The 72,089-nt window shown below is 38.7% G+C and overlaps 1 protein-coding gene across 1 annotated transcript; it reads right to left on the bottom strand.

The window, feature by feature from the left end:
* Positions 1-25,544: 25,544 nt before the first annotated feature.
* LOC103113214 (arylamine N-acetyltransferase 1-like) lies at positions 25,545-35,958 on the bottom strand. The gene is made up of 2 exons (XM_007522736.3): positions 35,848-35,958; positions 25,545-26,924 (listed from the first exon to the last, which is right to left on the bottom strand). Exons 1-2 carry the CDS (start codon positions 35,851-35,853, stop codon positions 26,046-26,048), a joined length of 885 nt encoding a protein of 294 aa, XP_007522798.2. The 5' UTR covers positions 35,854-35,958; the 3' UTR covers positions 25,545-26,045.
* Positions 35,959-72,089: the final 36,131 nt, after the last annotated feature.

Genomic DNA, 72,089 nt, shown 5'->3' with positions numbered 1-72,089 from the left:
ATTCTTTTGTACTTTTGATTATTAGTAAGTGGTGTGTCAACATCACAGGTTTTTTGTTTGTTTGTTTTAGTTATTTTATTGGGAAAGTTTTGCTTCAAAAAAGCCAGCTGTCACCTGGGTGTAATTCCTCATCTATCCATGGTAAGGGTGTGCATACCATTCCCATCACTAACACAAGTTATCCACCACTGTTATATGCTGGGTCCCCAGTACCCATACTTGGGTTAAACACGCTTTGACTAAAGTTGGCTTTACACATTAGAGTCTTCTGAAGTCAAGGAAAAGTCAGTTTCTATATCTTATGTCATTGTTACTGCCAATGAAGGGAAGAAGACAGAAGGAGATGGGATGTTAATGAAATAATTTGTGTGGTGCAGGAACTCAAAGCCATGAGAGAAAAATTCCAAGGCAATTCATCGAAATCTTGAAGATGGTGTAAGAACTTCTTCATGATGAGAAAGAAACATGAGTTGGTTGTATACAAATCTCAAAGTACAGGGTAATTTTCACTTATATCGGATTTGCATCTAAAATCCAGATTACATTTAAGCCTGTTCTTTTTTATGATAAAATTATCACTTCCCTCCTATTTTTTTTTGTATCTTATCTAGTGGTTAAAATTAAACAGTGCTATAAAATATGGAATATAAAGGTCTATGAAATGGAAGATTTGTAAGAAGAGATTAAATTGCTAGTATTTGTACTTGACATAGTCATATGAATGGAAAAGTCAAATGAATCAGCAAACAAGCTTTCAGGACAAGCAAAAGAAGCTTAGTTTTAATGCTATAAGGTTCAAAATCAATAGTGTTTCTCAATACAAACAGTAACAAGTAGAACTTATAATGTATTATATAAGGTGTCACATAAATAAGTATTATAGTAATCTTGATAGACCAAGATGCATTCATATTATAACTGCCCTACTGATGGCAAATAAATAAACAAATACAAAAAAAAAAAAAAGACTGTGACAGGGCCAGGCAATGGTACCCTTGGTTAAGCACTCACATTACAGTGCACAAGGACCCAGGTTCAAGCCCTTGCTCCACACATTCAGGGAGGAAGTTTCATGAGTAGTGAAGCAGGACTGCAGGTATCTCTCTGTCTCTCTTCCTCCCCTCTCAATTTTGTTGTATCTCTACCCAAAATAAATGAATAATTTTTTAAAAAGACAGAACATGAGTAGTAATCAGAAGCATAAATCTACTAAAGAAACAGGAAACAAGGATAGATAACACATGGTTAGTAGAAAAGCTCCCCCTAAATTAAGCCTACAGGTTAGTCCTGAAACCATATCTCTGACTTCTGTCATAAAACTAATTGCTGATGAGGCTAAAACCAAGGCACATTCTGGATTCTGCTTGTGGTCCAAATGCTGTCTTTAGTGAGAATTTGTGAGGTGTTGGTCTGCTTCTAATTCTGCTTCTAAGACCCCTTCTGTTTTGATCATCACAGTAGGTTCATTTTCATTGCTTAATGCTATGGTCTATTTACATAATCATTGTTTTGTTTGAGACCCGAACTGATTTAATCCCCACTGGTTCATGCTCTTTTTCCACTCTGTCCCCTCTCCTAGTAACATCCTGTTTTCCACCGCTTAATCCCCCCTGGTTTGCACACTTTTTCCTTCTCCCCACCCCCTACCCTACGTACTTCCTCTTCCTGACACTTCTGCCTCAGGAGATATAAAGGACAGGATTTTCTAATGAATAGAGATTAGATAAATTGCACTGCATTCCTGCTCATCAAAGATTGAACTGTGTTCCCAGCTCCGCCATGAGTCCCTGGTCGTCTCTCTCCTGCCTGCAAAGCTACCCCGGCATCTGGCGCCGGAACAGGGACTGACAGTGAGGAATCTCCTCCAGGAAAAATGGCCTCTACTTTCCCACACACATTATCTGATGTCAGAAGTATTCTGAGTGTGGTTGTAATGTGAATGTTCTGAAGACTGAACTGAGCTTTCTGACTGAAGGCAGAATTAGAAAACAAGTACAGGGGTCAGGCAGTAGCATACCTGATTGAGTGCACATGTGAGAATGAGCAAGGACAATAAGTTCAAGGCTCTGATCCCTATTCACAGAGGTGGAAGCTTCATTAGCAGTGAAGCAGTGCTATAGGTTTCTGTCTTTCCCTCTTTCTTTTTTAAAAAATTTTTTAATATTTATTAATTTTCCCTTTTGTTGCCCTCGTTGTTTTTCTTTCTCCCTTTATAGCTCCTCCTTTCTTCTCAATTTCTCTATGTCCTAATAAATAAAAAGGGTAAAATGTTTGCTGGGAGTGGTAGATTCATTATGCAGACATTGCATCCTGGTAATAACCCTAGTAGGAAGGTGGAGGAGGAGGAGAAGGGATAGGAGGAAGGGAAGAAAGGAAGGAAGGGAGGAAAGAAGAAAGGCAGAGTAAATAGCATAATGGTTATGTGAAGAAACTCTCATGCCTGAGGCTTCAAAGTCCCAAATTTAATCCCTTGTACAACCATAAACCAGAGCTGATCAGTGCCATAATCCCTTGTACAACCATAAATCAGAGCTGATCTGGTAAAGTTAGTAATTAATTAATTAATTAATTAAAAAACCTTATTCAGGAATGAATCCTTACTTGGACCAATGGTTTTTTTTTTTTCACTAATCTTTATTTTTTATATTACAGAATTACATGTCAACAGAGGTTTGAATCCACAACATCCACACCACCAGAGTTCTGAATCTTCACTCTCCCCACTGCAATCCACCACTGTTCCCCTAAAGCTTTAGACATGAGCTAACCATCTTCTCTACAACTATCTGTCCACATTTATACATAGTTGCCCCTTCTTTTTCTGATCTACTGGTCTCTTTCCCTCTAAGCCACTCGTGACATCGTAACTACCTCCACATGTCCATCTCCTTTTCCTTCTCTCTCTCTGGGTGCTGATGGAGCTGGAGTGCAGAGCCCTCTTATATTCATCCTATCACTTCTCCCTAGCTGGGAGTATGGATCAAGGTTGTTTATGGGGAGTAGAAAGTAGGAGTTCTGGCTTCTGTAGCTACTTCTCCACTGAGCATGGGCCTTGAAAGGTTGATCCATACCCTGAGTCTGTTTCTATCTTCCCTTTGTGGACCAGAGTTCTGGAGATGTGAGGGTCCAGGACACATTGGTGAGGTCATCTGCCCAGAGAAGTCGGGGTGGAGTCACAGTAGCATCTTCAGTCTGGAGGGTGGCATGACCTAAGTTGAGACAATATGGCTAATGAACAGGAACCAAAAAGTAGGATTAAAGCAGATGAGATTAGGGATTTTAGGGTAGAAGAAATCTAGGAGAACCATTTAGGAGTGTTCCTGGGGGCATACAACTATAGTAGTTTTGCTTGAGTTTGGTAGCTAGCATGAGGTTGGATGAGAGTATAGTCTGAGAGAATGTTGCCAGAGTGGAGAAAAGGGCTAGGAAGTTGTATTAGAGAAGGGAGTAGCTCCCATTCTTATAAAAAAAAGTTGTGGCTAAAGTTAACTATTTACCTCCATCCACCTGCTCCAGGGCCCATATATAAATGCATATTTATATTTAGTACCAGAGCCTGTGTAACCTCAAAGTCCTTAATGGTCTGAGCGTATAGCTCATGGTCACATCTGAGGAACATTATAGGTTGCACTCATTTCAGGACCAGTTTTTTTCAAGTGACAGGGTAGGATACCCCAAGACTCCTTTCAGAGACTGGGGTTATCCTTACTGTCACTGCTTGATAGTAGAGTTGAAGTCCTGAGAGGGTCCACAAGTCACTGTTCCTCATAGAAGTGACCAGTGGTAGTGGACCCCTCTAGAGGTCAAGGCCCATCATATGTGTGTGGGAATGCAAGGATTCCCTAACTAGGACCAGAGATGATCAGATGCTGTGATATTGACCAAACATGCCATTATTGAGTGGGCCATTCTCTTGCCCTTATCCAACTTTTGTAGTCCTTTCTTTATCTGATTATCTTAGATTTTCTCTCAGTTGTTAAAGCATTGAGTATTATTTATTGAGCCCAGCCAGAGTTAGGTTTGGGGGATCTGTCTTCTGTGGGCCTTTCTGCTAGGCTCTCCTGCTAATTTGGTCTGAATCCAATCAATTATAGAATATATAATGCCTTCTTTAAGCACTTCAACCATTATTAAGCACTTTGACTTTGAGTTATATGATTGCCCCTTATTTGTGGATACATGTACACCTGTATCCAGTACCCTAAACCCTAGCCTAATATAGTATCTGTTACTTAGTTAAGTGATGTGCCATCTAACTTTGATGTAGGTAGTCCCATGTGTCAGGAAAGGTCTCACCAGATTTGAAGAGTTGCGAGGTTGACTTCTCAGGCTGGTACCTTGAGTTACAGTCCACAGTAGGATTTCAATAGCAGCATAACATAATGCAGGGTGGCAGCAACAATAGTGGTTTGGTTGAAATTGACCAAGCTGGAATGGCAATAAGGAATCATAGAGAAGGAATTTCTAGAAGTATGGGCATATCCTAGAGGTAGCAGGACTAGGAGAAATGCAGGTCTTAGAGAGGATGAAAGGGGTTTCTTATAGCCTTAGAGAGAGTTAAAAATAGCAATAATTGATTATTATAGCCAGTTAGTTAGAGGATTTAGTATCTATATTCGTATACTTGACTTCATGATTTGAATGTTTTTAGTGGTATCTGAACCTCTTTGTATTTTAAATACAAGGATCAATGATATTTGTAAGTCACGAACTATGTACAATGAATTCAACTTGAATTTTAAAAAAGTGGATGTCTTCTCTTCAGTTTTATAATTAAATCAAATTCTTCTTTCATTTTAGTCAATAATTTTTAAAAATCAGCACTTATTCTAATTATTTCTTTGACTCTTTATAGGTGGTCCTTAGGTAGCTGAAAACAATCAGTGTTTGTGGCGTTTTCACACTGAATTAAAACACAGTGATATAATGTTTTACCCTTAAGATAACAACTGAAGTCAAACTTGTTTTTAAGTTTAAAAGAGCACATATGACCTTCCATAGTTCTCTTAATGTTTCAGGCTTTTGGAGCTAAGACTGCTTACTTTTGTATATTGAAAAATAATGCCAGTCATAATGGTGACTATGGAATTGACAACATTTTTCCTTTAGCTCTAGAGATTACTGCACATTGAAGGTTTTCTTTTGAAAGAGGCTGATGGTGATAGCCTTATTTTCATTTTGTTGTACAGGAAACTTTATTTCTTTATTAATGTGTCCCACTAGCCACTTTAACTTTTAAGCAAAGAAACCTTGTGAAAAGATGACTGCATATCAGTTTTGTGAAGAATGTGGTAGAATGAGGTGAGTCTTGTGACTTCCTTATTTTATCTCCAATATCATGCCTTACTGCATTTCGATCTGATTAAAAATTGACTTAGCCAGAATCTATGTAGATGACAGGAAACAGTCGTGTGTGTGTGTGTGTGTGTGCGTGTGTGAGAGAGAGAGAGAGAGGGAGAGGGAGAGGGAGGGAGAGAGAGAGAGAGAGAGAAGAAAAGCAAAGAGAGAAAAAAGAGAGAAAGAAGGAAAGAATCCATGGCACTGATACTTCCTTCAACATGGTGGGGACTGGGCCTGAACTTTGGTAAGGCATATGGTAAAGCAGCGTACTATTCAAGTGAGCTCTGTTGCTGCTGGCCCAGGAAACAGTTTTTGTCCTCTGTTACCTAATAGTTGATAAGCCCAGGATGACAAGAAAGTCTCTAGACTTTTTATTTTATTTTTTTAACCAGAGCATTGCTCAGCTCTGGTTTATGGTGGTACAGGGGATTGAACCTGATATTTTGGATCCTCAGGCATGAAAATCTCTTTGCATAACCAATATGTATCTACCTCTACCCTTCTCTAGACTTTCTTTTAAAATATTTATTTATATATATTTATGAGAGACAGAGAAGGAAGGAGGGAGAGGAAGACTAGAATGTTGCTTAGGTCTTACATATGGTGGTGCTAGAGAACCTAGGGCATCATGATTACAAGTCTTGTGTTCAAATTTAGAAATATCTTCCCAGCTGTACATTTTAATGAAATTTCCATATATATATATATTTTTTCTTACTTTAAAATAAATGAAGATTTAACTATTTCAGTTTTATTTTCCTATTTTTTTTTCTCAGTAATGAGAAATGACTAACACATCATTCATATGAAGGGAACTTTTTAAATTTTTTATTATTTGTTTACTTTTTATTACATTTATTTACTTAATGGATAGAGATAGCTAGAAATTGAGAGGAAGGGGAGACAGAGAAGGAGAGAGACAGAGAGATACCTGCAGCACTGCTTTACCACTTGTGAAGCTTTCCCCCTACAGGTGGGGACTCAGGGCTTGAACCGGGTCTTTGTGCACTGTCACATGTGCCTTAAGCTAGGTGCCTCACCACATGGCCCTCTAACATTTTGATTATAATCTTAAATACCTTATTTCACTTTCCTGTTTTGAGGTGGCCAACAGATTAATCACATTGAGAAGCATATGGGCTACTTGCTCTCACCAGATTTCAGTAGTAAGATGAATTATTAAATGATTACCTGACTTAAGATTTGTGGTAGGGTTTTCCAAAGGATTCAGGGAATTGGACTCATAGGCCTTTGAATTCTCTTTCAGTATTGAGTCATGGAGACCCATACGTAGAAACTGTATTATAAATGTGTTATACCAAGATATTCTCCTTCAGATGAGAAAGTGTGTGAAGGTGTGTGGGACTATGTGAAAGTTTGGTAGAGCTTAGGAAAAACTCCCCCCATCCTTGGATGGAGGTCTTGAAAAGACACCCCCTTGTTAGCCTCTCTAATAGAGATGAGCAAAGGGGAAAACGTCTCTCAGACTCAGTTTCCCCTTGTAAGACTCTCAAGCCCACAGAGATCTCATAGTTTCTCCCTGCTAGCAGCAGGCCACATGGCTGCCTGATTTAAGGTTCATTCAAAGTTCACATAATCACCCAGAGTTCACATAATAACCTTACTTTTGATCACAAAGGAGAAGACACTCCATCAAACTCCTCCTCGACACCAGAAAGTGAAGCCCCAAAGCACTATTTCCTTATGTACTTTGATATCTATGATTTACATCAAGTTTGTTTATCTTCTCTCTATCTCACCCTACTGGTTTAACCCCTATGCTTCTCTCAAATGCCTTTAGATAATTAAATTCCCTTCCCTTCCCTTCCCTTCCCTTCCCTTCCCTTCCCTTCCCTTCCCTTCCCTTCCCTTCAATTCTTGTCATACCAGCCCCAAACTGACCTTTAAGAAACCTGTAATTTCTGATGTATTTGAAAAATGTTCTTTGTTTAAATCTCTATATAAACCCAAGCCCACCCCCAAGTAAATGAGAGTGTTCATACTAGAATCCTCCCCAGTGTCTCTTGTCCATATCGCTGAGCCCTCAAGCTAGCGAGGGGGAACCGGTAAGCTTACCTTCCTGGCTGAGAGTCACCCTGCGTGAGCCCCAGCAAAGGTGTATTAAAAAATGGCAACTTTATCTCAAATAACTTCATGCTAGAAGAGGAATATGTGAGAAAAGCATAACGGCTGCTTGGAAAACCCTGAATAGCATTCCTGCAACCCCTTAGCCTTGCAAAAGACATCACCACTCACACTCCTCATAGATTGGAATAGGACAGCATGGGTGTCAAATCCAAGTTTCAGGGCACTGTGTAGATGTGAAGGACGAGGTTTGCTATGGTTTTTACCAGTGATTAGAAGTATAACTACTGTGTCTAGCTCTTCATTCCTTTCAGCAAGAACAAGTGAATCAATTTGCCTGCTTGATTAAAATGAATTATGACTGTCACCCAGGGATTTATACTAATCTGTGAATTTTAGGGTTATGCCAAGGGAAATTGGTCCCTGTTCATGGTTACCTCAATTACACATTTATTTTGCTTAGCTTTTACATCCTTTTCTCCTTTCCCCCCCAACTTATCCCCACTCACCCTCTCCTCTCTTCTTATTCTAGTAAAAAGAAGGGGAACTTTCAAAGGAAGAAGTAGATGACAAAACTATAATCTTAATAATCACTATCGTGTCAACTTGGTTTGGGCACAAGTTGTCTGAATATTGATAAAATATTATTCTGGGTATTTCTGTAGGGGTGACTTGGGTAAGACTGATATTTAAATGTGTCATCTTAATGTAAAAAAATTACTTTTCATAATTTCAGTGGGCCTCATCCATCCAATTAAAGTCTAATTATAGACAAAAGACCAGCCTCCCCAAGTTAAAGGGAATTCCCTGGCAGAGTGCTTTTAGACTTACTCTGCAACTCCATTCCTTCCTAGTTCTACAGCAGCCTATCTTCACACTCAAACTGGAACCACCTTTGGCTCTTTCCTCTCCAATATACCAGTTCATCCTGCAGATTTTGGACTTTCCAGCCACCATAGTAGTGAGATAATTCCTTATAATCAATTTCTTTCTCTGTTTACACACACACACACACACACACACACACACACACACACACACACACACACACGGAGAGAGAGAGAGTTGACAAGAACTCTAGCCAAAACAATGAGATATGGTTAACCTTCTGTCACAGGAAACAAAACTCAGGAGAACACAAAGACTGCATGTTATAGAGCTGGGGCACTCACTGTCTTCTTTGCTTCATGAAATTGAAGTGAATCCAGAATCATATATCCAGAATTTGAGTGGATTTACAGAAGCACACGGTCTCTACTATGCCTTGCTTCCATGCTATCTATGTTCTTGTTCTTCTATTTTTTTTTTCCTTCCAGGATTGTGGTTGGGGTTTAGTGTCTGCACAGCTTTACCATCACCAATGGCTTTTCCCTACCTCTCCTCTTTTCTTTTCTTTTAGGTAAAGGGTGAGAGACAGAAAGAGAAATAGAAAACAGAGAGGGAGAGGGAGGAAGGGAGAGAAAGAGACAGAAAGAGAGAGAGAAGGAGAGACAACTACAGCACTACTCCACTGTTTGTGAAACTTCCCTCTTGCAGATAAGCACTGGGGACTTGAACACAAGTTCCTTGCATATAGTAACATGTGCACTCTACTGGTGCTCCACTGCCTGGCCCCTATATTTCTCTTCTTCCTCCTTCTCCCCCTCCTCTTCCTCCTCCTCTTCATCTTCTAAAAATTTGAGATCAAGTTTCACATGAGAGGAAAGAGAAAGAAACCAAAGCATCACTCCAGGACCTACAGCACCAGGGATTCTCACTTAATTCTAACTTAAGATGTTTTTACTTTTGGTTAGGTGACACTATAAGACACAGTTTCAGTATGAAAAGTTCCAGTGTGGAGAAAAGATAATCAAATCTCACCCTGATTGATAAGCATCATGTTTTGTGAGGGATCATATCACCTGGGAATCCTCCTCCTCCTATGTCTTGGCTCATCCATCTGAAACACATTGAAAAGTTGCTCACAGGCATTTTAGTGAGGTGTGTGCCCTCTGTGAGCTTATCAGCCAAACAGCACATTTGGTTTTCAAATCCAGACATCGATAAAAAACCAATTTGTCAGACTAATAATTCAATTCTGAGTCACAAAGCTTTGCTAGAGGGTTGGAACTTTGAATTCTCCTTTATAAATGTTTCATCTCCAGACCCTGAACAGAAAAGCCCTTTCCTCCCCCTCCAGGGTAAGATTGCCTCATTCTTCTGATTCATATTCATCTTTCAAGATACAAAGCTTTTTATAGTTCTTCCCCCTTTTGAAAGTGGGCGTCTTTTTTAATGTCAGATTTAAACAATAATTTCATAGCCCCCGTGCTCGACTGTTTCTGGAAATCTATTTAGTTTCACAAAACAAGTAACCAAATCATGCAGACTTGCATGATTTCCATTTCAATAGTATCATTTCCACCTGAGGTTTACATTTAAATGAATATGTGGCTGGGAACATTCTGACTTTTGAATGCTGCTCCTTTTGGGGAGGATACCTATTTGACCAAAATGTGAATTCATTTAGACCCATTTTGGGAATATGAAGGGAGAAATGTAAAGCTTAAAAACCATCCACTTCTCCATTGCTTTGGGGTTTTTAGGATAATGTGTGAGCAGGATCAAAAATAGACTGAACTAAGTAAAGAGCAGCAACTTTGTTTATGGTAAGGATTCATGAATTCTGTGAGAGCTGTCAATACCATGACTTTTGTGACTTTTTCTCAGTCTCACCTGCTTTCTCTAACATCCTGATGAATTATGTCTTAATGCAGATTACATGTCTTCAGTTAGTGCCCTCTCCTTTTCTCAAGAAAAGGATGCAGCTGCAAATCAATATTAAATCACTAATAAAAATTAAAAAGAAAATTAAAGGGAGTTGGGCAGTAGCGCAGCGGGTTAAGCGCACGTGGTGCAAAGCGCAAGGACTGGTGCAAGGATCCGCGTTTGAGCCTCTGCTCCCCACCTGCAGGGGGTTGCTTCACAGGTGGTGAAGCAGGTCTGCAGGTGTCTTTCTCTTCTTCTCCTCTCCCATTTCTTTCTGTCCTATCCAAGAACACTGACATAAATGACAACAATGATAACTACAACAATAAAACAACAAGGGCAACAAAAGGGAATAAATAAATAGTTTTTGAAAAAGAAAATTAAAAAAAGAAAGGAATGCAGCAGATATCTATCATGGAGAGATAAGAAATTGTATCCAGTAAGACAGAAAGAGAAAAATGAATACCAGATAATCTCACTCATGGGTAGAAATTAATAAACAACAAAGAAAAGGGAAAATATAAGGTAAAACCTGGACTGGATATGATACACTGCAGTAAAGGGTTCTGGGGGAAGGGGAAACCCACTGGGGGGAGGATCTCAGGCACCCAGTACAGGATAGTAGAGAGAGAGGAGTTAGGTGGGTGGTGGGAGTGATATGCAGACACCTATCATGGTGAGATGAGGTTGTACCTTTGTGTCAGCAACTGTTCTGTAAACAACTATTTCCCCAATAAAATGGAGAGAGAGAAAAAAGATATTGAACAGATTAGAAAATCATTATTTCCATAATGAAGCTCTTTGGGAAAAAAGAAGAAAAATGATGCATTATTTATTACCTTATCTATTTTCTGTTAGGGAACAATTCACTTCTCAGAGAAGCTATTTTCCGTATGTTGAAAATGCATTTGCTTTTTACCTTGCTGGAGTCTCATAAACAGAAGGGAGATGATGAAATTTGTTGCTAGTTGAATCCCTTACTACACAATTGACTTTCCAGGTAAGGATTTTGCCTACCAACTGCAATTTCACATCTGATTCTAGCACTGTGTATTTCCCTATGGCACCAAGCACTTTGTTTGTAACACTTGCTGGGATTCCAACAATTCAATTAAATCTTGATACTGTCTCTGAAGACACAGCATCAGTTTGCACAGTTAGGAATACAGTCCTATAAGACTGCTCTCCACTTCAGAAGTCAGTTGTAAACCCTGGTTATTGGTTGTCTTCAGGCCATAAATCGGAGCTTGTGAAACATCCTCCTTGCAAGTGGGAAGCCAACCCTCGAACGCGGATTCTTGGGTGGGTCCTTAGTACTGTGTGTGCTTAATTTTATTCCTTTGTCTGTTCAGTAGGTGTGATGATGCTTCCCAGGTTGGTTCTGAGAAATGAAGAAGGTTATATTTGCAAACAGGGCCTTCTGAAGTAGATCTTAAAGAAATGTATTTGAGGGGCCAGGGGATGGTATGCCTGCTTAAGCACACACATTACTGTGTGCAAGGACCTAGGTTCAAGCCCCTGGTCCCCACCTACAGGAGGAAAGCTTCATGAGTGGTGAAACAGGGATGCAGCTATCTCTTTGTCTCTTTTCCTCTCTAATTCCCCTTCCTCTCAATTTCTCTGTCTCTACCTATTAACAAATAAATAAAAATATTTTAAAAAGTAAAAAAAGAAAAATATTTTATTAGCCCCAAACACTCAAATATAGATTATATCAATTTATCTTTATATTAATCCTAGAAGTAGATGTATCAGTTTCTGCCATTGTTACCACAGACATGGATAACTGAAGTAGATAGATATAGTAAAACATCTCAGAATGACCTGAGTTCATTTTTCTTTTGTTCCCAAAGACTTGTTTTGTCATTTAATGAGAACGAGAGATAAGAGGGATAGAAAGAAGCCACAGCAGCACTCTGGCATATGTGGTAGGGACTGACCTCATGCTTACATGTCCAAAACTTTACCACTGTGCCACATCCCAGGTTACATCCATGCCTTATTTCAATGATTTCCTGCCAAGAGCCATTCTCTGCTTGATAGAAGATAAGCCTTTGAAACAATGAAAGCCCTCGAGATAAGTTTCTATTTCCCCACAGGTAGGCCATTTACCAGAAAACAAGTGACACACCACATAGTTATAGTTAATAGACATAGTTTTGGCTATGTATGTTGCAAGGGACATTCCACCCTGATAATTGCTCCTCCTCCTCCTCCTGCACTCCCCCTTCCCCAAAGCCTTATAATGCCTGTAAACTCAATAAAATTTGGCAGCTTGATCAGAATCCTGTCTTGCTGTCATTCTTTGTGTCTCCTGTCCCTTTCATTCCAGGTCCCAGGGTTCCTAGCCCCTGTTCTCGCCTCGCTGGCCGGGGCAATTTCCTTTTGTCTGAATTCTTTAATTATGATAACAGCATAATTTGGTTTGAGAGAGTGAGACTAGTTATCAATGTCTGTTGTGATCATTTTGTGATTTTTTTCAAAAATTCACATGAAACCAAATGAATTCTTTTTTTTTTTTTTTTTAAGAAAGGAGACATTAACAAAACCATAGGATAGGAAGGGTACAACTCCACATAATTCCCACCACCCAGCTCCATATCCCGTCCCCTCCCCTGATAGCTTTCCCATTCTCTATCCCTCTGGGAGTATGGACCCAGGGTCCTTGTGGGTTGCAGAAGGTGGAAAGTCTGGCTTCTGTAATTGCTTCCCCACTGAACATGGGCGTTGACTAGTAGATCCATACTCCCAGTCTGCCTCTCTCTTTCCCTAGTAGGGTGGGTCTCTGGGGAAGCGGAGCTCCAGGACACATTGGTGGGGTCATCAGTCCAGGGAAGTCTGGTCGGCATCATGCTGGTATCCGGGACCTGGTGGCTGAAAAGAGAGTTAACATACAAAGCCAAACAAATTGCTGAACAATCATGGACCTAAAGGCTGGAATAGTGCAGATGAAGTGTTGGGGGGGGGGGTACTCACTGCAAACTCTAGTGTACTTCTGCTTTCAGGTATATATTTTTCCCTGGAAACCAACTGAATTCTATGTTGCAGCTTCCCCCCTTAGATTCTCTCCTCCTGTGACGATGTATGCTGCTTTGCTCACCTTTACCCAAGGGGCCGTTTCCTGAAAATGAGTTCCCCAGTTTTGACCCCACATTCTATCATCTAATCTCCTTCCCTTTGTAAGAAGAAAATGTTTGTGTATTTGATACACAGAACAGACACAAAATATTTATGCCATAAAACAAAGAGTGAGTTAATAATATTTTAAAATTACAAGTAGTTAAGGTGATAAGGCTTAGGAGATGAAAATGAAAATTGATGTAAACATGAATACAACCAAGTCATGACTCACAATCAATTTACAGTTCTGTATGTGGAATAAATCATAAATCTCTAAAATCCTTAAGTTCTTAAATATGCCTATCTCTTTATCAAACTCTCCTTGATTAGAGGAAGCAAACAGGATAACTATAAACTCAGGAATATAATGTTTATGATCCAGTGTGGGCAAAGTCTTGAAAGAATTAGTATGTTGAAAGTGGTTCTAGGAAGAATTGTGGGATTTTGTTTGATTTTTTTTAATTTAATAATTTTTTAAATTATTAAATTATTTAATAATGATTAACAAAATTGTAAGATAATAGGGATAGAATTCCATACAGTTCCCTCCGACAGAGTTCCCTGTTCCATCCCTTCTATTGGAAGCTTCCCTATTCTTTATCTCTCTGGGAGTATGAACCAAAATTCCTTATGGGGTGCAGAAGGTGGAAGTTCTGGCTTCTGGAAGTCCTTTGGATGGGGCAGTCACATGAGAAATAACTGATGCCAGGGGATTCTAGAGTTCTAATCATATTTTCTTGCTGTGGGGTAGATTTATATTTAATACAGGTACTTGTGGGGAAAATAGGCATGAAAAGGCAGAGATTAATGTTTCTAAAGAAGAGAAGCTGCAGGCTACTTCATTTAAAGAATGAAGAATTTGTTCACTTAAAATGGTCTTTGGGAAGAATTCTTGGTGTGGTCCTTTTTAGAAATGCAAATGTCAGGTACATAGACCATTCAAGAATAATCTAATGGGCTATTACTGTGTTTTACTTAATACTGTTTCAAACAAAATCTCTTGGTCAATGCATGTAGTCTAGGAATTAGGAAAGCTAATTCACCTACTAGTTAGGAGGAGAGATGCTTTCTGAGATGGGGTATGGTAATTCAATCTTACACTTGTTCTTTGAGGTCAAGGAAGCTTGTCTTCTTAGACAAGGTAAACTTATGAAAACGTGCTGAATGGGAACTCAAAGTGGGGTTGGGCAGTGGTGCCTCCAGTAAAATGCACATGTTACTATGCACTAGGACCCTGATTCAAGCCCCTAGTTTCCACCTACAGAGGGGAAAGTTTCATGAGCAGTAGAACAGTGCTACAGGTGTCTCTCTCTCTCTTCTTTTCTTCCCTATTTTTCGGGGGTGGTGGTGGTGGTGGCTGCTGGGAGTGACGGCACTGAACACTAGATATAACTTTGTTAGGGGAAAAAAGGAAGTTGGGATTGATTATCCTGACACATAAACTCAAGGTCTGATGATGCTTGGACAAGGAATTGTTTGAGGTACACAAGCAGCTGACTTTGAAAGCATTTATAGAGTGCTATTTGAACACAGTCATTACTAATGACTCTCTATATAAAAGCCCAAAGGTAGCTATAGCTCAGTGCTCATTCTGGGTTACAATTGCAGGGATAGCCTAAAAAGGATAAGGAACTGTATCAGTATAATGGCATTCTTCAGGACAGAATTAACCGTCACCCATGACACTGTGTCAGAGAAGATCAGTCTGGCCATGTCTGAGATTGACAGCTCAGTCTGAAGATTTCTCATCACATGATATGCAGAAAATAAGTGAAGAATAGGTCTCTTGCAGATATCCAGATCATTCTTTCTTTCTTTCTTTCTTTCTTTCTTTCTTTCTCTCTCTCTCTCCCTCTCTCTCTCTCTCTCTCTCTCTTTTCCTTCCTTTCTCTCTCTCTCTCTCTCTCTTTTTTGCCAAGAAGTTCATTTCTAGGGCTTGGTGCCTACACTAGAAATCCACTGCCTAGAAGTCATTTTTTCCCCCATTCTTGTTGTTGTTAGATATGACAGAGAGAAATTGAAAGGGGAGGGGAAGCTATATAGACAGAAAGGTAGATACCAGCGGACCTGCTTTGAAACCACTTGCCTTCAGGTGGTAGTCCCCGGTCTCATACAAGAATCCTTGCGGTGGCCCTTGCTCTTGGCACTATGGGTGCTTAACCCGGTGCACTACCATCCAGCCCTCATGCTTTTTCCAATATGTGTTACGTTCCCATACAGAGTTAGGGTCAATTATACCCTCTAAAACTCAAATAAAACTGTTCCTTAAAGAATAACTTTTCCTTAAAGAATAAACATTACCCAAATTTTGGGTCCTTTCTAGAAACAACTTTCCATAGCCTCAGAGGACTCGCATAGATATTCAACTTCTACTTCTTGTTTTAAATTTTTCAGAAAGAAGGCTGCAGAGATAGCACAGTGGAAATGAATTAAATCTGCATGCTTGAAGCTCCAGATATCCCATGTTCAATCCCCAGTACCACCATTAACTAGAACTGAGCTGTACTCTGCTCTTTATTTAATTCCCCCCCTCCCACAACTACCTACAACTTCTAGTCTCTCTCATAAATAAACCTTAAAAATTTCAGACTCATAGATGTTAAAAGAAAGAAAAAATAAAAAAGGAGAGAGATAAAAAGGGAAAGGTAGATACCACTTAACTCCTGTGAGAATATCATACATCATAAAAGGCAGCAGCAGCAAATGATGGAGAAGCTATGGGGTCAAAGGAACCCTCCTGCACTGCTGGTGGGAATGTAAGTTGGTCCTACCTCTGTGGAGAACAGTCTGGAGAACTCTCAGGTTAGAAATGGACCTACCCTATAATCCTGCAATTCCTCTCCTGGGGATTTATCCTAAGGAACCCAACACACCCATCCAAAAAGATCTGTGTACACATATGTTCTTGGCAGCACAATTTGTAATAGTCGAGCAAGTTGTGGTATGTATACACAATGGAATACTACTCAGCTATTAAAAATGGTGACTTCACCGTTTTCAGCACATCTTGGATGGACCTTTAAAAAAATCATGTTAAGTGAAATAAGTCAGAAACGGAAGGATGAATATGGGATGATCTCATTCTCATTCAGGCAGAAGTTGAAAAACAAGATCAGAAGAAAAAACACAAGTAGAATCTGAACTTGATTTGGTGTATTGCACCAAAGTAAAACACTATGGGGTTGGGCGGGGGGGAAGAATACAGGTTCTAGAAGGATGACAGAGGACCTAGTGGGTAGGGATTGCATTGCTATATGGAAAACTGGGAAATGTTATACATGTACAAACTATTATATTTACTGTCAAATGTAAAACATAAATTCCCCAATAAAAAAATTTTAAAAAATAGAGGGAAAGGTACCACAGTACCTGAACTTTCCTTGGTTCAAACATTGGTCATTTGCAAGACATGAACTTAACTGTGTGAATTATCTTCTGTCCCAGAAATAACATTTTTTTTCATTAAAGAAACCTTCCTTATGACAGTGCAAACATCTTAGAGCATCTGCTTTTATCATATGAATCACCCTGTCCTCATCATGTGAGACTCCTTCCTCTTTCCTTGATACCACAGGCACTGATGCCACTTATTAACTAAGAAAACCTTCCATCTGATTTAGTCTAGAATTTATAGTCAAGTAAATTCTCTATGTGCATATAATTAAATGTGTCCTTTTTCTCCTACTAATCTGTCTTAAGTAAATTTGCTTGTTTGACAAGCCAGAGAAAAATCAGGGATAGGAGTAACCCTACAGAACTGAATCTAATTAAAACTACATTGAAATATGCTTCCTTAATTCTTCAGTTTGTCAAAAATTTACCAGCTTGATACTCTGTTGGCAAGACTGTAATGGAAGTAGACATTTATTATAAGAGAGTGCTGATTTGAATGAAGAACAGACAGTCCATATAGAGAGGAACTTGGTGTTGTCTAACAAACTATATATGCATCATTATTTTCTATTTGACCCAGCAAGGTCACCATTATGAATATATTCTGAGGCTACAACTACATGAAAAATGCATGTACAAGGTTATAACACAAACTATTGTAAAAAAAAAAAAAAGGAAGTCCATCCATACAAATGGTTAAATAAGCTATTTACATTGATGTAATGAAATATTATTCACAGTATTATATACATGAGAATTATGAAGATGGTCTGTAAAAACTTATACAGAGTAATTTATATAACATATTGCTAAATAGAATGACAAGTCAATGTGGTTTCATATTGTACCAACTTCTCTGTAAGTAAAAATGAGAAGAAGCATATTTTGCAAAGAGAAATATAGAAAGTTCAGTGTAGAGACTACTAAAGTATGCCAATTATGGGTGGATGGAGTTTTTATAAAGTATCTCTATAAAATATTAACTTAAGTTCTTCATAATGTTGGCATTAATACTGTATGTATTTTAAAATATAAAATGGACCAATAATTTTTTTTAATTTCTAGAAGTTCTATTTACACTTTCAACTTTTTATTGTGTATATCTTTTCCTTTAACCACTCAACTACAGTTATAATGACCATTTATGTAAGTAAATATCTGATAGTTCCCTTATCTCTGTCATTTTGGTGTTATTTTCTTATTTCTTCACATGTCTAGTAAATTTTGATTGGATATGGTAGAACTTTCTCTAAAGAGCATGAGTATTGTACTAGGCTTTTAAGTCTATGGTAGCCTCTTTTGAGTTCTTTAGGTTTTGTTTTAATGCTTTGATAGAACTTATATAAAATATCCATTATTCTAAACCTTAGAAGACTCTCTTACTTTATAAGATACAGCTATATATATATAAATAACATCAAAGAACATAAATTACGGTGAGGTCTGGTATGATACAGCAAATACTAAACAATGGATTTTCAAAGTTAACCCAATTGCCAAATAATTTGATTATAGCAATAACTATCTATTGCCTTCTTTACCCTTAAGCTAGCAGGAACCTCCCACTTCCTCTATAAAGCCCATTATTTCCCCCAGTCCTGAAACCACTTGGGTGGGGCTCACTTTCCTGCATGCTTCTCTCAATTCATACCAAATGATACTGTATCTGCAGAACCCAGCCTAATCAGTACAATGAGAACCACCTCAGCATGCTTCACTTCGGAATGTATCCAGAGATATAAGGTGTGGAATTTCAACCCTTCAGCCTCATTACTTAGGTGAAACCTGGTATCTCTAATTCCATTTCGGTGGTTCACTTCATAACAAAGCCCACAAACCTAGATATAGACCAGGTCCCATGAGATAGGGCATATGTACACATCCATAAATTAGGGAAAAATGTATACCTGAAAGCAAAAGTGCACAATAGTTTTCAGAGTCAGTAAATGAAGCAAGAAAGTGGAAAGACCTAAAAAGACACCATAAAGTTCCTAATAAAGTAGTTTCTACTTAGACTTAGATACCCTCCTCAGCTACTTCCTATTACAATCTCCTCAGTCACTCCAAAGCTAACCTTATCAAAGTAAGGACTACAAAAGCTGAATAAGGGCAAGAGACTGGCATACTTTAATGATGACTCTTTAGTTACTACCAGGGCACCCCATCCTCTGGGACCCTAGTTGGGGAGCCCTGGGGTTCCCACACAGACATGATGGGCCTAGACCTCGAATAGACCCCTCTCTCCATTGTCACTGGTCATCTCCATCAAGAACAACATAATGGGCCCCTTTGGGGCCCCCCATAGGACCTTATACTCAGTGTGGATCAAAAATGATAGAGAATGTTCCATCCTCTGAAGGGAGGTTGTATTTATCTACCACCTGAGGATGCTGAAATTGGTGCAACTGGGAACATTCCTACTCATGACCACAGACTTGGAACTCGAACGTACAGGAATGTAGAGGTTACATAGGCTCTTATGCTGAATACAGGCCCCAGATCAAATCGATGGGGTTTACAGTCAACAATATTTATACCCCTTTCCCATATTTGGGAGCTACTCTCTTCCCTGATCCAGCTTTCTAGTCCTTTTTCCAGCCATGACATCATCTCCCCAGAAAATAACCTGGGTCCACCTGTATATCAGATGTCAGGCTCAAGTAAAAACTAATAAAGTCATGGGCCCCTTGGAATATACCTAAAATAGACCTACTAGCTATTTCCAAAATGGAGACCCCAAATCTTCATCTGCAATATTCCAGCCTTTAGGTTCATGATTAGTCAACAATTTGTTTGGTTTTATATGTTAACTCTTTTTTCAGCCACCAAGTTCCAGATGCTACCATGATGCCAGTTGGACTTCCCTGGGCAGACGACTCCACCAATGTGTCCTGGAGCTCTACTTCCCCAGAGTCCTGCCCCACTAAGGAAAGAGAGAGACAGGCTGGGAGTATGGATCGACCTGTCAACACCCATGTTCAGCTGAAGCAATTACAGAAGGCAGACCTTCTGCATGCCATAATGGGTCCATACTCCCAGGTGGTTAAAGAATAGGAAAGCTATTAGGGTAGCATATGGGATGTAGAGTTCTGGTGGTGGGAATTATGTAGAATTGTACCACCCTTATCCTATGATCTTGTCAGTGTTTCCATTTTAAAAATAAAAATTAAAAGAAAAAAAAGATGATACTTTCCTGGGGCCAGGTCATAGCATAGTGGGTTAAAGGCACATGGAGGGAGGAGCATGGATCAGTGTAAGGATCCCTGTCTGAACCCCTGGCTCACCACCTGCAGGGGGGGTCGCTTCGAAGCAGGTGTGCAGGTATCTATCTTTCTCTTCCTCCTCTCTGTCTTCCCCTCCTTCTCAATTTCTCTCTGTTCTATCCAACAACAACAGCAAAGACAATAATAACAATGATAAAAATAACAAGGGCAACAACAATAAAAAATGCCCTCTGGGAGCTGTGGATTCATAGTGTAGACATTGAGCCCCAGAGACAGACCTGGAGAAAAAAAAAAGAGAGAGAGAAGATACTCTCCCACCAAGAAACACCTGGCAACAGTAAACCAAAATTGGGAAGGAATGTCTATTATACAGAGTTATAATCTAGTAAGGAATTTACAGGTTGTGCCAAACTGGCACCGTAGTTCTATGCCTACAACTTTACAAGGAGAAGATAACAATTTTATCTATAGACTACCAATCAGAAATACAAGTGGCTTCATGATTTCTTTCTCCTTTAATTTTTTTTTATCTTTATTTATTTATTGGATAGAGACAGCCAGAAAGCTAGAGAAAAGGGGGCTATAAAGAGGGACAGAGACAGAGAGACACCGGCAACACTGCTTCACCACTCGCAAAGATATCCCCCAGCAGGTAGGGACCCAGGATCCCAGGTTTTTGAACATTGTTAACAAATGCACTCAACTTAAGTGCACCACCACCTGGCCCTGCTCCCTGATTTCTTACTTGGTTCTTCCTTATCAAAAACTCCCTAGCTAGCCAACTGCAGGAGCACTAAATAATCTCTTAACACTTTGGTTAGAAGTGGTTTTGTGTGAACATATCACAGGAGCACCTCTTGCCAGGTGTTGTAAATTGACCTAAGCTATCCAACTCTCAGATTGCTCTCTTCATTAGTCATCTATCATTTATAACCCTCTATCTATCATCTAAAGAAAGACTGCTTTAAAAATTTAAAAGGCTTATGTAGAGTTAAATTAAAATTTTTAAATAGCTTATAGAGACATATACCTTATCACTTGTTTTAAGCATACAATTCAATGACATTTAGAAATTTACACGTGTGTAACCATTACCATAATCCAACTTTAGAATATTTCCATTTCTTCAGAAGATAGCCCCCATCCCCTTCTAGGCATATGCAACCACTAACCTACATTATTATTATTATTATTTGTGTGTGGATTTAGGTTCTCTGTACAGTCATATAAATGTGATCAAGGATACTCCCCTCCTTATCTCCCTCCTTCTTCCATCTCTTTTTTTCCAGAGCACTGCTTAGCTCTGGTTTATGATGGTGCAGGGCCTTGACCTAGGACTTTAGAGCCTCAGACATGAGAGTATTTTTGCATAACCATTATGCTACCTCCCATCCTTACCCTCTTCTTTTTTATTAACAAGTAGATCATCTTGTGAATTTAACACTTTTTATCAATACTCCATAACTGACAGGTGTTTATGTTGTTTTTTTAACTCTTTATTATTAATAATGTTGTAATTAATACATGTAGAATTTTTTTGTGTGTTGACAAGTGTGTTTATACCCCTTGAGAAGATAACTATGAATAAAATTGCTAAGTCATAACATACATGTATATATAACTTGAAAAAATTGTGTATTTTTCTAAAGTAGCTGCATCATTTGTTCTTCCATAAGCAGTCACAATGAATTTCATTTTCTCCAAGTGACATTTATTATTCTATATTTTTATTATGGGAGCCATTCCACTGTAGTTTAGTTTCACACTTATATGTACATGCATCTACAACTCTATGTTTGCAAATGTTTTTTGTCTGTCAGGTACATGACTAATACAGCATGAGGCTTGTTTTTCAGGTTCTGTCCCATTACAAGAATACTACTCTAGGTCAAAGTCTGGATATGTCAGAGATTTTACTAGGCCACAGGTAGTAGAGATGTGTATTGCTACATGTTCACCCATAACTCTGATGTCTGGTTGCTGCCCTAAGGGTATGGAGATTGTGCGTGAGATAAATGGAATATGCTTAATATCTCATGGCATTGAAGGAATGGGTCTGATGTCGCGACATTCAGACAATGGCAGTTTTAAACATCCCTACCTACATTTCTGATATTTTCCACCACCATGAAAATGTTCTGACATTTTTAAAAAAAAAATTTTAATATTTATTTTATTTATTTATTCCCTTTTGTTGCCCTTGTTGTTTTATTGTTGTAGTTATTATTGTTGTTGTCGTTGTTGGATAGGACAGAGAGAAATGGAGAGAGGAGGGGAAGACAGAGAGGAGGAGAGAAAGATAGACACCTGCAGACCTGCTTCACCACCTGTGAAGCGACTCCCATGCAGGTGGGGAGTCGGGGTTTGAACCGGGATCCTTATGCCGGTCCTTGTGCTTTGCGCCACCTGCGCTTAACCCGCTGCGCTACAGCCCGACTCCGTGTTCTGACATTTTGATACTGAGACTTAAGCACCTATTATTGTGTCTTGTGACATTAACCTGAGGTATCTGTTACTTAAGAAAACATCATTGATCTTTCTCATCCCTTCGTGCTGTAATGCATAAGTTTATCAGTAAGTGATCTGGGAGAAGCTTGGGATGCAGCTCACACTTTGCACTACCCCAGCTCAGGATGCCTTGTGTGTTTCCCTCCAGATCTCTTCATATCATTGGTTGTTTGAAGTGAATTTCTCTCAACCTTGAGAGGTGTTGTCTCTCAGGGTCCCAGCAACTGGCTAAGATTCTGTGTTAATAACCATAGTTAAGTGTTATTCTTATTATATTTATATGTCACACAGAAAATGGAGATATAGAGACTGGATGGTGGCACACCTAGTTAAATGCACATGTTACAATGCACAAGGACCCGGGTTCAAGCCCCTGGTCCCCACCCACAGTGGGAGATCTTCACAAGTGGTGAAGCAGTGCTGCAGGAGTCTCTCTGTCTCTCTTCCACTCTATCTCTCCCTTCCTCTCAATTTCTAGCTCTTTTTACCCAATAAATAAATAATTAAAGAAGAAAGTGGAGATCTAGAAGAAATTTTCTCCTTGAAACTATCCCAACCAAATGAAATATAAAACTACTTTATTACAAAATATTACAGTATGTTAATGTCTATTTACAGATGAGTTTAAGAAACAATTTTTTAAGAAACATCTGATATGTTCAGGCAAATGCTTTGGATGATTCTTATTCATGATTTCCAGGATGATCCAGTTTTATAGAAATATTTAATTCATTTTCACAGAAACTGTTAAGTAATGTTTCTACTTTCTTACATGTTTCTATTTCATATATATTTTCTGTTTATGAGAGATAACCAGAGTGGTCTGAGATAAAAAATAAAATTCAAGGGTTGAGCAGTGGTGCACCTGCTTGAGTACACATATTACCATGGGCAAGGATCAAGCTTCTGGTACCTACCTGCATTGAGGAAGCTTCACATGTAGTAAAGCAATGCTGTAAGTGTCTTTCTCTTCTTCTCTACCTTCCACTTCCCTCTCAATTTCTCTGTCTTATAAAATTAAAAAAATGTAATTTTTCTTTTTTAAAAAAGGAAAAAAAATAGCCACCAAGAGCAGCAGATTTATTGTACAGGCACCAAGCTCCAGTGATAACCGTGGTGGCAAAGATAAAATAAAATAAAATATGAAATTCATAATGCTTAGTACAGTCAGAGTCAGTTTAGAACTTTTAAGTGCCTTGGATTCTGGCATTTCTTAGCTGAGGATGCTGAATCTTTGGTGAAAGGAAAGTGCTACAGTAGGCCAGAAGAGGATCAGGTAGATTCATGGAAACGAGTAGATGGAAATATTTGCTATATCAGTAAGAAAGTTGGTTGGAAAAATCTCAGACTTTGGCTCTGGTGAATCCGGAGCAAGAGAGAGAGTGGGCAGGTTTGGGGCTACCGGGGGACTTCACAGTCTTTCCATTTCCATAGAGTCAGAGTTGAAGAAGAAAATCCACAAGGCCTGATGAAGCAGATAACATATTTACCATGTTTCACCTCGTGTCCTGGAATGCGTTGGCCTGCCTAGAAGACTGAGTGGACTGAAGGGTATCTCAAAATGGTCCTTTTGAGATGTTTTCTTTCCTTTTCTTACTCTTTCTTTCTTTCTTTCTTTCTTTCTTTCTTCTCTCTCTCTTATCTCTCAGAGCTAAAGCAAGGTGAGATATACGGAAGAAATATACATATATATTGAATCATCTCATTCATGAAGGGAAAGAAGATTAAGAAAACAAGCCAGGGGTCAGGCAGTAACGCAGCTGCTTAAGTGCACGTGGCGTGAAGCGCAAGGACCAGAGGAAGGGTCCTGGTTCAAGCCTTGGCTCTCCACCTGCAGGGGGGGTCACCTCATGGGCGGTGAAGCAGGTCTGCAGGTGCCTTTCTCTCCCCCTCTCTGTCTTCTCCTCCTCTCTCCATTTCCCTCTGTCTTACCCAACAACAATAACAACAAAATAATAATAACCATAACAGTGATACAACAACAACAAGGGCAACAAAAGGGGAAAAAATGGCCTCCAAAAGCAGTGGATTCGTGGTACAGGCACTGAGCCCCAGCAATAACCCTGGTGGCAAGAAAAAAAAAATAGCAAGCAAAGTCAAATGAAGATGAGCCTTTGGACTTGGACTGCAGAAATGAAGTTACCATTGAGGACTGGTGGTGGAGGGAGGTGATGTTTGCAAGGGTAAAGGGGATCTAATAGATTTTGTGGAAGGATATTAGTACTTTGGTGGTTGGTGCTGTTGAAGAGGTGTGAGATTGTGCTTCTAAAATATCTGCTGATTTGCAAATGAAGGCGACCTTAAAACATAGTTTTTATTTAAAAAATGAAACACCCTTTGAATTTAATGCAGTGAGTTCCTCAATGTTTTACTACTCAACCTTTAAACATTCTACCAGATCAATACCCAACCAGTACTGAAAGTTTTCTAAGTATAAGACTATAGAAATCCCAACATAAAACCGTGTCATCCTTACAATCCCCTTACCGTTCATTTAGATAAATTGTATGATTACGTCTGTATAAAAAGTTATCAGTGGGGCTGGGTTGTGGTGTACCTGGTTAAGCTTATCTTACAATGTGAAAGAACCCAGGTTCAAGTCCCCAGTCCCCATCTGCAAGAGGAAAAGCTTCACAACTAGTGAAGCAGGTCTACAGGTGTCTCTGTCTCTCTCCCTCTCTACTACCCCCTCCCTTCTTGATTTCTGGCTGTCCAATAGCTAAATAAAGATAATAGCAAAGAATTTTTCAATTCTCATATAATAAATTTCTTGCATGTGAAGTAACTTGATGTTTAAATTATCTCATTTTTAATATTTTTAATTTAAAAATAACATTGCATTACAATAGTGCATCCCATGAGTACCCATTTATTGGGGAAACTGACGATCCTTCCTAGCCGACTGAATCCACATGGATCCCAGTCACTTTCAAAGCCAGCAACAAGCAGACATCAGGCTCAACCTGACGCTGTTGACTGGCTACGGAAGAAGGGCAAACGCTAGAAGAAGAATAGTATATATGTTTCAAGTTTGTTTTTTTCTTTTCTTTTTCTTTTTTGCTTATGTGGCATCGGGGTTTGGGGACTCTTGAGATTCCATTGCTTTGGGGCCTAGTTTTTCATTCCTTTTAATTCAGATAGAGAGACAGAGAGAAAGTGAGAGAGAGATCATAGCACCAAAGCTTCTCATGCTGACATGGAGCTCCCAGTTATTGTGGTGATTCAAACCTGTACCCTGAGCATAGCAAGGCATATGCTCTGTCAAAGAGCTAGCTCCTACCCGCTCAAGTATACATTGCTGAAAATCAACAGGTGTGTGCTCTTGGCCCTTATTTATCCCCCTTCCTGCATTCCTCTTCTTTTTTCTGGCCCCAAATTAATTGGCCTTATAGCTCAAACTTAGTTTTTTTGTCTTACTTAATTATATGTTAAAATGTTTTTTTCTATACACTACATATGACTAAAATCATATATCATTTATTTCCCTGTTTTTTTCTACTTCAACATAACCTAAGAATTTGGTGATCCGTGTGATGAATATACCAAATTATTTTGTTTTATTTCCCCTTTTATTAGTGAGTTTATGTGCCTAAATGAATATGAACTATGTTTTTTTTTCTCCTTTGCCTAAATGGAAAAGCAATGGTCACCATGTTTGAGCACAACCTTTTTCTCCAAGGAAATATTAAATTTATTTTTCAGTTCTTCTTCTGCCTCTTCCTCATTCAGTATCTTAAACTCTACCAGATCCGTATTGTCCTTATAACCGAATTGTTTGTGAACTAAAGTAAAGCCCATTAAACAGAAAACCCCATCTGACGTCTGCAAGGAACAAACTGATTCCTTTAGAAAAATGGATGTTGGGGATGTTTGAAGGAATGTATTCACAGATTCAAAATCTTCAATTTTTCTACATTCAAGAGTAAAGTTGTAGATTTTTCGGTATCTATTTTTTTCCAGGAGATCAGAATTAAGAAAGTCTTGATTTAGAATGTATTGTTCTCTTCTGATTTGGTCCAGATACCAGATTCCTTCCTCTTCTGTCAAGCGGAAGATGCAAGGTACCTGGGGCTGATCCTTCCCAGAAATTAACTCAAGAGGCTTCCACATTTGATAAGAACTTCCGAATCCAGCATCAACAATATAGTTCCTTCCATCAACTGTCACCTTCAGCAGAAGGTGAATCATGCCATTGCTGTATTTGTTAATTGGAGTGAGATAGACATACCCTCCCAAAATTGTGGTCTCAAAACCAAGAGTGGTCAGAGCCCAATATAGAAGCTGATTGACCTGGATACACCATCCACCCCGTTTCTTCCTCACAATTTGATCAAAAGTAGCTTCCAAATCTAATTCCATCCTTTCCCCACAGTGGAGATTAAGGTTTTCAAAGGGAATGGCTCTGATCTGGTGCTGAAGAATGTCAGTTAATGTTTCCAAGTCCAATTTGTTCCTGAAGTTCTTGTAGCCAATTCTTTCAAAATATGCTTCAATGTCCATGTTTCCCTAAAGGAGGGAAAACAAACACAACACATACTATTAATTTTGTATCTCAATTGGAGTAGACCAGTTATACTGATAATGCAGTTTATGTAGGATAATATGCAATGGCTATACATATCTGTAATCATGATTCTTACAAAAGGAAATTTTTTACTATTAAAAACACTCCCAACTATATTACAAGTTTTTTTTTTCAATTTCAGTATCAATTTATTGAGGGAATGTTGATTTGCAATATTGTTGTCATGCAGGTACATTTTCAAATTTCTCCAAAATAAGGATCAGGAAAAAAAAGGGGGGGGGCCGGTCAGTACATCTCACTGAACACCAAACTCATCCTGTCCCACCGTAGAGTATATTGATATCTCATGTTTTTGGTTTACAATTCCTTGAGAGTATCTTTTCATGTAGCTGTCAGTCATTTGTCTTCCTTAAAAGTCCTTTACCTATTTTTAAGGGATATTTTAGTTTTCAATTGAATTGTGAATTTTTTATATATGCTATTAACACCTTAACATAATAACACCTTGTAAATATTTTCTTCCATTCTGCAGGCTGCTGTTTTAATTAGCTGACAGTTTATTTAGTTGTGCGGAGCTTCTGAATTAGAGATCCACTTGCTGGTTGCTGATCACATTTGGTCATAATTAAAAAGTTGTTGCCAAGACCATGGCAAGAAGATTTCTCTCATAGTTTTCTTCATGTGGACTTAAAAGTGTATGAATTTACATTTAATTAATTTGTCACAGGTTTATTTCTGGGGCTCAGTACAACGCTATGAATTCACTGCTCCCAGAGGCCATTTTTTTTTCCTTCCTGGTTTTCTTTGTTTTTCTTTTTTTTTTTTTTGACAGTACAGATAGAAATTGAGAGTGGTAGCACAGCTATATACAAGATACTGGGTACTGTACAGCAAACCATAACAAAAGGACTTTTCAAAGTTAACCCAATTACCAAATAATGTGATGTAACATTAACTATCGATTGTCTTTTTGAACCCTAAGACAGCAGGAACCTCACATCTCCACTATAGAGCCCCTACTTCCCCCAGTCCTGGAACCCTTGGATAGGGCCCACTTTCCCGTATGCCTCTCCCAATCCATATCAAATAATATTGCATCCGCCGATCACAACCTAATCAGTGCAATGATTGCCACCTCAACATGCTTCACCTCAGACTGTGTCCAGAGACTTCACGTGCGGAATGACAACCCTTCAGCTTCATTACTCGGGTGAGACCTTTCCTTTTATAGTACACTCTAATTTCATCTCAGGTGGTTCACTTTCTAACAAAGTCCCAAAACCTAGATATACACCAGTTTCTGTGAGAGAGAGCTTATGTTCACACGTATCCATAAACTACTGCAAAATATATACCTGAAAGCAGAAGTACACTAGAGTTTGCAGTGAGTACCTCCCTAACACTTCCTCTCCACTATTCCAAGCTTTGGGTCCATGATTGCTCAACAATTTATTTGGTTTCGTATGTTAACTCTCTTTTCAATCACCAGGTTCCAGATGCCATCAGGATGCTGGCCAGGCTTCCCTGGATTGAAGACCCCACCAATGTGTCCTGGAGCTCCGCTTCCCCAGAGACACACCCTACTAGGGAAAGAGAGAGGCAGACTGGGAGTATGGACCGACCAGTCAATGCTCATGTTCAGCGGGGAAGCAATTACAGAAGCCAGACCTTCCACCTTCTGCAACCCTCAACGACCCTGGGTCCATGTTCCCAGAGGGATAGAGAATGGGAAAGCTATCAGGGGAGGGGGTAGGATATGGAGATTGGGTGGTAGGAATTGTGTGGAGTTGTACCCCTCCTAACCTATGGTTTTGTTAATTAATCCTTTCTTAAATTAAAAAAAAAATTAAAAAAAAAGAAATTGAGAGTGGAGAGAAAAAGATAATAAGACACCTGCAGACCTGCTTCACTTTTCATGAAGCCTCTCCCCTCATCAGGTGAGGAGAGGGGCTTCAATCTCACGTTCTTGCACATGATAACATAAGCACTTAAGTGGGTAGGCCACTGTCTTATTCCAACAGATTTAACTTTTTATGTATAAGAACTTTTTTTTCACATTACTTATAAAGTAAATATTGTGGTAGACACTTCCTGATACTTATTTTTTCTGGGAATGCCTTTTTCTTCCATACTGGAAGGGTAACTTTGTAGGGTGAGTATTCTTGTCCGGTAACTCTTAGTCTTTTAATATCTTGAATATCCTTCTCCTAACATAGACTTGTCATGTAAGAAAGCTGAGCCTAACCTGATTGAAACCCTTCCATATATTACATGCTTCCCCTTCCCAGTTGCCTTTAATATTTTTTCTTTATTATATACTTTAAAATTTTGTTTTTTAATTTTTATTAATTATTATTTTTTTCACTAAGCCACTACTAAACTCTGGCTTATGCTAGGGACTGGCCCTAGGAATTTGGACCCTCTGGCTTATGCTAGGGATTGACCCTAGGAATTTGGTATGAAAGTCCTCTTGCATAACCATTATGCTATCTCCCCAGCCCTATATTTTTCTTTATTATCTGAAAAATTTTTACTGTTAGTGTATTTTGGTGTTGTGCTTTTTACATGTAAATCATCAGGATTTACTTATTTATAATTTATCAACTTGGTAGAATTGTATAGTTAATTTTTCTCCAGTGTTGGGAAGTTCTCAATTAACATTTTTGAATAAATATTTGTCTTTGATTAATTATCTACAACAATTGCAAATATTTATTGTAGAAAATATATGATAAGAAAAATAAACATCATAAAAATCATATAATTTGGCTCAGTGATATTTCATAGTCCCATGAATATAACCTTTTGCCTTTAAAGTATTTGCGATTTTATAGATGGAAAAAAAATCTCATTTTGGATAAAGCATTGGATTCTCAACCATGAGGTCCTGAGTTTGATCCCTGGCAGCACATGTACCAGAGTGATGTCTGGTTCTTTCTCTCCTCCTATCTTTCTCATGAATAAATAAATTCTTAAAAGAAAAAAAGAAGCAATCATGCATGAAATATTTCCCTTAAACTCAAGGCCATAGACAGCACTGTGCAAGAATGGGCTCAGATGCATTTTTTTATTGCCTCCAGGCTTATCACTGGGACTCAGTGCCTACACTACCCACCCATTGCTTCTGGAGGCTACTTTTTCCCTTTTTGTTGCCCTTGTTGTTTATCATCGTTGTTGTTGTTATTATTGTTGTTATTGCTGTCATTGTTATTGGATAGGACAGAGAGAAATTGAGAGAGGAGGGGAAGACAGAGAGAGGGAGAGAAAGATAGATACCTGCAGACCTGCTTCACTGCTTGTGAGGTGACACCCCCACCCCTGCAGGTAGGGAACTGGGGCTTGAACTCTGATCCTTACTCCAGTCCTCCCACTTTGCACCATGTGTGCTTAATCTGCTGTGCCACTGCCTAGCCCCAGATGTAGTCTTTTATACCTGATGTCCGTATTCTGGCAGTACTGAACAGAAGAATTTTAAGGAATGCTAGTGAGTGACTCCCCTCCACACACAGGCACATATACATGCAACTTTGTCTCCTCCCCTCCCCCTTCCTTTCTCTTAATTGGCACCAGGATTATCCCTGGGGGCTCAACTCCTACATGACTAATTCATGGTTCTCAGTGGCCATTTTTTCCCACTTTTCTTTCATTATCATTGTTACTATTATTTTAAATTTCTTTGATAGGACAGAGAGAATTTGAGAGGGGTGGTGAGATAGAGAGGGAGAGAGATAGACAACTTCAGTACTTACTTCACTGCGTGTGAAGCTACCCCCTCCCTATCCCGCTGCAGGTAGGGAGAGGAGCTAGAGCCCAGGTCTTTGTCTGTGGTAACAGTTATGATTAACCAAGTGTGTTACTGTCCATCCCCTGTGATTTTCTTCTTTCCCTATCCTTTCTCTCTTGTCTTTTTTTCTTTTTTCTTTTTCTATACCTCTCCTTCTTCAGTGAATGTCATGGAATCTCAGTGGATTGACACCATACCCCATCCTCCCAACCAAGTAACAGTAACCAATTGTCTGAGTTGCCGGATAGAAAAGGAGTTGTTGGTTTTACCCTGCTCCAAGATCATTGTTTTATAAGCCTTCTATTATGAAAAAGCACCTCAGCCAAGGCTGTAATAAATGTCTACAGAGGCCAAGAGTGACTGAGGACATGGATCAAGCCCAGAAAACCAGTATAAAGGGAAACAGATGCTCACCTGAGATTGTAAACCAAACATAAGTTCTTTGCTTGAGGAATTAAAAAGAAGACCCTGGGGAAGTAATGGAATGTTGTCATTACACTAAAGAAAACTACAAAAAGCACCTGGATTTCTGGCTTCACTAAAATAGATTTAAAATAAGTGAGGTTGGTGAGATAGTTCACTGGGGAGGGTGTATGTTCTGCCAGGTATGATGTCCAGTTTGAGCCTCTACCACACCAGACACAGAACACTCCCTTTCATCTACTTTTCCTTTAAAAATTAATTAATTAACTAATGAGAGAGGGAGAGAGATGGAACCAGAGAATGCTAGAGATTGAATTCAGGACCTCATGCTTATAAATTGTGTACAACATCTCAGACAGTTGCCTCTCTCTCTCTCTCTCTCATCCAGAGTATTGAAACCCTGGTGACACCAAAAAGATAGTTGTTATGAAATTCACATAACATAAAATTAACTGTTTGATTAATTAGTTAATCAACACGACTCCACTCTGGCTTTTGGTAGTGGTAGGTATCAAACCTGGAATCTCTTGCATTTCAGTCCTGCTTGCTACCTCTACACTATTTCCTTGACAAGATTAAGTGTTTTAAAATCAAAAATTCCCTGTCATTTAGTACATTCACAACTGTGTGCACCCACCACTTCTATTTATTTCTAGAAAATCACCCCCCCCCCAAAAAATGAACTTCCCAGTAAGCTCTTACTTCCCATTTCCTCAGACCCCTAAAAACTACCAAATGAACTTTGTGTCTCTGTAGATTTAACCACTCTTGATAGTTCATATAAATGCAATCATATAATATGTAGTCTTTTGTGACTATCTCCTTTTATATCATGATTACAGGGTTAGTTTATATTGTACTAAATACTGACACTTCACTTCTTTTCCATGGCTGGCTAATAGGTATTGATGGAGATCATTTTTATTTCTTCATTCTTTCATGGGCATTTGGGCTGGATCCACCATTAGTAACTGTGAATAATGCTGCTGTGGACACTGGTGTTCAAGTCTTGCTTTAATATCTATTTTCACTTGGTATATGAACTTAATAGAACTGGTATATGAACTGGAATAGAACTGATAAATTAAAAAAAGAATGAGTTTTTCTCTATTATTTGATAGGAAAGACAGAAATTGGGGAAGTAGGGGAGACAGAGAGAAAGAGAGACACCTGAAACACTGGTAGTTTCCCTTCTGAAAGTGGAAACATGGGGCTTGAACCTTGTGCATGGTAACGTGTGCACTCAGCTGGGCAAACTACCACCTATCCTGGCCCAAACAATAATCATATCTATCCATCCTTACTTTAATATAAACATAATGTATTTATATTTTCTATATATAATTATGATAAACTCTTCAAAAAATTTCCTGTTTGTCTTACCTAGATTTGCACCAACACTTGACATTATTCTAGTACTAAAATTGCTTCTGTGATTAGTAAAATATACTTTATTGTTTTGTTTTTCTTTTCTCCCCTTCTTTTCATACATCCTTTCATTTATTTACTAGCTACTTGGAATCTCCATGGTTTTTTTTTTTTTTTTAGTGATTTAATGATTGACAAGATTGTGGGATAAGAGAGGTACAATTCCACACAATTCCCACCACCAGAGTTCCATATCCCATCCCCTCCATTGGAAGCTTCCCTGTTCTTTATTCCTCTGGGAGTATGGACCAAAGATCTTGATGGGATGCAGAAGGTGGAAGGTCTGGCTTCTGTAATTGCTTCTCTACTGGACATGGGCGTTGGCAGGTTGATCCATACTCCCAGCCTGTTTCTCTCTTTCCCTAGTGGGGCAGGGGTCTAGGGAGGTGGGGCTCCAGGACACATTACTGAGGTCATCTGACCAGGGAAGTCAAGTTGGCATCATGGTAGCATCTGCACCAAACAACTAATTTTAAAGTGCTTAAGATTTTAATTTTTTTCAGAAATTATGTTTTCTTTCTGTGTGCTGTTACATATTTTTCTTCTTTCCCTTTTCCAATCCTTTACTCCTTTTCCTTCCCCTTGAGTCCCTGTGCCTTTTCTCCCTTTCCTTTGTTTTTCTTGCCTATCCCTTATTTTTTTTCTGGCTCTAAAGCCCACTGCAAGGACTCTGCAATGTACAGCACTCTAGAGGGAAGACACCATCCCAGCGATTCTTTGGATAGAAAAAAGTCATTAGGCAAGCCATGTCCACAGACCAATCTTGCTGAGTACAAGGGAGGCTTACAGAGCAGTCCAGAAACCCTTTTCAGTGAAAAACAGCTATCAAAGGAAGATAGGTGGCATGAGCAAAAGGTGAAAGGAAGTTGGTATGGGAAGTTTTTCCCTTCTCAGGAGAACCAGAAACCCCAGATTTGTGTGTGAAATAGATCCATATTTATTGATTTGTTAATCGTCTGTGAATGAGAGAGTATAAAGAACCAATGTACTACTCCAGCACAGGGGGTACCTTGTGATCTGAACCTCACATATGCAAGCCCTGTGCTCTAACAGCTGTACTGCTTCCTCTGGTGAACAATATGGCTATTGTTCAAGTTGGTTCTGAAGTTTAAATCCTGAGCCAGTCCAACAAAGGAAGTTTCTGAAGAGGATGCTGTGAAATAAATTAATGGCTTCTTTCTGAGTGAGCGAAGGTGAGGTCAATTGGTCTGTGATTAAGAAACTAAAATGAGGGCCCTGGGGAACAGTAAAAGCAGTTTATCAGAAGAGCCAATAGTCATGCTACTGTGGGCATTGGGCCAGAGAAGGAAAGCAAAATCCAAAGTGCAGAGTCCATAAGTGTCATTTTGTTGGGACTTCCTATCTAGGCAGGCTTCTCTCTGCAGTGGAATTTTGCATATCTGTGTTTAAGGAGAAGGGCCCTCAATCTGTGAGGAAGCTAATTCTCAACATTTATGATTCCTAGAGACTTTACTCCCTAAGCCTCCATTAATATTATGAAACTTTTTTCCTAGCGTCGCCATTATGATTGCAGATCACAGGGGACCCAGCCTCTATGAACTTAGGGATCACTAGAAAACTTTTGATAATGCAGAATGAGGAGAAGGAATGCTTACAAAAGCATTACCTGAAGGACACACGCAGAACAGGAAAATGGAAAATCACTGTTAAAAGTATTCAGTACAATACTTTTAGTCCATCTGCATGTGAGTTATTGAGCTCAGGCAAAAGAGAACATACCTAAAATAGATTTCATAACTTTTTCCCACATGAAGATCCTTAGTTTCATTTGCTCTATTCCTACATTTGGGTTCCTGTTTATTGAGCAATTTGCTGTATATCTTATCACCTTTCAGTCACCAAGATGCAGATGCTAACATGAAATCATCTTGATCCCCCAGGCCGATGGCCCCACCAATATATCCTAGAACCACATCTCTCTCTCCAGAGTCCTACCCCATTAAGGAAAGATAGAAACAGGCCGGGGGGGAGGGGTGGTGGGTGTATGGACTGATCTGCCAGGGTCCATGTGCAACACAGAAGGAGTTACAGAAACCTTTCACTTTCTGTACCCCATAGAGTTCTTTGGCCCATACTTCCAGAGGGATAAAGAATAGGGAAGCATTGGGGGCCAGGCAGTGGTGCACCTGGTTAAGCACATACATCACAGTGTGCAAGGACTCAGGTTCAAGCCCTTGATCCCCACCTTCAGAAGGAAGTTTCATGAGTGGTGAATCAGGGCTGGTATCTCTCTGACTCTTTTCCTCTCTTTATCTCCCCCTTCCCTCTCAATTTCTCTCTGTCTCTATCAAATAATAAAGATAATAATAATAAAAGGTTAAGAATAAGGAAGCTTCCATTGGAGGGGATGTGACATGAAACTCTGATGGTGGGAACTGTGTGGAATTGTATCCTTGTTCTCTTACAATCTTGTTAATCATTTTTAAATCACTAATAATAATTAAAAAAAATCCAGACAGAGATTTAAAAAAAAAAAGTATCCAAGTGGTGTTAAATGAGATATGCTAAAACGAAAAGGATGACTACGGGGTGGAAAGGATTTATGTTGGGCTAAGAGTGTTTTGCAAACATTTATAACTTGTGGATAAGAAATTTTACTCATGTGTGAACAATTTTATTATAAACCATTAACCCTCCAATAACATGATTTAAGAAAAAAAAAACCCAAGAGGGAAATTCAGTGTTCTAACTACACACTGTACACTAGCTATTTTTTTACATGCTTAACTCTTACAATAACATTTTTTTTTTCTTTTCATTCCTTGACAACTTGGTCACAGACTGTTTTTCTGGATTTTCAGCAAGCTTTGTCTTTTTATTTTTTGCCAGTTATTGTTGTGCTTGGTCCCAGCACTAGGAATCCACTTCTCCTGGTAGCCATTTTTTTCCCATTTTATTTCATAAGACACGGAGAAATTGAGAGAGGAGGGGGCGATAGAGAGGGAGAAAGATAGACACCCGCAGATAATTATACAGGTCTGTCTTACTGTTGGAAAAGTTGCATTCTAGAGATACAAAGTGATTTTCCAAGTCCTCAGGGAAAGGGCTGTGAGACCAGTTGCACCAGCCACTCCTAGTTTTACCATTACTGTTTAGTAGTTTAGCTGAGGTTTCAAAATGTACAGCTAAATTTTCTAAACAATCTTCAGACTTGAAGTGCAGGCACAGTTTAGTATCGAGTCTCCTGGCCTCACATTTATTTGAGTTAGGATTTTGCCCCAGTTTCAGATCATAAATAAATCACTTACCCTCATTAAGTGGGGCAAAGAGGAGCCAGCAGTTTTGCCACTTGCAGGACCGACGCACTCACTGCTTTTGCAAACTATTTCTCTCCCAGAGTCTAGTTAGAAGCACCCAGGGATTCTGGGAAATGTAGTAGTGAGGTACTAGCTTTCCCTCTAGCACTTCCTTATCAAATGAACTCATTGAGTCCTGCCATAGCTTGTAAAGGGTATGACTTTTTGTGTTTGACTCAGATCCTGCTCTTAGAACTTTTGAGATCAGATATCCTGTGCTGCTAATAAATGATGTGAGTGTTTTGAGGAAGTTCAGGAAAAACAGATCTATTTACCCAGAGGAAGGAGAACAGAATGGATAGTTTGAATTTTGTGCCTTATCTTCAGTCCTGTTCACCACACTACTCAAAAGCGTTGTGCAATATGTCAGAAATATGTCCACACATGAAGTGTATTAAATACCAAGCACTTTTGTTTCTGCTCGCATTTTCAATTCACGCTAATGACATTATCTGTTATATAATCTTTCCTCTACATGTTGCTTTAGAAACTCTTAATAATAGAATTGTTGACAGTGTTATTCTGTGGGCAAAAAAGGTTAGGATATGCCTCTGGTGTCCTGCTGCAGGACCTTAGGACTCTGAACCTAATGACTTTTTCTGGGCTTGTGGTGCATCAGCTAGACACACCTGCCACTTAATAGCTTTGAGACTATCACACAACCCAATACAATGGGGGATGGAGAGCAAATAGCCCTGTCTTCCATGTTTTTTGTTAACACTCTGCAAATGTCTGCTAATTTTATGTGCCTGCTTTGATAGCTCTGTGTTGCTTCGAAGAGAATGTCATTAGCAAGTCTGAGCAGCTCTTTATATTCCTGTTAATATTTCCAGTTTCCCATTTGTGAGTTCAATTGCAAAGTGTTACTGAAGAACCCATTCTTGCACTGTAGTTAGACACAGCTAAGGCAAAGAATGGAATTCAGAACCTATCTTCCTAGAAAATATTGCAGGGTTGGGTATTATCCCAGAATATGGGATAGAACTGGATCTTTGTGGCTCAAAGTATGGAAGAGGAATAGAATAGTGCAAGCTTTTTTTAAAGGTTTATTTTATTAATTAAATCATATAGTCACAAGCCTCCCTAGTGAGCAAGGGGGAGACATTGCTTTCCCAGTCCAGGAAAGAATTTCAGGAGGACACAGTGACAGCGAACAACATTATCTATAAAAAGGAAAGTGAAAGCAAAGAAAAACAAACAAAAGAAAAAAAAAAAAACGGACCCAGCTGAACTTTTTAAAGGGACAGTACACTTTATAATTTTATTAAAAGAGAGAGTAGTTGCTGAAAATTCAGGATAGTACACTTTCAATGGTGCAAAGAGGAAAGTATCAATGAAGAAATGCCCATTTAGCCTCTCCTTCAAATCAGTTTCTTCTTTGTTCATTATAAATGAGAGAGAAAGATATAGAATCAGAGACAGAGGCTGAGAGAGCTAGGCCTGAATATTGCTTAACTCTGGCTTATGGTGGTGTTGGGGATTAAAACTGGGGCCTTAGGACCTCAGATATGAAAGTCTTTTTGCATAACCATTATGCTGTCTCCCCAGTGTTGTAGAGCCAGATGTTATAGTGCGCGGGCCGCAGAGAAGAGAGAGAGAGGGTCCGGAGCAAAGAGGAAACACAAATCTTTATTCGCGCTGGCACCTCAGAGTTGGGTGTTAGAGAAGCAGGTTGGGCCACGTGGAGGTAGCGAAAATGGCTGCCTCAGGCAGTGACCTTTCCTGCATCTGAACACCAGAGTGGAGCGCCGGCAAGAGAGTGAGGTGCGGAAAACGAAGGGTTTTTATAGGAGTAGCTTTCGTGGGAAGGGGGAGGAGTAACCATAGCACTCCAGGATCGGATGATAACTCTCGTGAGAATGGGAGGGGGGAGGAGTAACCAGAGCACTCCAGATATCGCGGGGATATAGACAATGTCCTGAGGGCACAACATGGCTGAACAGGCACTCTGAGAATGTCCCAACTCTCCAGGGAACTAGCAGTAGCCTGAGGGGACAACATGGCAGATGTGACTGCATTGGCACAATTTCCCAGCACCCCAGTCCAAAACAGTTTCCTTTTTAAAACTATTCATTGTTTTTTAATTTGATAGAACAGAGAGAAATTGAGAGGGAAGAGGAGGTATAGAGATACCTGTAGCACTATTCCCCTGCCCATGAAGCTGACCAAGAGGTCAGGGGAGGTTAGAGACTTGAACCCGGATTTTTGCACATGGTAATGTGTGTGCTTAACTGGGCATACCACTGCTTGGTGGCAGAGGTGAGGGTCTTTATGAGGTTTTCCTTCCAGTTTACCTATTCCTCCCCCAATCTAACTGAATGGTACTGCTGAGTCAATGTTCTTGGATTAGTCTGGACTCTTGCCAGCTGGAGTTGTTCTAGTTTCCTGGTAGCACTGCCAAGCTCCTCAGGTAGTGGATCCTTCATCAGGGCTTGGTAGGGCCATCAACACAGCATTGACTTACCTTTGCCCTCTGGTTTGAATTCCCCTTTTAGTTACTACTGCTGCTCTATGCATTTAGCATATGAGAGGGAGTCTTATTCTCAATGCTCCTGGGCCTGCAATCTTAGTAGATTTTCCCATCCACCTATGCTGTTTAGGCCTGTGTCCTTGCTTCCCACCTAGACCTTAGTACAGCTACCTTCACACTATGAAAGGAAGTACAATATGAAACAGAAAGAGAAGTCAGAGAAACAGTGGGCACATCTGACCCTAGGGATGGAGCTGAGAGCCTCAGGCATCCAAATCCTTTGCTTTACCAGCTGAGCTGTCTTTCCGGCTAATATTTGTATGACTGTAGCTTCTGGAATATTGACTACCTGAAAATAACACACAGGTGGCAAATGTACTCATCTGAATTAAGCGTTTAGCCCCCTGTCAATTGTAACAGAAGTCCCTTATGATCCCTACTAAGAACTATTACAGAAATCTGAGACTGGTAACCATTGCCCAAGAGAGAGTGAGGGCAGGAACATGGATGTGGTGATCAGCAGTGTAGTGGAGTTGAAAACTTTGCACAATATATGACAGTGAAGTCATTCATACTCTCAAGCCAGAAGTCTACCGTTTCCTAGGCTTTCCTTGAGGAAAGAAGATAACTGAAATATCAATGAGTATGCACCTTACCAACAAGGAATACTCAGAGGGGTGCTAGACATGCTAACTATAATATAAGGAAACACCCCATTCATTCCAATGTATGTCTGCTTTAAATTAGTAGGTCTTGTCAATCAATGCCCATGTTCAGCACGGAAGCAATTACAGAAGCCAGACCTTCAACCTTCTGCATCCCACAATGACCTTGGGTCCATACTCCCAGAGGGTTAAAGAATAGGAAAGCTATCAAGGGAGGGGATGGGATACGGAGTTCTGGTGGTGGGAACTGTGTGGAGTTGTACCCTTTTTATCCTATGTTTTTGTCAGTGTTTCCTTTTTATAAATAAAATAAAAAACTAAATTAGTTGGTCTACTTTCTAAAAGTTATTATTCTAAAGTTGCAGTATTAGTGTATGACAATTACCATATAATTTTATTTCAAGCAATAAGCCATAATATTTGACTTTTGTGTCACAGAAAAAAAAAATAAAGGTCTTTATTTTTCACAGATATGTCTGTGAATTATCACTCAGTTTTTCATGATGGTATTTAGTATTTATAAAAGACACTGACCTTAGTTCAAGATTATTTTTGTATTTTTGCCTAACATTTGATTACCCAGACCTCTGATTCCCACCCAAACAGGTACAACTTTCAAATTTTTATTTTCACTGAAAATCAACAAATCCCCCAAATTTATAAACAGATCAGGTTACTGAGATCATGAAATAAACTTCTGCTTTGAAAAGTGAAGCAACAAATGGATGCATCCATGTAATCACAGACCACTGGAAACTGAAGCCCAGGAATAAAATTCCATAAAAAAAAAGTCATAATGACTGAGAAAACCTAAACATTTTTTTTTTGCTCGGTTGTATGGATTTATTTTGTCTGTCCCATCAGTCATCTGAGGCAGTATATTACTTATCTTTTCCTTGTTGTTGATACTAAAGTTCTTTATTTATTTATTTTTATTTTTATTTTTTTATTTAAGAAAGGATTAATTAACAAAACCATAGGGTAGGAGGGGTACAATTCCATACAATTCCCACCACCCAATCTCCATTTCCCACCCCCTCCCCTGATAGCTTTCCCATTCTCTAATCCCTCTGGGAGCATGGACCCAGGGTCATTGTGGGTTGCAGAAGGTAGAAGGTCTGGCTTCTGTAATTGCTTCCCCGCTGAACATGGGCATTGACTGGTCGGTCCATACTCCCAGTCTGCCTCTCTCTTTCCGTAGTAGGGTGGGTCTCTGGGGAAGCAGAGCTCCAGGACACATTGGTGGGGCCTTCAATCCAGGGAAGCCTGGCCGGCATCCTGATGACATCTGGAACCTGGTGATTGAAAAGAGAGTTAACATACGAAGCCAAACAAATTGTTGAGCAATCATGGACCCAAAGGTTGGAATAGTGGAGAGGAAATGTTAGGGGGGTACTCACTGCAAACTCTAGTGCACTTCTGCTTTCAGGCATATATTTTGTAGTAGTTTACGGATACGTGTGAACATATGCTCTCTCTCACAGAAACTGGTGTATAAGTTTTTTGGGACTTTGTTAGAAAGTGAACCACCAGGGAGTCAGGCTGTAGCGCAGCAGGTTAAGCGCAGGTGGCGCAAAGCACAAGGACCAGCATAAGGATCCCGGTTTGAACCCCGGATCCCCACCTGCAGGGGAGTCGCTTCACAGGCGGTGAAGCAGGTCTGCAGGTGTCTATCTTTCTCTCCTCCTCTCTGTCTTCCCCTCCTCTCTCCATTTCTCTCTGTCCTATCTAACAACGACAACAACAATAATAACTACAACAATAAAACAACTAGGGCAACAAAAGGGAATAAATAAATAAAATAAATATTTAAAAAAAAGAAAAAAAAGCATTTAATTATTTAAAAAAAAAAAAAGAAAGTGAACCACCTGAGATGGAATTAGAGTGTACTATGAAAGGAAAGGTCTCACCCAAGTAATGAAGTTGAAGGGTTGTCATTCCACACGTGAAGTCTCTGGACACAGTCTGAAGTGAAGCATGTTGAGGTGGCAATCGTTGTGTTGGTTAGGTTGTGATCGGCAGATGCAATATTATTTGATATGGATTGGGAGAGGCATACAGGAAAGTGGGCCCTGTCCAATGGTTCCAGGACTGGGGGAAGTAGAGGCTCTATAGTGGAGATGTGAGGTTCCTGCTGCCTTAGGGTTCAAAAAGACAATCGATAGTTAATGTTATCATCACATTGTTTGGTAATTGGGTTAACTTTGAAAAGTCCTTTTGTTATGGTTTGCTGTACAGTACCCAGTATCTTGTATATAGCTGTGCTATTGGTTGCTTCTGATCTACTTGGTCTAGGCTTTTGAGAGAGTCTGCATACCAATTACACGGCTTATATATTGAAAAGATTCAGTTTGTGTTTTGAAAAACTTCGAGACATACAATTAATTTTCCACCTCTCGTATTAATTAACTGGTGATTTATATGACTACATTTTACTAAGAGTGTACATAAATACCATTCCCACCACCAAAAGACTGTGACCCATCCCTCCCACCCTCTCCCACCCCCCACTGTCCCAGGAAGCTGCATGTCTACTCCTCACCACAGGGATTTTACTTTGGTGCCCTACTTACAATTTGATCAGGTCCTGCTTTTAGTTTCCCTTTCAGATCTTCTTACTCAACATCTGTTGATGAGTGGGATCATCCCATACTCATCTTTATCTTTCTGACTTAGCTCACTGAACATAATTCCTTCTAGTTCTGTCCAAGATGGGTCAGCGAAGGTTGGTTCATTGTTCCTGATAGCTGCATAGTATTCCATTGTGTATATATACCACAGCTTTCTCAGACACTCATCTGTTGTTGGGCACCTGGGTTGCTTCCAGGTTTTAGCTATTATGAATTGTGCTGCTATGAACATAGGAGTGCACACCTCTTTTTGGTTGGGTGTTATGGAGTCCTTGGGGTATAACCCCACGAGAGGAATTACTGGATTATATGGAAGGTCCATGTCTAGCCTTGTCAGTTTTCCAGACTGTTCTCCACAGAGGCTGGACCAATTTACATTCCCACCAGCAGTGTAAAAGGGTTCCTCTGTCCCCACAACCTCTCCAGCATTTGTTGCTGCTGTCCTTTTTGATGTATGCCATTCTTACAGGAGTGAGGTGGTATCTTAGTGTTGTCTTAATTTGCATTTCTCTGACAATCAGTGACCTAGAGCAGTTTTTCATATGTTTGTTAGCCTTTTGGATCTCCTCTGAGGTGAATGTTTTGTTCATATCCTCTGCCCATTTTTGGATGGGGTCATTTGTTTTTTTGGTGCTAAGTTTGCTGAGCTCTTTATATATTTTGGTGATTAGTTTCTTGTCTGATGTATGACATGTGAAGATCTTCTCCCATTCTGTGAGGGGTCTCCTTGTTTGTTTAGAAAACCCAAACATTTTAAGTGATGAATTCCTGGTGATTGTATAAGTCAGTCCGAGGGACTCCACAGTTTTGCAGGGTTTTTTTTCCTGCCAAATATTTACCATGAAGACCAGAGAAAAGTCTCCCCATGTTTCTCATGAAAGGAGAAAAGTTGTCATCATTTGAAGCCCATAATATTCTGTTTCCTTTCCTTCAATGGACATTGAAACTGTTAAGAACCTTATAAAAATGTGACACAGGTAATATCTGCACCCCAATCCTCAGTAGCATTCTTGCCTTACCTAAGGGTAGGAAAGGCTGAAAAGAAGTTTGGAGATCACACCTGGTATTACAGCCTAGGATTACCTCAAGTTTAAAGCTAGTCACACATACTTTGCCATACGTTGCCATACTTTGCCACTTATGAGCAAAGTGTGAGTCCAGTTTCCTCTGTATTAGAGGAAGTTTTGTTTTCCTTTCTTGCTTTCTCCTTTTTTTTTTTTTTTTTTCTTTTTTGGTCATCTATGGAGTTTTACCACTTTGAGTTGACTTTTTTTCAGACAGATTTAGAAAGAATTAGGGAGAGACACCACAGTAGCAAAGCTTTCTTCAGTGCAGTGGGGCCCTGACTGAAACTTAGGTTACACACATGGCAAAGCAACATGCTATCCAAGGGAGCTATTTTGATGACCCTGTCGCTTTCCTATGTGAAAAAAAAAAAAAAAACTAATACAGGACAGGATAATAGCGAGATTCTGTTCTTGCTACATCCATAGGTCTAATATATACTATAAAAAGTGAAAAAAAATGCAAGTCTCAGGTCCTATGTACTGAAAAATTTCCAGAGAATAACAAAGATAAGGGAGACAAAAATAAAGTCAAATCTTCACATGTATGACTATGGAAAGTATAAGCACAACGTAATTTTTGGTCAGACATAAACTCATATTACAATATCATTCCCAAGTTCTTATAATTCAAACAGCCAGACTTGAGCAGTGCTCTGATAAAAAAATAAATAAATAATAAGAGAAAATGAAATGCTTTAGGTATGCCAGAATTTGAGGGGCTGTGTGGTGGTGAACCTGGTTGAACACACATGTTATAATGCCCAAGGACACAGGATTGAGCCCCCAGACCCCACCTGCAGGGGGAAAGCTTTGCAAATGGTGAAGCAGTGCTACAGGTATCTGTCAGTCTCTCTCCTTCTCTATCAGCCACTCCCCTCTTGATTTATGGCTATCTATATTCAGTAAATAAATAAACATAAATTAAAGAAAAAGAATTTGAGCCCATGTGCCTAGAATATTAATTTTTAAAGATCTGACCTGAGGTCTTTTTTTTTCCTGTTCATTAGTCTAAATTTCTAGAAATATTTCATTGAGGACATTTTATTTCTTGTTTGTGTGTCTATAAGATAAATTTAGACAGAGGATATAAAAGTTGTAGATATGTATTCCAGGAGAATACTATAATCCCGAGGTAATTTTTTGAAAAATAATCATTGACAGACTTTTCTCCCCACCAGCCTTCCAGTAAGGAAGGATTTTATATTTTGATGATTAAGGCAGTATTATTTGAATCACAGAAATCAAAGCAAACAAATGGGTTGATTTGTAAATGAATAGACTCCAAGTACTTACTGAAAAATAGGTAGGAAGGACATATTTGGGGACAAACTGTGAGGGTGAGGGAGAGAGCAGAATCACTTTTAACAGTGGAAAGGTCACCAGAACCAGATTTTGAAGCTTGGTTCTAGATCTAGTAATTAAATCTCAAGCCAAATTTGTGAAGATATTTCAGAGCTTGCAAAACAAGTATGATCTTTTGATCAATCTGCTTCACTTCACTTTACAGAAAACAAGTTTTCATGGTTTCACTTTGTCTTCATTAGTCATGTTCAGTTCCATCAGATGTGAACTTGGTGTTTTATGGGCAGTGAAGCGAACCTCACTTATGCAGAATCTCAGAATCCTTGTGTATGCTTAGCAAGATATATGAAAACAACAAGAAACCCTTCAGAATATGTTTAGGTGGAATGCAGAGTATGTTGTCCAGTCTTCCTTTGGGGGACAAAATATTCTCTACCATTGTTGATCCATGTTGAGGGCAAGATCTTATGGGGGCCCAAAGAGGGGTCTATCGTGTTGTTCCTGATAGAGATGACCAGTAACAATGGAGAGAGGGATTTATTCGAGGTCTAGGCCCATCATGTCTGTTTGGGAATCTCAGGAAATCCCGACTAGAGCTCCTTAAAGTATGCCTGTCTCTTTCCCTTATTCAGCTTTTGCAGTCCTTACTTTGATAAGGTTAGCTTTGGAGTGACTGAGGGAAGTGTAATAGGAAGAGGTGAGGAGGGTATTTATGTCTAAGTAGATACTATTTCATTATAAACTTTATGGTGTCTTTTTAGGTCTTTCTACTTGCTTGCTGCATATACTGACTCATTGGAGACTATTGTGCACTTTTGCTTTCAGGAATATAATTTGCCCTAATTTGTGGGTACATGTGAACATATGTCATATCTCATGGGACCTGGTCTATCTATATTTAGGTTTTGGGACTTTGTTAGGAAGTGAACCACCCAAATGGAATTAGAAAATCCTATGAAAGGAAAGGTCTTACCTGAGTAATGAGGCTGAAGGGTTGACATTTCATGCCTGACATCTCTAGACAGTCTGAAGTGAAGCATGCCAAGGTGGTACTTGTTGCGTTGATTAGGTTGGGATCAGCAGACGCAATATCATTTGGTATGAATTGACAGAAGCATGCAGGAAAGTGAGACCTACCCTAGAGGTTCCAGAACTGGAGGAATATAGGCTCTATAGAGGAAGCAGGAGGTTCCTGCTGTCTTATGGTTTAAGATGGGTCCTGAAATTGGCGCAGCCTGGAACATTCCTACTCATGACCACAGAATGTGAGCTCAGATCTATAGGGATGCAAAATTCACATAGGCTCCTAAGCTGAATATGGGCTCCAGACCAGGTCAATTGATGGGGTTTACAGTCAACAATATTTATACACCTTTCCCATATTTGAGAGATACTCTCTTCCCTGATCCAGATTTCTAGTCCTTTTTCCAGCCATGACTTCATCTCCCCAGACAATAACTTGGATCCACCTGCATATCAGATGTCAGGCTCAGAGAAAAAAAATCATATAGTCATGGACCTTTTAGAATATAACTAAAATAGGCCTACTAACTAGCTACAAAATGGAGACCCCAACTCTTCATCTGAACTATTACAACCTTTAGGTTCATAATTAGTCAACAATTTGTTTGGATTTATATGTTAACTCTTCTTTCAGCCACTAGGTTCCAGATGTTAAGATGATGCCAACCAGACTTCCCTAGGCAGATGACAACACCAATGAGTCCTGGAGCCCCACTTCCTCAGAGCCCCATCCCACTAGGGAAAGAGAGAGAAAGGCTGGGAGTATGGACTGACATGTCAATGCCAATGTTCAGTGGAGAAGCCATTACAGAAGCCAGACCTTCCACCTTCTGCACCAGAATGACCCTGGGTCCATAGGATAAAGAATAGGAAAGCTAGCAGGGGAGGGGATGGGATACTCTGGTGGATACTGCTTTTGCTGCATTCCATGGTATCTAGAATTGTGTGGAGTTGTACCCCTCTTATCCTATGTTTTTTGTCAGTGCTCATATTACAATACTCTGGGACCTGGTTTGAGCCCACCTGCAGGGGGAAAGCTTTGGGAGTGGTGAAACAGTGCTGCAAGAGTCTCTCTTTCCCTTGCTCTTTCTTCCCTTCTTTCTTTCTTTCTTTCTTTCTTTCTTTCTTTCTTTCTTTCTTTCTTTCTTTCTTTCTTTCCTTCCTTCCTTCCTTCCTTATTTCTTCCTTTCTTTTAAAATTTGTAAATTTATTTATTTGTTATTGGATACAGAGAGAAATTGAGAGAGAAGGGGGAGATAGAGAGGAAAGAGTGACAGAAAGACACCTGCAGACCTCCTGTGAAGTGACTCCCCTGAAGGTGGGGAGCCAGGTGCTCGAACCGGGATCCTAACTGGTCTTTGTGCTTTGAGCCACGTGCTCTTAACCTGTTGCACTACCGCCCAACTCCCTCTCTCCCTTTCTATCTCCCTCTAGATTTCTGGCTATCTCTATCCAAAAAATAAATAAAATAAAAAATAAATAAATAATATTGAAGGTACCATGTTAAGTGAGATAAACCATTAAAAGAAGAATAATTATTGGATGATCTCACATATAGGTGAAACTTAAACAAGGATAGAGAGGAAAACAACATAAAATATCCCTGATTCTTTTCATTGTGGATCTCTCTCTCACTCACTTCTTAATGATCTAATGAGGGTTTTATCTATTTTATATCTTCTTTCAAATAAGATTTTAATTTCAGATATCTTTTGGGCCATCTCTTTTTTTTTCTGTTTTATATCTATTTAAATTATTTGTGCTCTCCCCTCCCCCACTTTTCTTCAGATTACTGCTCTGCTCTGCTTTATATTAGTACCTGTGATTAAACCTGGTACTTCCATGTCTTAGGCATGAGAGTCTATTGCAAAACCACTATGTTATGGCCTCAGCTATTTCTCTGTTTTGTTTGTTTGTTTGTTTTCACTACTTCTGCTAACACTGGAGTCTGCTTGTTACACTTTTGCTAGCTTTTTCAGTTGAACATTCAATTGTTTGACTTCCCTTCTTAATGTAGACCTATACTGCTACAAATTTCTCTCTTAATACTGCTTTTGCTGCATTACATGTTATCTAGTAGCTCATCTCTTCATTTTTTTTATGCTTTCCATATGACTTCCTTTTTTTTTTTTTTTTAGATTTTTTTACTTACCCAAGTGTTAGTGAGAAAAATGTTGTTTATTCTCCATATGTTTTTTTATTCCTCATTTAATTTTTCTGGTTAATTTCTAGATCCAGATCAGTTGTTACAGAGACATTGTTTATGATTTCAGTCTTGACATATTTAGTAAGACTGTTTTTGTATACCAATATATGATCACAAGAATGTTTCATATGGACCTGGGAAAATTGTGTATTCACTTCTTTGGGGAAGGAAATCTGTATATACTTGTGGTATCCATTTCATCTATTCCATCATTTAAAGCCACTATTTCTTTTTAAGGTTTTTCTGTATAATTTGTCTCTTGCCATAAGTGATGAAGTAAGAAGGTAAGAGATATCATGCTACATTTTTTTAAATCTTAGGACTAAATATACCAAGTATCCCAAGAATAGACCAATAAATAATAATAATAATAGTAATTATTTTTATTATCACCAGGATTATCACTGGGACAAAGTGCTTGCAATTTGAATCCACCATTCTTGGTGATTAATCTTTCTTTCTTTTCCCTTCATTTCTCTCTCTCTCTCTTTATTTCTTTCTTCCTTCCTTCCTTCCTTCCCTTCTTTGATTTGATAAGACAGAGAGAAATTAAGAGGAGAAGGGCAGAGAGAAGAAAGAAATACAGATACCAGAAGACCCAATTTACCACTCTTGAAACCTCCCCCTTGCAGGTGGGGACCAGGGACTCCTACCCAGATCCTTGAGCATAGTAATGTGTGTGCCACCAACTGGCCCCTGACCAAGAAACTTTTTATTGAGACAGATAGGTAGCAGCCATACCTGCGAGTATTTCTGGTAGCAGTATATTGTTGGGGGAGGAGGTGACACTTGTTTCCCCATATAAAAAGTTCATCATGTATTATCTCAACAAAGAATTGAGGAGAAAGCATGATTTTCATGAATTCACAGTTTTATTCATATGTTAGAACATGAGAGAGAAAGTAAGATAGGGAGAAGAGAGAGAAGCCAAGTTACTGCGTACATTATCTGAACAGAGAGTGAGTCATGACTACAGGCCCACCTTTTAACACCCAAGCCCTGCCTCTACCTTTCCAATTCACACTTCTCACCACTCCCATTTTCTGGGTGGTATCCTCTAGGTACCTCCTGTTCCTAAACATTCCCCCCTCTAGGAGTATGGACCCCAAATTCTTTTTGGTTGTTGAAGGATGGAGTTTTGCACTTTGTAACTGCTTCCTGCTGACATACTCCTAAACATACTTCCTGACCCATACTCCTAGACAGACCTGGTCTGTCCCTAATATTTCCCTCATAAGGTAGGGCTCTGGAGATATGAGGTTTCTGAATACTTCACCATGTGGTCATCTGTGCAGGGAGGTCAGGATGGGGGCATGGCAGCATCTGGGACTTGATGACTGACAGGTAGCAAGGTATACAAATGTTTAATAAATGGAGGTATAAGTATAAGATTAGAGCCAATAAGAGTTAAGAAACTCAGGATTAGAGGTAGATAGGATACTTATTTAGGTGTAAATGTTCTTAGGAAACTAAGACTCTTAACAATCTTTGAGCTATCACTATAAATGCAGGCTTGAGAAATATCTGGGAGAATGGCATTAGAATAGAGTGTGGGACTTGAGAACTGGATTAAGGCAGAGAGTAACTCCCATATTAAAATAAAAGATATATATATATATATATATATATGTATATATATATATATATATGTATATAGTATAACTGTACCACATCAATTTGACCTGGTTCCCATGTCTATTAATATTTAACAAAGAGTCTGTATGAACTCCAGGTCCCTGTCATTTTAAGCTCACTCTGTGGTCACAGCTAGGGTCATCATTCCTCAAATGACATAGTAGAGTGACCCAGCCTACCTCCAGAGAGTGGGTAGTTTTTGCCAATGTTACTTATTAATGAGGACAAAGTTCTGAGAGGCCCACAATAGGGCAGAGAGAAAGAGACATCCCTGATGAAAGTGACTAGTGAAAGAGACAGAGATGTCATGCAGGTCTAGGCCCATATCTATGACCAGGACTCCGGGTGGTGAAGTGTCCTGTCACTGGCCAATACAGCCAAACTAGGTAAGCCTGTCTCTCATTACCATTCAGTTTCTGGAGTCCACCTTCAATCTAATAAGCTTAAACTTCTTCCCAGTTGTTAAGGCCTTGAAGGCCATTGGTTAAACAGTAGTTGAATAACCACCACGTATTTTCTGGACTTAAGTCTAAGGTACTATATTTATGGAGTCCAGACTTATGTTAAGGAAGAAATAGTTAAATTTTAGAGAAGTCTAAAATAAGTGCAAGTTTTTATTCTATCTGTGTGAGTGTGTTAGCTTTATTGTTACAATAATAGTATGTTAGGTGATGAAATATGAAACAAAATTCTTGCTAAGGAACTTTTGGAAATCATCAGGCAATACAGTAAGGTGTCAGGCTACAAAATTAACATTCAAAAGTCAGTGGCATTCTTCTATGCAAAAACTAAGTTAGAAGAAGTTGAAATCCAGAAATCAATTACTTTTACTATAGCAAGAAAACCAATAAAATATCTATGAATAAGCCTAACCAAAGAAGTGAAAGACTTGTATTCTGAAAAATTATGAGTCACTACTCAAGGAAATTGAAAAAAGACACAAATAAGTGGAAAGATATTCCATGTTCATGGGTTGGAAGAATTAACATCATCAAAATGAATATACTGCCCAGAGCCATATACAAGTTGAATGCTATCCCCATCAAGGTCCCAACTACATTTTTTAGGAGAATAGAACAAATGCTACAAATGTTTATCTGGAACCAGAAAAGACATACAATTGCCAAAACAATCTTAAGAAGAAAGAACATAACTGGAGGCACTCCCAGATCTCAAATTGTACCATTGTAATCAAAACTTCTTGGTACTTGAACATGAATAGACACACTGACCAGTGGAATAGAATTGAGAGCCCAGAAGTGAGGCCCCACACCTATGGACATCTAATCTTTGACAAAGGGGTCCAGACTATTAAATGGGGAAAGCAGAGTCTCTTTAACAAATGGTGTTGGAAAAAATGGGTTGAAGCATGCAGAAGAATTAAACTGAATCACTGTATTTCACCAAATGCAAAAGTATATTCCAAATGGATCAAGGACTTGGATGTTAGACCAGAAAATATCAGATATTTAGAGGAAAATATTGGCAAAACTATTTTCCGCAAAAATTTTAAAGACATTTTCAATGAAACAAATCCAATTACAAAGAAGACTAAGGCAAGCATAAACCTCTGTGACTACATCAAATTAAGAAGCTTCTGTATAGCAAAAGAAACCACTACCCAAACCAAGTGACCTCTCACAGAGTGGGAGAAGATCTTTACATACCATACATCAGACAAGAGGCTAATAACCAGAATATGTAAAGAGCTTGCCAAACTCAACAACAAGACAACAAATAACCCCATCCAAAAATGGGGAGAGGACATGGACAGAATATTCACCACAGAAGAGATCCCAAAGGCTGAGAGACAGATGAAAAAAAACTCCAAGTCTTTGATAGTCAAAGAAATGCAAATAAAGACAACAATGAGATACAACTTCACTCCTGTGAGAATGTCATACATCAGAAAAGGCAACAGCAGCAAAGGCTGGAGAGGTTGTGGGGTCAAAGAAACCTTCCTGCACTGCTGGTAGCAATGTAAATTGGTCCAACCTTTGTGGAGAACAGTCTGGAGAACTCTTCGAAGGCTAGAAATGGACTTACCCTATGATCCTGCAATTCTTCTCCTGGGGATCTATCCTAAGGAACTCAACACACCCATCCAAAAAGATCTGTGTACACATATATTCTTAGCAGCACAATTTGTAATAGTCAAAACCTGGAAGCAACCCAGGTATCCAACAACAGATGAGTAGTTGAGCAAGTTGTGGTATATATACACAATGGAATACTACTCAGCTATTAAAAATAGTGACTTCACCATTTTCAGCCAATTTGGATGGACCTTGAAAAATTCATGTTAAGTGAAATAAGTCAGAAACAGAAGGATGAATATGGGATGATCTCACTCTCAGGCAGAAGTTGAAAAACAAGATCAGAAGAGAAAACATGAGGAGAACCTGAACTGGAATTTGTATATTGCACCAAAGGAAAAGACTCTGGAGCAGTTGGGGTTGGGGGGGAGAATACAGGTCCAAGAAGGATGACAGAGGTTGTATTGTTGTATGGAAAACTGGGGATGCGAGGTTGGCCTAATATATGTAAATAAATATCTTTGTTTTTCCACATCAATAAAAGCAAGATCAAAAACCACATGATTGTATCAATAGATACAAAAAAACCTTTTGACAATATCTAACATCCCTTCATAATCAAAACACTACATAAACGGGAATAGATGGTAAATTCTTTAAGATACTGGAGTCTATATATTTTAAACTTGGATGTTATACCAGAATGTATCAAATACTTAGAGGAAAATATTGGCAGAAGTCTTTTCTATATACATTTTGAAGGCATCTTCAGTGATGCAAATCTACTAAAACAAAAAATAAACCAATAGGACTACACCAAATCAAAAGCTTCTGCACTATAAAAGAAACCACCCAAACGCTGAGAAACCTTACAGAAAGGAGAAGGTCTTTACATGCCATACATCAAACAAGAAGCTAATAACCAAAATAGAAAGAGTTCACCAAACACAGCAACAAGAAAACAAATGACCCCATCTAAAAATGGAGGGAGGATATGAACCAGAATACTTACCAAACAAGAGATCTAAAAGACCAACGGACATATGAAAAATGTTTCAAGTCAAAGGTATCTTAGGGACAACATTATCCTTTGCCTTGTGTACATTTACTAGAATACTTTCAACCAACTGGAAAAAATATATGCTAAAGGTTAGCAGGTGGCAACTATTTTAAGATGGCGCCATAGATTAAAACTGGAATAGTAAACTTTACTTACTCTTGATATATAGCTAGTTAAATAACTAGAGAGTAGGGTGAAAAAAGCAAGTATAAAGTTTTATAGAGGACCTCTAAGCACTCAATGGCTTATAACTTATAAAAGTAAGGTTAGTATCACCCATGAACAAAATATAAGAACATTGCTGTAAAGCACACAAGCTAAAGACTAACTAGGTATGGGATCCTTTATGTTAAGAAAGATATCATCATGTGGAAGGTGGAAGATTGGCTCCTCAGGAGATTGTCACAGAAGCACAAACAGCAGTCATTCACTTGTGACCAACAAGAAACACACACAAATTCCACAATACCAAGGTCAGGATAAATAAGAACTTGTACCAAGTTAGGAGCCTACTTGCAATTGATAACCCAATGGGTAGAATTGACTTAAATATATTTTGATTCTAATACTTTTTAAAAAAATTTTTACATATTTTTAAAATATTTATTTATTTATTTATTCCCTTTTGTTGCCCTTGTTGTTTTATTGTTGTAGTTATTGATGTCATCATTGTTGGATAGAACAGAGAGAAATGGAGAGAGGAGGGGAAGACAGAGAGGGGGAGAGAAAGATAGACACCTGCAGACCTGCTTCACCGCTTGTGAAGTGACTCCCCTGCAGGTGGGGAGCCGGGAGCTTGAACAGGGATCCTTCTGCTGGTCCTTGTGCTTTGCACCATGTGTGCTTAACCCATTGTGCTACCGCCCGGCTCCCAGATTTTCATATGTTTTATACAAGTTTAGAATGTCTTTATTAGCATATAGATATATCAATATACTTGCTGGGAAATTGTGCAGATGCAGTCACATCTGCCATGTTGTGCCCTCAGGGCACTGTTGATAGTTGGAGTGCTCTGGTTACTCCTCCCCCTTCCCATTCTTGTGAGAGCTATTCCCATAAAAGCCCTCCTTCTTCTGAACCTCACTCTCTTGCCGGCCCTTCACTTTGGTGGTTAGACAAAGGGAAGGTTGCTGTGTGAGGCGGCCATTTTTGCTACCTCCACATAGCCCAAGCTGCTTCTCTCTCACCCAACTCTGAGGTGCCAGCTCAAATAAAGACTTGTGTTCCCTTTTCACTCTAGATCTCCTCTCTCTCTTCTCCGTGGCGCAGTTCGACATATACTATCTTTAGATTAATACTTAAGACATTGACAGGATAAAATGATTACCATCTCTTAAGTAGTATGATTTTAAAATGCTTAAACAATTTAAGCGCAATATTAGAACTTAATTTACTGTTAAAATTTTAGCAATTTATTTACTCTAAACCTATCACAAATTTAATAAAACTGATATGGCAACTTTAGAGGCAATAACAGAAAAAAACTTAGAGTAAATCTCATATAGTTGCTTAAATGTTAAAAAAAAAACTTTCATTTTACACCAAGTTAAAATAACTTTTTTCTTTAGAATAATTAATTTTACCCAATAGAAATGTGACAAGCATTAAATTTTGTATAAACAGAAACACATGTACAGTTATCTATAGCTTAATGATTTAGCCAAATTGACTTTTAAACAGCCTTAAGTCTTTATGAAATAATAGTAAGACTGAGACACACCTTAAGTAAGAGCTACATATTTCCTAAGTAAAAAAAAAAAAAAAAACACCTGCAGGGGAGTCACTTCACAGGCGGTGAAGCAGGTCTGCAGGTGTCTGTCTTTCTCTCCCCTCTCTGTCTTCCCCTCCTTCCTCCATTTCTCTGTGTCCTATCCAAAAATGACAACATCAATAACAACATAATAATAACTACAACAACAATAAAAATATGAAAGAGAAGGAAAAAATCAAACTGTGAAAACAGTTTATTTAGTATTGTATAGCTGCATCATACACAAACTTCTGTATGGAAACCCAAATCTAAGTTGGGAAATTACCACATGAGGTTGAAAATAAAACACTGAAGAATCTAAGAAATTTAGAGATTTGTTTATATTTAAGCTGTTGTTTTTTTTTTTAACTTAAAGTTAGAGTTGAAGTTTACACAGTTAATCATACAGGCTTATCACATTTATGGTAGTAAACACTTGAGACTTAAAAATTTTAATAGACAAGTTACACTCAAAAAGTTAAGACACATGTTTTGTGACAATAGCCACACCTGTCATCACTCCTATTTTCTGGGCTGTACCCTCCATGTACCTCTTGTCCCTCAGCAATACCTCTTACCTTATTGTGCCAATGTCAAAATTTTCTTTTAATTTAGATTGTTACTTTTGCTGAAATTATATGCACTAGACTGTTCGGGAATTAACAGAATTGCTATAATAACTTTAAATCAGCACAAAGGTAAATTTTTTTATATGTTGAGAGTGCTATTAAAACCTGTAAGAGACTGGAAGATGCTGGTTTGGAGGGATGAGGTTATGAAAAATGCCAACTTTTAATTTCTACATCAAGAAAGAAATTTCTCTCATTGGGTAGAAGGGGATTCTATTTACACATACATTATCTCAAATACTTCCCATATCCTGGCTTACACAAATGCTGCCTAGTAAACAGGAGGAGACAGCAGATGTCCTCCAGGGAGGCAAAGTGTTAGCATATTGTGAAGCTTGTCATCAGGGCCAGGCTTGCTTTTCCTTTCCGAATGAGTTTCTGGCTAATGTGACTCTGTTCATACTTAGCCTTTAGAAAATAGAATATAAAAGTCAATGTTCATCAAGGATGACTTCAAAGTGGATATTGCCTTTAAATGGAAATTACCTTTAGTTTTGTTTCCCACATTAAAAAAAAAATTGTGACGCTGGATAGAGGTTCATGGAATATAACAATTGTGATTAACATTGTAAAGAGCAAAAATGTGATTAACTTGCTTTCTCTCTGTTTATCTTTATCTCTATAAAATTAAGAAACAGGGGAGGCAGGGCTACAGAGCAGCAGCAGTTGTGCTTTTCTCCTTTCCTCTCCTGGGTCAACTAGGAATACCAAAGGATATCACCTGGGACCACAAAAAGGCAGGACTAGAATGACTTCAGGAATCCATAAAATCACTGGTGAATGCAAATATCTATGGCTTATGGACAGAGAAGAACGTAAGGAGAGATTGAGTGGCTGCTAACAGTCAGGCAGTTTACCAGTTGAGGCATCACCTCCAGTCTTTTTTACCAACAAAAAGACTGCTAAAGGGAGGAGAGGACTCCTCTAAGACTCACAAATGCAACTGTGAGTCTCCATTACTACTGTCCTCAGAGGCTGGAATGCCGGGCTAGCGTGGAGGTGCCTCTTTCCGGGCGTGTACTCTCTGGGTTGGAGAGAACTCCACCAAAGCCAGCCTGGGCTGCTACTCACTCAGCGACTTGAGGGAGATGACTCAGGAACCAAACACGTAGCAGCGAGGCAATGCAAATCTTTATTGATCAGAGAGTCAAGGCTTTTAAAGGGCAAACCCAGAAGTGGGAAGTTGGAAACAGAAATGGCAAGGAAAGGGGCAGAGAAAGGCAAAAAGGTGCTGGCAGAGTAGAAACTTCCTTAGCAAATGTTGCAGGGGTTTTAACTGGTAGGATTAATACTACTTGCAGGCAGGGAGGGTCTTGAGGGTAGAAAGAAGATAGATGAAAGGAATGGAATGGGTGGGGATCTTTCAGGCAAAACAATGATTGTGTAGATAGGCCATAGTATCAGGAATGCAGGGTGGAGCATGGGGAGTTGGATTAATGTTTTAAGGAATGCAAGGCTCCTGGAGGCAGAAAAATGCAGGGTGCTTTGTGAGGCTCCACACAATTTCCCGACACTGGAGCAGAAGGGGGGGGAGGCCCTGTGCTGACATCAGGGAACAGAGAAATGGCCAGGAAACTCAGGAGAAGATCTACTCTTTGTTGGCCTAGCAGTGGGACTATGTGGTGGGGGCCTTTTCATATTATTCTCCTGATGAGAACATGGTGAGTAATTGCCTCAGAACCTATAGACTATAAATGAGACATGCTTAGAAACTCACAGGGCCCAGTAGTGCTGCCCAGCTTGGCAGAGAAGCTGAATTGAGCCCGGCACTTTTGATCCCTGGGGTGTGAGAGTCTCTTTGCAGAAACACTGTGTTATCTCTTGCTCACTTTGCTTTATGTCTTGTTCAGGAGGGAGTGATTAAGCTAAGAAGCCTACTGATAGTTTAAAAGCCCTCAGGCTGCTATAGCCTACAGGGAAGAAAAAGAACAAAATAGGCTTCTAAAGCCATTATGCTCCAAATCAGGGATTGAAATAATATTGAAACAACTGTCAATTTCCACAACTGTGAACCCTTTAAGTACCTTACATAGACACAAGTCAATCCAAGCAAGAGTGATCAGTAACTTGAAAAGTACAGAGAGAGAGAGAGAGACCTCATAATATACTATATAGAATGGTTAAAACAATAAGAAGAAATATTGGAAATATGAACCAGGACAAAAGTCCAGCTAAAGGCCCCCCAAAGGCTGAAGCACAAAATAATGAGGTCAACATCCAAACAGTACTTAAAGAAATAGTCACAGGAGTGAGTAAAGAGTTTAAAATAATTATCATCATAAATGCAGAAACAACAAATGAAACTCTGGAAGAAAACACTAATTATCTCAAGGTTATTAGAGAGCTGAAAGCTGAAATACCTGAGCTAAGAACGCAACTAACTGAACAAACTAAAACAGTATCAGAACAGTGTAACAAAATAGATGAACTCCAGAAAACAGTAGAGGGGAAAGAGAATAGGATAAATGAGGCTGAAAATAGAATTAGCAAGACTGAGGATAAATTAGAGACAACTAAAAAAGAAGTAAGAGATCTCAAAAAGAGATTAAGAGATACTAAAAACAACAACAGAAACCTATGGGATGACTTCAAAAGAAATAATATACACATTATTAGCTTACCAGAGGAAGAAAGAGGGAGGGGAATAAAGCATTCTTCAGGACATAATAGCTGAGAGCTTCTCTAGTCTAGACAACATAGAAGACTTAGATATTCAAGAAGCAAAGAGGGTCCCAAACAGAATTAACACAGACATAAAAACACTAAGAGACATCATATTTAGAATGGAAAGGAATAAGGATAAAGAAAGGATCCTGAGGGCTGTAAGAGAAAAACAAAGAGTCACTTACAGAGGAAAACCCATAAGATTAGCAGCAGATTTCTCCACACAAACACTACAGGCCAAAAGAGAATGCAAGAGTGCTCAATGAGAAAGGCTTTCAACCAAGACTACTGTATCCTGCTAGACTGTCATTCAGACTAGATGGAGGCATAAAAACCTTCTCAGGCAAGCAAGAGTTGAAAGAATCAACTATATCCAAGCCTGCTCTGAAAGAAGTTCTGAAAGTTCTCTTATAAACATTCCTCCATAGCCACTGTACTGAATAAAATGCCCTTACTATTTAACAGAGTATCTCTTTGTTTCTTCTCTCTTCCCTCTCCTGCTTCTTCTCCTTCTCTTTCTCTTTCTTCTTCTTGTCATCAGGGTTATTATTGGGACTTGGTGCCTGTCTACATGATGAATCCACTTTGGATGCCATTTTGTTATAGTTTAAATTTTCTTTTTCTACACACAGCAGAACTTAAACTGGGTTTAGTGTATTGCACCAAAGTAAAAGACTCTGAGGTGGGGGTAGGATTCAGATACTGGAACATGATGGTGGAGGAAGACCTAGAGGGGGTTGAAATGTTATGTGGAAAACTGAGCAATGCTACACAAGTACAAACTACTATATCTTACTGTTGACTGTAAGCCATTAATTCCCCCAATAAAGAATTTTTTTTCTTTTATTTGATAAGACAGACAGAAATTGTGAGAGAAGGGATAAAGAGAGACATTTGTAGCACTGCTTCACCACTTGTGAAGCTTTCCCCTTCTAGGTAGAGACTGGAGACTTGAACCCTAGTCCTCATGTGTAGTGATATGTTCTACAGAGTGCAGTACTACCTGACTCCTAAGTCTGCCTCTTCTTTGACAGAAGAGTCATTAGGATTCCATATTCAACACAGTAAGTGCCAAATGTATTTGACAAAGAGGCAAAGTCTGTTAAAAGAGTATTAAGGAATAAGGATAAGGTAGATATTGATATATTTCATCTGGGCATTTTAGGTACTACATGGGTAATTAATTCCATCATATTTATGGAAGATGGCTTTGTAAACTTCTAGCTTACTTTCAAAACCAATCTAAATCAAGTAGTAACACTGAGATGGTGGCATTGGGCTGTGTATTTTTTTTTCTTGAATCATACCCTCATAACTTCTTTCTGGGTTCTGCCGTATAATAACAACTATTCTTTGTGATGGGTATATAGTTGCCTTGCTGGACGGTCCACTGTCTCACCTCTAAGTAAATGAAATCTCTGAAATATTGATCAGTAGAAATTACTTTATTAATAATTAAAAGAACTAAGTAAGAAGGTCACATGTAAAAAGATAGTTATTTTATTATTCAAGCTCTTTTGATAGCACTTAGCCACCATTTCTTTTGTGGGATGACACTGAACTCAGTACTGGAAGGTGTTTAATAAAAAGGAACCAAAAAAGTAGGAATAGAGCATAGGGACCTTAGGGTGGAAAGAAGCTAGGAAGTCTATTCCTAGTGGAACATGGTTTTAGTAATGTTTGCTTAGCATTACTAAATGTTGGCTAACATGAAAGTAGACTAAAAATGTCTGGGAGGATGGTGTCAGAGTTGAGAATAGGACCAGAAAGCTGGATTAGGGCAGAGAGTAGCTCCCAAATTTGAAGAAAATATATGTCCAATTAACGGTTTACTCCATCAAAATGGTCAATATTTTAATATTAATATTATTAAACCTAGAAGCTAAAGATTACTATTTACTCTCTCCTATGGACTGAGAGACAGAAGGTTCACTGAGTATTCTTAGGGAAGAAAGCACTAGGGGCTATTGGATAATGTGGGGACATTTCTGAGCATCTATCCATCCTCCACCTAACTATGTGGAAATACATTTCAACTAGATATTTGATAAAATGAGACTTAATGTATCTTAATGCCTAACTCAGTACCTGAACGATGTAAGACCCACTAGGCTATCTGCTTTGTTTCCAGGGAGATGGGAGAAAGCTGTGTAGATGGTGCTTTTTTCCACTGTCCTTAACCAAAATTAAAGAGAAAACATGATCTAACTCCCCAGTCTGCTGCACTTAGAACACCTCATTTAACACAGTGACTATACTCTGCTGTTAATCAGTGACAGACATGCTTTTATATCTTGCACAAACTCAGACAAGTATATAGTTTCAAATATACTTTCAATGTAACTGAAATGGATGTGGGGTTTTATAGTAAAATAGCCCTTCACATTTACTAGCAACACAATGGACTACAGAAAGTAGCTGGAAGATTCAGCACCACATATGGGAAGTCATCTTGTGGATTTGGTCATATAAATCTAATGATTAGCAAAATAACATTTTGAAATATGCCTTCTGATGCCATGTATCTTCACAGGAGATAAATGGAGTTGAAAAGCCAATGTGTGCATCTTTCAGTTCTGAATATGTGTCCTTGGCACGGCATGTCTTCCCGGATACAGAGAATAGGGCACAGTGTAGAGAACATATGCTCACCAAAATGACTGTGGCTTATTGGGAGCTGGGGCAGTGAAGAGGCATGCTGACTTTGTGAGGTGGCAGGTGTGTTTGGATGGGGGTGGAGGGGGAGGAATTTGCATTTGGATAGGATCCTGTATCCAGGGCAGGAACTAGAGACTAGATGAGCAGGTGTGCTCTTGAGGCTCAAAGCTAAAGAAAAAGGACATTTTGACTGAGTCATGGAAAAGGAAATCTACAAGAAAATGAAACTTTTGTAGGTGGAATATGATTAGGAGGAGGATAAGATAGGTAACTGAGAGAAATTCACAGAAATAGGAAGTCTAAATGTGATAAGAAAAATCAACCAGGGAATATGGAAGTGGTGGATGGTACTTATATAGGACAGATAGCTCACCAAGAGAAAGAAGAATGTAGAAATTGCTTCTACATAGTAAAAGCAACAGCATTCTGTCTCTTGTTTTAGAGGAATTTATGAGAATATGATAAAACATAGAATATGGCAATTAAATAAAGGGGAATATCAACATAGGAAGGACAGAAAGGAATTAAAAATACAGAAAAATAGGTTATTGGTTATTTTAAAAAACAAGAGGAAAAATTTCAAAGCATCTGAGTTTTCTGTATTCATGCCACACTGCACACACTAAAATTTACTAGTTGTTTTCCTTAAAAATATATGTATTTACTTATTTATTATGAGAAAGAAGGAGAGGCCAGAGCACTGTTTAGCTCTGGTGTAAGATGTTGCTTGGGATCAAAACCAATCATGGCCTCTAAGACACTAGGGATGTTGGTTCTGTGGGCTGGTCCTACCAGTAGTTTTTATGAAGACTTGGACTTGTTTTTCTTGATGTATTAGCAGCACATAATGTAATTTAATTTTTTATATTGAGGATAAAGAAACACACATCAATGAATATGCATTATGGTAACATTCTCTCCAACATTTTATTTTTTAGAGAATACATTATGTACTCTTATTTTTTCTGCCTCAATATCATAGAATGTGTTGTCTAGAATATCAGAATACATTTTGAAAAAAGAGGAACTGTGAGACAAAATGTGAGTTATATTAACAGCACGCAACTTAAAATTATCTAGCTGCCTTGTACTAGTGGAATTAAAATTATGTAACAGTGGAGGCTTCCTTTTTTATATATATTTATTTTATTTATTTATTCCCTTTTGTTGTCCTTGTTGTTTTATTGTTTTAGTTATTATTGTTGTTGTCGTTGTTGGATAGGACAGAGAGAAATGGAGAGAGGAGGGGAAGACGGAGAGGAGGAGAGAAAGATAGACACCTGCAGACCTGCTTCACCGCCTGTGAAGCGACTCCCCTGCAGGTGGGGAGCTGGGGTTCGAACCGGGATCTTTATGCCGGTCCTTGTGCTTTGCGCCACCTGCGCTTAGCCCGCTGCGATACAGCCCGACTCCCGAGGCTTCCTTTTTATGAGGTTCTATTGGTCAGCAAACTTCTGCACAGTTACATGGTAAATACATTAAATTCCCAGTATGTTCAACCTCTGTTGAAGCAATTTAATTTGTCATTGTGGAGTAAAAACAACTGTGGAAAACATAAATGGATGACTCTTGTTCTAATAAAACTTTATGAACACCGAGATTTAAATTTTATATCCTATGGAATCATACTTATATTTAAATTTTTTTCTAATTAATATTTTTAATTGTTAGTAGGGTTATCACTGGAGCTCAGCGCATGCATCTTGAATCCACCAATCACAGTAGCCATTTTCCCTTCTCTTTCTTTCTCTTTCTCTTTCTCTTTCTCTTTCTCTTTCTCTTTCTCTTTCTCTTTCTCTTTCTCTTTCTCTTTCTCTTTCTTCTTTCTGATAGAGACAGAAATTGCGTGGGAAGTGAGAGATAGGAAATGAGAGAGAAAGAGAGGCATTTGCAACAAGGCTTCATAATTTGTGATGCTTCCTCCTGCAGGTGGGGATCTGTAACTTGAACTTGGGTCCTCTCCCATTGTAAGACATACACTTTACCAGGAGTGCTATGGCCTGGCCCTATTTTTGTCTTCTTTAGGTAGATTTCCTAGGAGATACATTGCTGGATCTCAGTGAAAGTCCATTCCTAATGTTCTGAGGTATTGTCTACCTCAGGGGTTGAACCAATTTACATTGCCACCAACAGTATAGAAGTGTCCATCCTTCCCCACATCCTCACAAGCACTTATTTCTGCCCTGTGACATTCTCACAGGTGTAATGAGTAAAACCTCAGTGTTTATCTTTACTTGCATATATCTGATAATCAGTGACAGTGACAACTTTTTTTTATGCCTGTTGACCATCTGAGTGTCTCCTCTGGTGAAGATTCTGCTCAGGTTTTCTCACCATTTTTTTTTTAATTTTTATTTTTTATTTTTATTTAAGAAAGGATTAATTAACAAAACCATAGGGTAGGAGGGGTACAACTCCACACAATTCCCACTGCCCAATCTCCATATCCCACCCCCTCCCCCGATAGCTTTCCCATTCTCTATCCCTCTGGGAGCATGGACCCAGGGTCATTGTGGGTTGCAGAAGGTAGAAGGTCTGGCTTCTGTAATTGCTTCCCTGCTGAACATGGGCGTTGACTGGTCGGTCCATACTCCCAGTCTGCCTCTCTCTTTCCCTAGTAGGGTGGGTCTCTGGGGAAGCAGAGCTCCAGGACATATTGGTGGGGTCTTCAATCCAGGGAAGTCTGGCCGGCATCCTGATGACACCTGGAACCTGGTGACTGAAAAGGGAGTTAACATACAAAGCCAAACAAATTGTTGAGCAATCATAGACCCAAAGCTTGGAAAAGTGGAGAGGAAGTATTAGGGAGGTACTCACTGCAAACTCTAGTGTATTTCTGCTTTCTTACTTTGGTGCCATACTCCAAACTCAGTCAATTTCTGCTTTGCGTTTCTACTTTTTTTTTTTTTTACATGCATAACATTCCCCAGATTCCCATTTAACAATACAACCCCCACTATTTCATTCATCATTTTTCATGGACCTGTATTCTCCCCACCCACCCACCCACCCCAGAGTCTTTTACTTTGGTGTAATACTCCAATTCCATTTCAGGTTCGACTTGTGTTTTCTTTTCTAATCTTGTTTTTCAACTTCGGCCTGAGAGTGAGATCATCCCGTATTCATCCTTCTGTTTCTGACTTATTTCACTCAACATGATTTTTTCAAGGTCCATCCAAGATCAGCTGAAAACGGTGAAGTCACCATTTTTTACAGCTGAGTAGTATTCCATTGTGTATATATACCACCACTTGCTCAGCCACTCATCTGTTGTTGGACACCTGGGTTGCTTCCAGGTTTTGGCTATTACAAATTGTGCTGCCAAGAACATATGTGTACACAGACTTTTTTGGATGGATGTGTTGGGTTCCTTAGGATATATCCCCAGGAGGGGAATTGCAGGGTCATAGGGTAGGTCCATTTCTAGCCTTCTGAGAGTTCTCCAGACTGTTCTCCACAGAGGCTGGACCAATTGACATTCCCAGAAGCAGTGCAGGAGGGTTCCTTTGACCCAACACCCTCTCCAGCATTTGCTGCTGTTACCTTTTCTGATATATGACATTCTCACAGGAGTGAAGTGATATCTCATTGTTGTCTTGATTTGCATTTCTCTGACAATCAGAGACTTGGAGCATTTTTTCATGTGTTTCTCGGCCTTTTGGATCTCTTCTGTGGTGAATATTCTGTCCAAGTCCTCCCCCCATTTTTGGATGGGGTTATTTGTTGTCTTGTTGTTGAGTCTGGCAAGCTCTTTATATATGTTGGTTATTAAACTCTTACCTGATGTATGGCATGTAAAGATCTTCTCCCATTCTGTGAGGGGTCTCTTGATTTGGGTAGTGGTTTCTTTTGCTGTGAAGAAGCTTTTTAATTTGATGTAGTCCCATAGGTTTATACTTGCTTTAGTCTTCCTTGTAATTGGATTCATTTCATTGAAAGTGTCTTTAAAATTTATGCGGAAAAAAGTTCTTCCAATATTTTCCTCTAAGTATCTGATAGTTTCTGGTCTAACATCCAAGTCCTTGATCCACTTGGAATTTACTTTTGTATTTGGTGAAATACAGTGATTCAGTTTCATTCTTCTGCATGTTTCAACCCATTGTTTCCAACACCATTTGTTGAAGAGACTCTGCTTCCCCCATATAATAGTCTGGGCCCCTTTGTCAAAGATTAGATGTCCATACGTGTGGGGCCTCATTTCTGGGCTCTCAATTCTATTCCACTGGTCGGTGTGTCTGTTCATGTTCCAGTACCAAGCAGTTTTGATGACAATGGCCCTATAATACAGTTTGAGATCTGGGAGTGTGATGCCTCCGGTTCTGTTCTTTTTTCTCAAGATTGTTTTGGCAATTGTATGTCTCTTCTGGTTCCAGATAAACATTTGTAGCATTTTTTCTATTCTCCTAAAAAATGTGCTTGGGATCTTGATGGGGATAGCATCAAATTTGTAGATGGCTCTGGGTAATATATTCATTTTGATGATGTTAATTCTTCCAACCCATGAACATGGAATATCTTTCCACTTCTTTGTGTCTTTTTCAATTTCTTTGAGTAGTGACTCATAATTTTCAGTATACAAGTCTTTCACTTCTTTGGTTAGGTTTATTCCTAGATATTTTATTGTTTTTGTTGCTATAGAAAAAGGAACTGATTTCTGGATTTCAATTTCTTCTAACTTAGTGTTTGCATAGAGGAATGCCACTGACTTTTGAATGTTAATTTAATAGCCTGACACATTACTGTATTGCCTGATGATTTCCAAAAGCTTCTTGCTGGATTCCTTAGGTTTTTCCATGTATACTATCATGTCATCTGCAAATAAGGAGAGTTTGACTTCTTCTCTTCCAATCTGTATGCCTTTAATTCCTTGCTCCTGCCTGATTGCTATGGCAAGAACTTCCAACACTATGTTGAATAGTAATGGTGATAGTGGGCAGCCCTGTCCAGTACCTGATCTGAGGGGAAATGCTTCCAGTTTTTCACCATTGAGTATGATGTTGGCTGTAGGTTTGCTATATATAGACTCCACTATCTTCAGGAATTTTCCATATATTCCTATTTTTTGTAGTGTTTTGATCATAAAGGGATGTTGTATTTTGTCAAAGGCTTTCTCTGCATCTATTGATATGACCATGTGGTTTTTGGTCTTGCTTTTGTTGATGTGGTGGATCACATTGATTGATTTACGTATATTAAACCAACCTTGCATGCCTGGGATAAACCCCACTTGGTCATGATGAACAATTTTTTTGATATACTGCTGTATCCGGTTGGCTAGAATTTTGTTCAATATTTTCGCATCTATGTTCATCAGAGATATTGGTCTGTAGTTTTCTTTTTTGGTTGTGTCCCTGTCTGCTTTTGGTATCAGGGTGATGTTGGCTTCATAGAAGCTGGCAGGGAGTATTCCAGTGTCTTCAATCTTCTGGAAGACTTTTAAAAGTAGAGGCATTAGTTCTTCTTTGAAAGTTTTGTAGAATTCATTTGTAAAACCATCTGGTCCAGGACTTTTATTTTTGGGAAGATTTTTGATAACTGTTTCAATTTCATTAGCTGTGATGGGCCTGTTCATGTTATCCACTTCCTCTTTACTTAGTTTTGGAAGTTGGTAGGTATCTAGTAAATCATTCATTTCTTCCAGGTTCTCTAGCTTGGTGGCATATAGTTGTTCATAGAAACCTCGCATGCTATGTTGAATTTCTGCAGTGTCTGTTGTGATTTCTCCTCTTTCATTTACTATCCGATTTATTTGGGTCTTCTCCCTTTTTTGTTTTGTGAGTCTGGCTAAAGGTTTGTCGATTTTGTTTACTCTTTCGAAGAACCAACATTTACCTTCATTGATCTTTTGTATGGTTTTCCTATTCTCAATGTTATTTATTTCTGCCCTAACTTTAGTAATTTCTGTCCTTCTGGTTGCTTTAGGATTCCTTTGTTGTTTTTCTTCTAGGTCTTTAAGATGTGCAATCAGGCTGTTTATTTGTGCCTTTTCTTGTTTCCTAATGTGTGCTTGTATAGCTATGAACTTCCCTCTTAGGACTGCTTTAGCTGTGTCCCAAATATTTTGATAGCTTGTGTCTTCATTTTCATTGAACTCTCGAAACATTTTGATTTCTTCCTTGATTTCCTCTTTGACCCAGAAGTTGTTAAGAAGTGTACTGTTGAGCTTCCACATTTTGGCACTGTTACTAATCTTTTGTTGATTGTTAAGTGTTAGTTTAATTCCACTGTGGTCTGAGAAGATGTTTGGGATGATTTCAGTGCTCTTGAATAGGCTGATGCTGTCTTTGTGGCCTAACATATGGTCTATCCTTGAGAATGATTCATGTGGATTTGAGTAAAATGTGTATTCCAGTTTCTTGGGATGAATGACTCTGAAAATGTCCAATAGTTCTAGTTTATCTGTCTCTTCATTTAGCTCCCTTATGTCTTTACTGATTTTCTTCCTGGATGATCTGTCAATTTAGATAGTGGGGTGTTGAAGTCCCCTACTATGATTGTGTTACTGTTAATATATTGCTGTGGCTCTTTCAGTAGAAGTTTGATGTATTTAGATGGCTTCTCATTGGGTGCATAGATATTAATAATTGTTAAGTCCTCTTGATTGACTGATCCTCTGAGCATTAACTAGTGTCCATTCCTATCTTTTTTAATCTTATCTATTTTAAAGTCTATCATGTCAGATATGAGAATAGCTGTTCCTGCCCTTTTTTGTGGGCCATTGGCTTGAATGATAGTTTTCCATCCTTTCACTTTAAGTCTGTGTTTGTCTTGTTGCGTTAGGTGAGTTTCCTGTAGACAACATATTGTTGGGTTGTGTTTTCTGATCCGTCTTCCTACTCTGTGTCTTTTAATAGGTGAATTCAGGCCATTGACATTTATTGATATCAAAGATTGAAGATATTTTAATGCCATTCTTGTAGAGTTTTAGAGTGTTTTGATATATGTCCTATTTGTGGTGGTCTGGTTGTTTATAGGAGACCTTTCAGAACTTCTTTCAGGGCAGGCTTGGTGATGGTTGATTCCTTCAACTGTTGCTTGTCTGAGAAGGTTTTGATGCTTCCATCTAGTCTGAATGACAATCTAGCAGGATATAGTATTCTTGGCTGAAAGCCTTTCTCATTGAGCACTCGATAGATATCTTGCCATTCTCTTCTGGCCTGTAGTGTTTGTATGGAGAAGTCTGCTGCTAATCTTATGGGTTTTCCTTTGTAGGTGACTCTTTGTTTTTCTCTTGCAGCCTTGAGGATCCTTTCTTTATCCTTATTCCTCTCCAATCTAAGTATGACATGTCTTGGTGTCTTTAGGTCTGGGTTAATTCTGTTTGGGACCCTCTGGGCTTCTTGAATCTTTATGTCTTTGGTGTTGTCTAGACTAGAGAAATTTTCAGCTATTATGGCCTGGAGAATGCTTTCTTCCTCCCCTTCTCTTTCTTCCTCTGGTAAGCCAATAATGTGTATATTGTTTCTTTTGAAGTCATCCCATAGGACTCTGTTGTTGTTTTCAGCATCTCTTAATCTCTTTTTGAGATCTCTTACTTCTTTTTTAGTTGTCTCTAATTCATCCTCAATCTTGCTAATTCTGTCTTCAGCCTCATTGATTCTATTCTCTCTGCCCTCTACTGCTTTCTGGAGTTCATCTATTTTGTTGCCCTGCTCTGATACTGTTTTAGCTTGTTCAGCTAGTTGCCTTCTTAGCTCAGCGATTTCAGCTTTCAGCTCTCTAATAACCATGAGATAATTAGAATTTTCTTCCATATTCTCATTTGTTGTTCCTGCATTTCTGATTACAATTTTTTCAAATTCTTTACTCACTCCTGTTATTATTTCCTTGGCTAATGTTTGGATGTTGAACTCGTTGTTTTGTGCTTCACCCTCTAGAGGACTTTTAGCTGGATTCTTGTCCTGGTTCGAGTCTCCAATATTTTTTCTTGTTGTTTTAACCATTTTATATAAGTTAACAGTTTTTTCAATCCCTGAGTTGGAGTTCAGTGGTGTAAAAGCCTTTTTTTTTTCCCCTGTAGGCTATGGGAGCCTGAGGGCTTTTAAACTATCAATAGGCTTCTTAGCTTAATCACTGACTCCTGACCAAGAGATAAAGCAGGGTGTGGCAGAGATAATCCAGTGGTTATGCAAAGAGACTTTCACAGCCCCTCAGCTATGCCACCGAGGTATAGGTCTTCTCCTGAGTTTCCCGGTTAGATCTCTGTACCCTGGTGTCCCTCCCTGTTGCTGCTCCAGATTCTGAGGGTAGTAGCAATGGAGACTCAGAGTTGCACTTGGTGAGTCTCTTGGGAGTCCTTTCCTCCCTTCAGCTGTCCCCTTGTTGGTGGAGCAGACTGGAGGTGGTGTCTCCACTGACAAACTGTTGAACTGTTAGCAGTCACTTAATCTCTCCTTAGGCCCCTCTCTCCTCTCTGTCACCAGCCACGCGTGTTTGTACTCACGGGTGATTTACTGGGTTTCTGTGGTAATTTTAGTCCTGTCTTGTTTCGGTCCGGGTGGTCTCCTCTGGTATTCCTAGTTGATCCGGGAGAGGAGAGGAGAGGAGAGAAAGCGATCCTCTCACCATTTTTCTAGTGAAGTTCTTTTCCCTTTTGTTGCTGAGTTTTGTGTGTTCTTTATATATATTAACTGTTAGCCTTTTTCCTAATGTGTGGCATATGAAGAGCTCTCATTCCTGATGGTGTCTTTCTGTTTTTGTGACAGTTCCTTTGACTGTGCAGGAGCTTTTCAATTTGATGCAGTCCCATTAGTTTATTTTTTTATGTTTGTTTTCCTCTATGTGTTTGATGGCTCCTGGCCTACTTTCTAAGCTATTGATCCAATTGCAGTTGAGTTTTGTGTGCAATGTAGATGATATTTGGCAGTCCATTCACTTCATATGGTTCATTCTTCTGCACAGCTCAACCCAATTTTCCCAGCACCATTTTTTGAAGACTCTTCCTTCTCCATGTAATGTTTTAGGCCCCCTTGTCAAATTAATTGTCCATAGGTATGGGGTCTTATTTCTGGGCTCTTAATTCTATTCTACGGGACTATGTGTCTATTTTTGTTCTAGTACCAGGCAGTTTTTATTATATTAGTCATAGTAATTTGATACCAGGAAGCATAACTCCTCCATTATTTTTTAAATGTTTTTTAATTAATTGTCCATATGTGTGGGGGATTATTTCTAGGCTTTTTATTCTATTTCACCGGACTGTGTATCTATTTTTGTTCATGTTCCAGGAAGTTTTTAGTAATTTGATATCAGGAAGCATGATTTCGCCATTCTTCTTCTTTTTTTTTAAATTCTTTCATTAAGTTTTTTTATTTTTGAGAGAGATGCAGAGAGAGAGACACACACATAGAACACCAGAGCACTGCTCAGCTCTGGTTTACGGTGGTGTGGGGGATTGAACCTGGGACTTAGGAGCCTCAGGCATGAGAGTGTTTGCATAACCATTATGCTGTCACCCCCACCCCTTCTTTTTTTTTTTTTATGTTCCTCTTAGTTTCTTTTATACTGTTCTTTTTAAATTTATACTTTATTGGGGGGATTTAATGGTTTACTATATAGTCTTTTTTATAATTTCTTTCTTTTTAAAAATATTTATTCCCTTTTGTTGCTCTTGCTGTTTTATTGTTGTTTTTATTATTGTTGTCATTGTTGTTGTATAGGACAGAGAGAAATGGAGAGAGGAGTGGAAGACAGAGAGGGGGAGAGAAAGATAGACACCTGCAGACTTGCTTCACTGCCTGTAAAGCTACTCCCCTGCAGGTGGGGAGCCGGGGGCTTGAACCTGGATCCTTACGCCAGTCCTTGAGCTTTGTGCTACATTCGCTTAACCCGCCGCACCACTGCCCGACTCCCCACTATTATATAGTCTTTAACACATAAGCACAACCTCTCATCTCCCCTTGATTGGTGTCTAGGAGACACAGCAGAACCCCAGCATCTCTCCCTTCTGTCCCTTTCCCTCCTTCCCTATAGTCCAATGCTTTTTTGCAATATGCCAGACTAAGTTTTAACAATGCTTTTTCTTACTGTTCTTTGCTTTTAAGTTCTACATGTAAGTGAGATCATTTACTATTGCTCTCTTTATGGCTTATGTCACTGTAGGGGAAAGGTTATGCTACCTTAAGGAGAGAAATGGTGGAAAACTTCTTAACACAGTATTTTGAGGAAAACCTCTGTGGCATATGCTGTGCAGCTGTCAGAGGTAAATCCTCCATGTGCTATGTGACCTCTGTGGTGATGAATGCATTTTAAACAGCTTTCTGAGGAAATTCTCAGTGTTCTACGCGCTGTAAAGACCACCACTAGCTACTCCTAACCTTCTCTCAGACTAGGGAGTGAGAGAATGTCTCAAACCAATAAGACAAATGATTACATACTTAGGTGAAAGATCCAAATTCATGAGGAAGTTTGCCCAAAATTTCTGTATAAATATGGCCCAATAAATGTGTCCAGCATTCTGTTCCAGGCCATTCCCTGAAGGGTTCCAACTTTCCTGACCTCTGAGTGTTTTCATTTCCCTCCCCTCCTTCTAACACCTGCAGAAGCTATTGGAATATGATATCTCTGGCTTGTAGAAGATGTGATGTGAGAGAAGAGATACCTTTCAAACTCTTCCACAAAGAAATATTCACGAGTGCCTCTCAGATTGTTAAAAGTTAAGTCAAAGCCAAATATGATCTCAGATCTTATAATTATTGATGAAGAATGGTAAATAGAAGGCTGAGAGTACAGATAAACATAACATGAAAGAATAATTTAATGACAATAATTTAATTTAATTGTACTTCACACACCTATCTGTGTATGTTACTCACTGTACCCACCGCAAAAGTTCCTGTGGCCTCTGCCTCTTCCCTCTGGTTATCACCATAGTTTTACATCTTTTTCATGTTCATTTGCTGAAGTTATATATATTCCACATATGAGTGAAAAATTCAATAGCTGTAAATTCTTAGATGAATATTCTACATCCTATTTCTTTTCTGAAGCTCTTTGTAATACTTCTGAAATAAACTATATTTTCAGAAACTCAGAATATGTTCTGAGTTTTTTCTGTCTTTTTACACTGATAGAGCAAATTATTTTTCAGCAGCATAGTCTAGCTTAATTATGGGAACTATGTCTTAAAAATAATTATATTTGAGTCTCAGAGTAAATATGAGAAAACTATCAGCCATAATTCATGGCTCAAAACAGGCACTTAAGTAAAAATTGAATTGCTATATACATTATAATCTTCTTTGACCATTCAGATTTTCAAAACTGAAATTTACTAAACATTATTAATTAGAGAGGTCAACCAAAATTGATAATATGATATAAAGTTTATTTATAATTTATTTGATTAAATTATTTTCAGCAATTTTACTCTACTTTAATAAAATATATGTATATTTTTTATGTAAATAAATGATGTAGGTGTCTAATCGGACTGTGTGTTCATCATAGAAATAAATTTTATATTATTTACTTAAACTATCATAAGATTTTGCTACTCAAAGCAAAGATAAACTTTAGCTGAGGCTTTTCACTTCTTTCAAATACCAGTGACAATAAGTGAAATGTGATAATTTGAGATTTAAAATGTCTTGAGGTACATTTTGACATGTCTTTCAGATTTAATAACTATGGGAATATAACAAGATATCTCTGGTTTGTAGAAGATATGATGTGAGAGAAGAGATACCTTTCAAACTGTTCCACAAAGAAATATTCACAAGTGCCTTTCAGATTGTTAAAAGTTAAGTCAAAACCAAATATGATCTCGGATCTTATAATTGTTGATGAAGAGTGGTAAATAGAAGGCTGAGAGTACAGATAAACATAACATGAAAGAATAATTTAATGACTATCATTCCATGGGTGTCAGAGGTCATATTGTAGAGTTCTACACATCCTACATATGATGCAATTTAAAAACAAAACAAGTTTTGGCGTTAGGTTTAGAGGAAAACAAATTATCCACTTTTACATCAATTTACCAGTCTTATAAAAATGCATATAGATGCAGTCTCTTAAGTGCAGGTCAACATGAATTACTTTATAGTGATCTTAACTCTACGAGTAATGCTATACTAAGCATTATTTTATACTATTTTAGTACTATTATTATTATTATATTATATATATTATATTATATTATATATTATATATTATATTATTATTATTATTTAGTACTATTTTATACTATTTTATATTTTATACTATTTTATACTAAGACAGTATAAAATATATTGCTATTTAAATGATTACTGGAGATACACATTTGCTCTATATTAAATGGTTTTGTTGAGGAAATGTTTTCTAAGACTTGTTTTCTACATGAGAGTGATATCATTCGGTATTTGTCTTTATCCTCCTACTTTATTTATTTATTTTGTCTATTTTTGTTAGTGATAG

The sequence above is a fragment of the Erinaceus europaeus genome, chromosome 2, assembly GCF_950295315.1.
Source record: "Erinaceus europaeus chromosome 2, mEriEur2.1, whole genome shotgun sequence".
NCBI classification, from domain to species: domain Eukaryota; kingdom Metazoa; phylum Chordata; class Mammalia; order Eulipotyphla; family Erinaceidae; genus Erinaceus; species Erinaceus europaeus.
This window is presented reverse-complemented; position numbering and strand designations above follow the sequence as displayed.